This window comes from Hordeum vulgare, chromosome 1H, assembly GCF_904849725.1.
Source record: "Hordeum vulgare subsp. vulgare chromosome 1H, MorexV3_pseudomolecules_assembly, whole genome shotgun sequence".
Taxonomy (NCBI): Eukaryota; Viridiplantae; Streptophyta; class Magnoliopsida; order Poales; family Poaceae; genus Hordeum; species Hordeum vulgare.
In genome coordinates, this window is record NC_058518.1 from 487,351,582 (window position 1) to 487,423,670 (window position 72,089).

A 72,089-nucleotide genomic window follows, 5' to 3' on the forward strand; every position below is an offset into this window, starting at 1 on the left:
CCTACCCTCATACCAAGATTCAGGAACACCAACCGGCTTAAGGTCAGGAAGAAAGTCCACACAAAACTCAGTGACCTCCTCTGTTCCATAGCCCTTGGAGATGCTTCCTTCTGGCCTAGCACGGTTACGAACATATTTCTTTAAGACTCCCATGAACCTCTCGAAGGGGAACATATTGTGTAGAAACACAGGACCAAGAATTCTAATCTCTTCGACTAGGTGAACTAGGAGGTGTGTCATTATATTGAAGAAGGATGGCGGGAACAACAACTCAAAGCTGACTAGACATTGGACCACATCAATCTGTAACCCTGATAGACTTTCTCGATCGATTACCTTTTGAGAAATTGCATTGAGGAATGCACATACCTTCACAATTGCCAGGCGAACATTTTCCGGTAGAATTCCCCTCAATGCAACCGGAAGCAATTGCGTCATAAGCACGTGGCAGTCATGAGACTTTAGGTTTTGGAATTTTTTGTCTTTCATATTTACGATTCCCTTTATATTCGACGAGAAGCCAGTCGGGACCTTGATACTGAAAAGGACTTCAAAGAAGATTTCCTTCTCTTCCTTAGTAAGACCGTAGCTGGCACGCCCTTGAAACTGCCCTGGATGCATGCCATCTCTTCCTTTATGACGTTCCTGGTCCTCCCGTGCTTCCGGTGTATCTTTTGACTTCCCATACAAGCCCATGAAGCCTAGAATATTCACGTAGAGATTCTTCGTCACGTGCATCATGTCGATTGCCGAGCGGACCTCATGGACTTCCCAGTAGGGTAGCTCCCAAAATATAGATTTCTTATTCCACATGGGTACGCGTTTATCAGGGCCATTAGGAACAGGTTGGCTTCCAGGACCCTTTCCAAAGATTACTTTTAAATCTTTGACCATATCGAATACTTCAGCACCAGTACGGATGACAGGCTTCCCCCGGGGTTTTGTCTTGCCATTGAAATGCTTGCCTTTTTTCTTTAAGGGATGCTTGGGCGGAAGAAAACGACGATTGTACGGGTACACATTCTTCCTACATTCGCCCAGATATATACTTTCTGTCTGATCCAAACAGTGCGTGCATGCATTGTATCCCTTGTTTGACTGTCCTGAAATGTTACTAAGAGCAGGTCAATCATTGATGGTTACGAAAAGCAACGCTCGAAGGTCAAATTCCTCTTGTTTGTGCTCGTCCCACACACGTACACCTGGTTCGGCCCACAGCTGTAAAAGTTCATCAACTAATGGCCTTAGGTACACATCAATATCGTTGCCGGGTTGCTTTGGACCTTGGATAAGCACTGGCATCATAATGAACTTCCGCTTCATGCACAACAAAGGAGGAAGGTTGTAGATACATAGAGTAACGGGCCAGGTGTTGTGACTGCAACTCTGCTCCCCAAAAGGATTCATGCCATCTGTACTCAGACCAAACCATAAGTTCCTTGTGTCAGCTGCAAATCTCGGGAACTCTGTCTTGATTTTTCTCCACTGCCGACCATCAGCGGTGTGCCTCAACTTATCGTCTTTCATATGATCTTCCATGTGCCATCGCAACAACTTCGCATGATCTTTATTTCTGAACAAACGTTTCAACCGTGGTATTATAGGAGCATACCACATCACCTTGGCAGGAACCCTCTTCCTGGGTGGCTCGCCCTCAATATCACCAGGGTCATCTTTTCTGATCTTATACCGCAATGCAGTGCATACCAGGCATTTATCCATATTCTCGTACTTCTCACCGCGGTAGAGGATGCAGTCATTAGGGCATGCATGTATCTTCTGCACGTCTAATCCTGGAGGGCAGACAAGCTTCTTTGCTTCGTACGTGCTGGCGGGCAATTCGTTCTTTCTTGGAAGCATCTTCTTCATCAGTACCAGCAACTTTTCGAATGACGAGTCAGTCACACCGGTCTATGCCTTCCACTTCAGCAATTCCAGTGTTCTACCCAGCTTCTTCTGGCCATCTTCACAAGTTGGGTACAACAATTTGTTGTGGTCCTGTAACATCTGCTCGAACTGCAACCTCTCCTTTTCCGTGTCGCAACCTTGCCGTGCATTAGAAATGACCCGGCCAAGATCATCAGCGGGCTCATCTGGTTCCCGTTCTTCATCATGATCTTCTTCTTCATTGTCTTCCATTGCGGTATCAGCATACTCAGGGAACATAGATCGGTAGTTGTCATCATCGTTCTCTTCTTCTTCATCGTCGTCTTCCATCATAACCCCTCTTTCTCCGTGCTTGGTCCAAACATTATAGCCCGACCTAAAACCGGACCGAAGCAGGTGGCTCTGAATGACTCTTGAGGAAGTGTAATCCTTCTCATTCCGACATTCAACACATGGACAAAACATATAGCCACCACCATGCTTGTTCGCATCGGCTGCATCTCGAAAAGAATGCACGCCTTCTCTGTAAGCGGTTGTGCGTCGATCACTGTACATCCATGGATGGCTCATCTGCGTTATACGACAGTATATCAAATACAATCACTATCCTAAAAATTAGTACCGCACGGTCTAAACGAGGAAATATAGTTGCTAACCTTTTAGAATAAGTAGAAATAAAAAGAAAGAGGTTTAAGCGTGGCTCGGGCATCTCATATCGTAGTTGTGTTCGGTGAACTGAAGCGGCATCGCTCTAACACACATTTCAAAAAACACCTCTAGTGCGTCCAAGAAAAATGGAGAGCTAGCACACACCCACACTCTTCCATCCAAGAAAAATGCAAGGAAGAGGGGAGAGGGGGTTGTGGGCAATATATATAGGCAGAGGACTTTAGTCCCGGTTTGAGACACAAACCGGGACTAAAGGTGGCGCACATGCGGGCTGCACACCGCGTAGCCCTTTAGTCCCGGTTTGAGACACAAACCAGGACTAAAGGCTCCTTACGGGCCGGGACCAACGCCTCGTGGGCGGCATTGCGATTTGGGGCGACATGGCCGGGCCTTTAGTCCCGGCCCAGAGGGAGGCCGGGACTAAAGGGTCCAGGCCAAAGGCCCGTTTTCCACTAGTAAGCACAACCACAAAACAACCGTGTGTTTCCAGAAGACGCCATCAACGACGATTCGAAGCATGAATCGTCAACCTGGAGAAAAGGGTGAAAGCCATACGAGGAAACCCAACACCGCATCGATGCCAATGCAGTGCAGCAAGATCTTGTTGACGACCACCACTAGGTCAACCACAAATCAAGACAAAAGCATCACCGTCGGTGACTTCCCCTCATAGCCTGACCGTCATTGGGATTTCATGGCAATACTCATTATTCGGATCCCCTTTTCTAACGGTAACACCCTACTCTTGCTGGATGCTTTTTTCTCATGTGTGAACCCTATAGTTACAACATATGTGTCTTGTGATCTTGTTGAACCTGTCGAGCTATTCTAGAATTTACTTATATGGGGGTGATGAAGCAAAGAATATAACGGCCACATGGCCATGTGGTAAGAGCGGCTCAGTAAAGATGTTTGTTACTAGTGTCTTGATTGCGTCGTGACATGATTTGATTTGATGTCATCGTTGGTAAGAGCATCTCTAGCAAACCCTGTAAAAACGCAAACTGTAAACCCGGGATACGGATAGAAAAAGGAATTTTAAGGGACTATTTTAGCTATGCCCGAACAGAAACTATAAAATTGCAATAAAGAGTTCCTTCCTCCGATCCGGCGGCCGTCACCCCTTCCTCCAGCCAGCTGTGCTGACCACGCCGGCCACGTCCAACCCCGTCGGACGTGCCCCGTCGTTCGTTGGTCATATGCCTCGTCGCCCGTCGGCCGCGCCCCATCACCACGCCGGCTGCGCCCAGCCTCGCCGGCCACACCTTGTCACGCGCCGGCCATGCCCCGTCGCCTCCATCGTCAGCGCCTTGCTATGTTGCCAGCCACGTCGGCCGAGTCGTGCCCCTTTCCCTGCCGCATTGGGAGGATTCCCGCGGCGAGGCGGAGGTCATGGGAGGCCATGACGAGGTCGAGTCGTTTAATTCAAACCGGCGCGATCGATTACGGCGTCCAACGGCCTTTTCCGGCGTGCGGTGATGAATTCCGACAAGTTTAGGACGGATTCCGACAAACTTCACGGCGACGTGTTTGCTTCGACGAGGTTTGACTGGTATACGCCCCCCTTAGAATCGGCCTTCCAACCTTCAAAAATAAGGCTTTCGGGTGTGGCTTTTCCGTGCCCCTTCAAAAAAATTACGGGTTGAACCACTTTTACAGTTTCTGTTCTGCACATTTTTTGTGACCAAAACTTTAAAACGCAAAAATTTTACGGGTTTGACCACTTATACGAGGTGTGCTAGATATGCTCTAACAATAGTCTTCAAGGGCCTCGCGTCTTTTTTTTTGGCAACACGTCTGGTTTAGTTTGATGAATGACATGGTGCACGACAGCCGGATGGGCTTGATGATGCCGGCCCAACCGAGTGATTCGGGTCACTTTTCTTTGAAAAGGAGGATGATTTCCAACCTTGCGTCCGGACGATGCAGACAATTATTTTATTAGTTATTCACAGTGAATTTATATAGTAATACATTAGTACATCTGAACCCACCATCTCGATAATATTTGTCGTTACTCCTATCTAAATAATAAAGGGGTGATGAAAATTCGAGCCGAATATCAAACAGATTTCGCACCAAAGCCTAACATATCTAAAGACGGAGGCCCCAACCAAGCCACAATGTTGGGTCTTCTGCACACACCGGTCCGGCACACTTTCAGTGGTGATCGCCGCCGTCTTCCAGCTATCCATCTTTAGAACAGAACTGGTGCATGGACCTTGTTAGGCCTGCTGTCGACACCGAACAACATCGTCCTCCTGCGCGAGACCGTAAACCCGCATCATACGCAAGGACTCCATTCTGCCACGTGATTGTTCTGCTGTGTATCCCTTGCAACGGCGCTAGAAATACTTCTGCTACCTCACAAAGATCCCCGGCAACGGCGCCAGGAAGTAGTTGTGTCGACGGCACCAGGAATCCTTCAGCTACGGCTACGCCTTAAGGGACTTCCTAGGCAAGTATGCAAAGGATTTCCCCCGTGGCCTTGGAGCCTTGTGTTGGTGTTCCCTCGAAGCAGAAAGGGTGATGTAGCACAGCGACGATAAGTATTTCCCTCAGTTTGAGAACCAAGGTATCAATCCGGCGGAAGAGTATCTCAAGATCCTGCACAAACACAAAAGCTTGCACCCAACGCTATGAAGGGGTTGTCAATCCCTTATAGATTGTTTGCCAAGTGAGAACTGAAAGCAACAAAGTAACAAGCAAAGTAAAAGCGGAGTTGTAAACGATGGATGTGAATAGACCCGGGGGCCGTAGTGTTTACTAGTGGCTTCTCTCATGAAAGCAAGTAGACGCTGGGTGAACAAATTACTGTCGAGCAATTGATAGGACTGTGCAGAGTCGTGACGATATCTATGCAATGATTATTTCTATAGGCATCACGTCCGAAACAAGTAGACCGATACTTTCTGCATCTACTACTATTACTCCACACGTCGACCGCTATCCAGCATGCATCTAGTGTATTAAGTCCATAAGAACAGAGTAACGCCTTAAGCAAGATGACATGATGTAGAGGGATAATCTCAAGCCAATGATAAAAACCCCATCTTTTTACCCTTTATGGCAACTGCTTGATGTGTGCCTTGCTGCCCCTACTGTCACTGGGAAAGGTCACCACATGGCAGAACCCAAAACCAAGCACTTCTCCCATTGCAAGAATCATAGATCTAGTTGGCCAAACAAAACCCAAGACTCGAAGAGACTTACAAGGATATCAAATCATGCATATAAGAAATCAGCAAAGACTCAAATATATATCATAGATAATCTGATCACAAGTCCACAATTCATCGGATCTCGACAAACACACCGCTAAAGAAGATTACATCGGATAGATCTCCATGAAGATCATGGAGAACTTTGTATTGAAGATCCAAGAGAGAGAAGAAGCCATCTAGCTACTAACTACGGACCCGTAGGTCTGAAGTGAACTACTCACGAGTCATTGGAGGTGCGATGATGATGATGAAGAAGCCCTCCACCTCCAAAGTCCCCTCCGGCAGGGTGCCGGGAAGGGTCTCCAGATGAGATCTCCCGAAAACGGAAGCTTGCGGCGGCGGAAAAGTATTTTCGAGGCTCCCCTGATTTTTTGCGAAATATTTGGGAATATATAGGCGCAAGATCTAGGTCAGGGGGCGGCCAGGGTGGCCACAAGCTTGCCCACCGCCGCCTCCCCCTGGTGGTGTGGTGGGAGCTTGTGGGCTCCCTGGGGCCCACCTGGCTTGGCCCAAAGGCTCCATGGTCTTCCTTCGTTCGGGAAAAAATCATTTCGGGGTTCTTATTCCGTTTGGACTCTGTTCCAAAATCAGATCTGAAAAGAGTCAAAAACACGGAAAAAACAGGAACTGGCACTTGGCATTGAATTAATCAGTTAGTCCCAAAAAGATATAAAAATGTACATAAAACATACAAAGAAGGCAAGATAACAGCGTGAAACCATCAAAAATTATAGATACGTTTGAGACGTATCAAGCATCCCCAAGCTTAACTCCTGCTCGTCCTCGAGTAGGGAAGTGATAAGAATGAATTTTTGATGCTTTCATGCTACCTAGCATAGGTGTCCTTTGTAATTCCTCTTATGTGACGTGAATGTTCAGATCCATTAGATTCAAATCAATAGTTTTCTATTGACGTGGAAACAATAATAATTCAAGCAAACTAGCAAAGTAATCATGAACTTTCAAAATAACAAGGCCAAAAGAAAGTTATCCCTACAAAAGCATATAGTCTGGCTATGCTCTATCATCATTGCACAACGAATTTAAATCATGCACAACCCCGGTATTGGCCAAGTAATTGTTTCACACCTTTACTTTCTCAAACATTTTCAACTCTCACGCAATACATGAGCGTGAGCCATGGTTATAGCACTATAGATGGTGTGGAATGTAGTGGAGGTTGCATGACAAAAAGGAGAAGATAGTCACATTAACTAGGCATATCAATGAGCTGTGGAGATGTTCATCAATAGATATCAATGTGAATGAGTAGGGATTGCCATACAAATGATGCACTAGAGCTACAAGTATGTGAAAGCTCTTAAAGAAAACTAGTGGGTGTGCATCCAACTTGCTTGCTCACGAAGACCTAAGGCAATTTTGAGGAAGCCTATCATTGGAATATACAAGCCAAGTTATATAATGAGAATTTCCCACTAGCTATATGGTGGTGACAAAATGAGAGACTCTCAATCATGAAGATCATGGTGCTCAAATTGCACAAGTGTGGAAAAAGTGGTAGCATTGTCCCTTCTCTCTTTTTCTCTCTTTTTTTGGGTGGGCTCTTTGGCCTATTTTTTATGGGCTTCTTTGGCCTCTTTTATTTCCTCACACGGGACAATACTCCAATAATGATGATCATCACACTTTCAACTCAAAACTTAGAGCAACTATGACTCTATATGGAATGCCTTCGGTAGTGTATCGTGGCAATGATCTAGCATGGCATAGACATCAATGGAAACATCATGTTAGCTATCTTACGATCGTGCAAAGGCAATGTAGACGTGGTGGCACATATCATGGTTTTAGTTGCATGGCAATATATCTCGGAATGACTTTAAAAAAGCCATAGTAGGTAGGTATGGTGGCTGTTTTGAGGGAGGCTAATGGTGGGTTTTGTGCACCCGCGAAAGTTGCGCGACACTAAGAAGATAGTGATGGTGGAAGGTGAAAGTGCATCTAAACCATGGACTCAACATTAGTCATGAAGAACTCATATACTTGTTGCAAAAGTTTTATTAGTAATCGAAACAAAGCATTCAACGCATACTCCTAGGGGAAGGGTTGGTAGGTATAAACCATCGCACGATCCCGACGCCACGCAAAGGATGACAATCAATATACTAATCATGCTCAGACTTCATCACATAGCGGTTCACCATACGTGCATGCTACGGGAATCACTAACTTCAACACAAGTATTTCTAGATCCACAACACCTTACTAGCATGACTTCAATATTACCATAACCACAACTCAAAACTTATTGAGATGAATCAAACTTTTATAACTATTCAATGCACATGAAGGTGGAAGTTTTCGTATCCCTTTGGATAACTACCCCTTTTGAGACTACTTTCAAAGCATAGATCAACTACCAAGCCATGCACCGCTGCGCTCTAAAAGATACAAGTGAAGCACATAGAGGAAAAGTATCTAGCTCAAAAGATATAAGTGAAGCAAATGTGAGCTGAATTGTCTACCAAAAGATATAAGTGAAGCTCGACAAAATCACGGTGTGTGCATGTCTCTCTCTCTCTCTAGGTGTGCAGCAAGGATGATTGTGACACAACAAAAATAAATAAAAGACTCCTACGATACAAGACGCTCCAAGCAAAAACACATAACATGTGGTGAATAAAAATATAGCCCCAAGTAACGTTATCGATGGATTGAAGGCGAGAGAGGGGATGCCTTCCCGGGGCATCCCCAAGCTTAGGCTTTTACGGCATCCTTGAATCTCTTGGGGTGCCTTGGGCATCCCCAAGCTTGAGCTCTTGCCACTCTTTATCTTTTTGTCCATAAGAACTTCACCCAAAACTTGAAAACTTCACAACACGAAACTTAAACAGAAACTCGTGATAACATTAGTACAAGAAAGCAAACCACCACTTCCTTAGGTACTGTAGCAAACTCAAATTCTACTTGTGCTGATGTTGGGTTACTGTACTTTCAATCTTCCATGGATAATACCCCCGATACTATCCATAGTTTCATCAAAATAAGCAACCAACACAACAGAAACAGAATCTGTTAACAGCAGATCAGTCTGTAGCAATCTGTATGTTTCATATACCTGTGGTACTTCAAAAATTCTGAAAAATTACGACAGTCTCAAGAATTTGCATAGCAATCAGCAGCAAAAAGAATAAACTCAAAAGCTCTTACAGAAAAAAATGAAAAAAAAAATCGTGAGCAGAAAGTTTATGTCTTTTCCAGCATGACCAAACGATCATCCTCAAGACTAATCATAACGGTTTTGCTTGGCACAAACGCAAAAAGAAACACAAAAAACACAATCATAACAGAATTATGAAAGTGTGGAAAACACAAAACAGAAAGAAAAAGGGTAGATTTGTTGGGTTGCCTCCCAACAAGCGCTTTTGTTTAACGCCCTTAGCTAGGCATTCAATGATGCTCTCTCAAAACACAAGAATTGAAGCACAACGAGAGCATCCTAAAGCATGGGAAAAGCACATCTACGTCTAACATACTTCCTACGCATAGACATTTTATAGGAAAACAAATTGTCAAGACAACCAATAGTTACCATATGCAAGGAAGAATAAAGAGACAATAGCAATCTCCACATAACGAGAGGTAATTTGGTAACATGAAAGTTTCTACCAAAATATGTTCCTCTCTCATAGCAATTACATGTGGGATCATATTCGAATTCAACAATGTAACTATCACAAAGGATATTCTTTTCATGATCCACATGCATGCAAAGTTGATGCTCTTCAACAATAGTGGGATTAGCATCAACTAAAGTCATGACGTCTCCAAACCCACTTTCAATATTATTGCAAATATCATATTCATATTGAGGCTTGAACAAATTTTCAAGATCATAAGAAAGATCATCACCCCAATCATGATTATTGCAACAAGTAGTGGACAAAGCCAAACTAGCATCCCCAAGCTTAGGGTTTTGCATATTTTTAGCATGATTGTCACTAATAGGATTTATAGTGAAATCATTGCAATCATGCTTTTCATCCAAGGAGCCCTCGTGAATCACTTCATGAATTTCTTCCTCACAATTTTCAGATTCACGCATCTTAAGCAAAACTCCATAGAAATAGTCAATTGTCCTCAACTCACTAGCAATTCGTTCAACAATAGTGGGTCTCTTAAAGAGACTAGCTAGTGGATGAGGATCCATATCAATAGATTTTCAGCAAGCGAAGATGCAAGCATATTGAAGGCACATGGCACACAAGCGAACAGAAAGCAAGCGAGAGAAAAGGGCGAACGAAAAGGCAAACGAAAAAGGCAAAGGAGAAAGGAAATGAAAACGGCAAATGTGAAGTGGGGGAGAGGAAAACGAGAGGCAACTGGCAACAAAAGTAAATGCAAGAGAAGAGTTTGTGAGACCTACTTGGATAGATCTTGATTTCTCCTCCCCGACAACGGCGCCAGAAATACTTCTGATTGTTCTGTTGTATATCCCTTGCGGCGGCGCCAAAAATACTTCTGCTACCTCACAAAGATCCCCGGCAACGGCGCCAGGAAGTAGTTGTGTCGATGGCACCAGGAATCCTTCAGCTACGGCTACGCCTTAAGGGACTTCCTAGGCAAGTATGCAAAGGATTTCCCCCGTGGCCTTGGAGCCTTTTGTTGGTGTTCCCTTGAAGCAGAAAGGGTGATGTAGCAGAGCGACGATAAGTATTTCCCTCAGTTTGAGAACCAAGGTATCAATCTGGCGGAAGAGTATCTCAAGATCCTGCACAAACACAAAAGCTTGCACCCAACACTATGAAGGGGTTGTCAATCCCTTATAGATTGTTTGCCAAGTGAGAACTGAAAGCAACAAAGTAACAAGCAACGTAAAAGCGGAGTTGTAAACGATGGATGTGAATAGACCCGGGGGCCGTAGTGTTTACTAGTGGCTTCTCTCATGAAAGCAAGTAGACGATGGGTGAACAAATTACTGTTGAGCAATTGATAGAACTGTGCAGAGTCGTGACGATATCTATGCAATGATTATTTCTATAGGCATCACGTCCGAAACAAGTAGACCGATACTTTCTGCATCTACTACTATTACTCCACACGTCGACCGTTATCCAGCATGCATCTAGTGTATTAAGTCCATAAGAACAGAGTAACGCCTTAAGCAAGATGACATGATGTAGAGGGATAATCTCAAACCAATGATAAAAACCCCATCTTTTTACCCTTGATGGCAACTGCTTGATGTGTGCCTTGCTGCCCCTACTGTCACTGGGAAAGGTCACCACATGGCAGAACCCAAAACCAAGCACTTCTCCCATTGCAAGAATCATAGATCTAGTTGGCCAAACAAAACCCAAGACTCGGAGAGACTTACAAGGATATCAAATCATGCATCTAAGAAATCAGCAAAGACTCAAATATATATCATAGATAATCTGATCACAAGTCCACAATTCATCGGATCTCGACAAACACACCGCCAAAGAAGATTACATCGGATAGATCTCCATGAAGATCATGAAGAACTTTGTATTGAAGATCCAAGAGAGAGAAGAAGCCATCTAGCTACTAACTACGGACCCGTAGGTCTGAAGTGAACTACTCACGAGTCATTGGAGGGGCGATTATGATGATGATGAAGCCCTCCACCTCCAGAGTCCCTTCCGGCAGGGTGGCGGGAAGGGTCTCTAGATGAGATCTCGCGGAAACGGAAGCTTGCGGCGACGGAAAAGTATTTTCGAGGCTCCCTTGATTTTTTGCGAAATATTTGGGAATATATAGGCGCAAGATCTAGGTTAGGGGGCGGCCAGGGTGGCCACAAGCTTTCCCACCGCCGCCTCCCCCTGGTGGTGTGGTGGGAGCTTGTGGGCTCCCTGGGGCCCACCTGGCTTGGCCCAAAGGCTCCCTGGTCTTCTTTCGTTCGGGAAAAAATCATTTCGGGGTTTTTATTCCGTTTGGACTCCGTTCCAAAATCAGATCTGAAAAGAGTCAAAAACACGGAAAAAACAGGAACTGGCACTGAATTAATCAGTTAGTCCCAAAAAGATATAAAAAGGTACATAAAACATCCAAAGAAGGCAAGATAACAACGTGAAACCATCAAAAATTATAGATACGTTTGAGACGTATCACCACGCCGCCGAGATACGCCATCATCGATGCGGAGGATGAAACCCTACTCCACCTTTGGGCCCTTCCAGTCAGCAACTGGTCCAAAACGATGCCCCCAGGAGGAGGAACGACATCGAAAATGTCGTTATCGTTCGATACGGGAATACCAAGATATAGGGTTTCCCCTAGAGCATGTCGATCGTGGTATCGCGACCTGCCACATCGATGCCTCGGGAAGGGAACGACATCATAGACAACACCATCGTCCACCATTACCGTAGTCAGCACGATTTTCACCGAAAGTCATGGCCCCGATCTTGCAGCTGACTGGTACCGTATAGAGCCTCACTATGAAGACAAAAGACGTTGTCGGCATGCCAGCTGGGAGCCTTCAGCCGCCCCTCACCGGTCCCTCCACGCGCCGCCGATTGGACGAAATCACGTCCGGGCGGACCTGGACGAGACGCCAGATTTGTGGCTTCCATCACCGCCCATCTCCAGGCATAGACTCCACTGAGGGTAAGAGCATCATGTCGGCCATGGATTAGGACACCGACGCACACGCAAGGGGCGGAACCCTACCTGCTGGTCGTGGATCCAACGTTGGAGTCGCCCATGCCACCTTTGGGAGATCCCGCGGCACACCACCTACCCTGGTGCTTTAGCGTCGGCCCCGCCACCACGCGGACTTGGCTGACAACAACGGTAGAAGGAGAGGACACGGGAGGGGTCTTGTGTCCGTGCGTCACATGACTTGTGTGCATGTGTCATCCTCCGCATTTGGGTCATTTGGGCCTGCTGGGCCGAATCATCTTAATGGGACAACCCGAGGGGTCCCTCATCACCGACAAACCGAATCTAGAAAAATCAAACCTCGCACACCCCATAGCAACATTGGAACCAACGCGATGATGATGGGGATGAGGCTGCGTGTACTTATTTTACTACGTCGTTGCTTTCGGCACTCGGATGACCAAAACGTGGACACCAAAACCTAAACCCTAAACCCTATAAGCACAAAAATCCCCATGAGCATGAAGATCCATGGGCTCCTCCGCCTTCCGATGCCAAAATCGCCTTCGGATGCGAGAGAGGCTCACAAAATTAGATGGCGAGGAAGAGGACTTTGTGGCGGCTACAAGCATTCTTAATGTCGTTATCCATCGCCGTGGGAATCGTAACCAATAGTTACAACAAAAAATTGCTACTATTATATTATTTGTTAGGTTTTGCTAAAATAAATTTAGATGTGACATAAGTATTGCACATCCAAGTTCTATATCATTGATCTTACATGAAGATTCGTGTTTTTTTTTCTTTTTTTTCCTTTTTATGTTTGAGTTAGTCATTTAAATGTGCACTAACTATGCCACATCTAGATGTGTCCTAGAGACAACATTATTTGTTGTATGAACTTTAATTTTGTAATGCACTCTAAATATTTAAATACTTTTATCGGAGTCGATGATCAAAACTTTAGTCATCACTCGGGTTGTACAAGACGACCTTTATTTGGGGTCGCGATAAGGCCCACACTTGTGGGTGTTAAGAGATCTGGCCATACGTCTTATGTGGTGTGCAAGAGAAGCAGCTCGCGCGTCTACATGTGGGCAAAACAACTAACACCTACACGCCCGGCTTCGTGTCTTACGTCATCGCATGCATGCATGTGCGAATCTTTTTGGATTTCCAGTTTTAAAAATATTTTATATCTTAAATGAAAAATCCGATTGAAGATCGGTTTTCACTATTAAATCCATCGCGACGAGATCTTTGAAACTAGATCCGATATCAATATGTTTCAATGACTTTTTTAAGAGGGTCAAAAGTTGCCATGTCTATTGCACATGAATTGTCATGATGTTTACAGCGAAGTTTTTAAGGGGGTTAAAACTAAATTTTGACATATTATAAAATGATGAATTAAGAAACTAGACTTGTCATGAATCATAAACTAAAATTGCCAGTGAATTACCATGATGCAAAAATTGCCATGGTCAATTAATAAGAATTGTCGTAAAATGTTGTTAAAAATGCAGCGTTAATTTTAAATTTAGAAGAAAAAATAGGTAAAACATGTCATGACAACTTTAGTGTAAACATTATGTCAATAACAGTGTAAACATCATGACAACTTTTGATCAATTTTTTTCATCAATCATGGTAAAAATTCTAAAATTGTCATCATCTATAAACTAAATTTTCCATGATGGATTACTAAAAATTGCCATGATCCAGGCATTAAATTTGTCGTGATTAATTACTAAAAATTACCATGGTCAACTGATAAAAATTGCCGTAAAAATAGTTGAAAATATAACGCTAGCTTTAAATCTAGAAGAAAAAATAGATAGAACAAGTCATGACAATTGTAATGTAAACACTATGGTAACTACAGTGTAACATTATGACAACTGTTGTCCAAAAAAATTTCACCGAAACATATCAACATGGGATTTAGTTTTGAAGATCTCATCAAGACGGATTTAATGATGAAAACGAAAATTTTTAATTAGATTTTTTAATTAGGAGATAAAAAAATTAAGCCAAAAATCAATAAAGATTCCTGCTCATACAGAAACGGGCGTGAGGGCGAAGTGATTAAATGTCCACGCACCAGCCCAGTGCTATGTGGCATATAAAATCTGACAAAACTTGCCAAGATTGATGCAACCAAAAACGAACGCTAATCCATGCATGTGGGCAAGATACAAACGCCCACATGTGTGAGCGTTATCTTTTTTCTTCATTTGTGTTATTACGGCCTAACATGCGTAGAGAACAACAACAAAACCTTTTGTTAAGAGCATGGCCTCCATCGGCACCGCAAATTCCTAAGCCAGAAAGGGTGGGGTCTGTTTTGTTCCCTTGCCCGTTCGCCTTGTCGGGAGAGGCTAGCCTTGCCGACACAGGCTAAGCCAAACTGGCTCGCCCGCTCGATGGAAGGAAAGACTCAAAACCACAGTTAAAAGAGCATCTACAACTGGATCTTTTATATTCGTCTCATACGTCCGGGCAGACCGCCCGGTCACTGTCCGGTCACGAAAAATCAATTCAGGCGGACTCCCTAAATGGGCGTGAAACGAGTGGGTTGACCGGCACCCTCATATCCAGCACAAATATGGTGTGGATATGGTGGAGCCTAGGCATGCCCAGGCAGGCCCGCCTGACTGCCTGGCCCACTACCGACCTCAACGCCATGTCAGCACGGCCCATCATGGACCCCACTAAATACCCGAATCAGGAAAACCCTAGACATTAGGAAATTCACTCTCCGTCCACTCTACTTCCCCTTCCCACTCTCTAATTCAATGGTCGGCGACGGAAGCAACACCGACGGATCGAACGTCGATGTGGAGGAGGTGGACCTCCGCATCACGTTGCGTCGGTCGCTGTAGGACCAAGGCGGCTCCGACGGCGATGGATCTGCATCCTTCGGGCCAGTCGCACGCCAACGGAGTGCCGACGGCGGTGTATCTGAATCCTCCAGGTCCTTCGCACGCTGATGAAGCGTCGGCGACGTTGTAGGCCCTCCCCGCGAAGCGCGCAGCTTCGGTCGCTCCCACTCCGGTCGGTCTGCTCCAGGTCTCGTACGCCGCCCAACTCCACCACCTTCTGCTCCAGAAGCGATGCCCGTCAACCGTTGGGTCCCTCGTGCCCACGTCGGGGACGGGGCGCACGAGGAGGCCGGAGTCCAAGGTCTGTGCAGCCCATCGCGAGCGGCAGCGGACGAGGGAGAGGGGAAGGCGCTGGCCGTGCGGTGTTCGACCTTGCATGCGTCGGTCGACCCCGAGGACGCGCTCCTCGCGGGTGTCCTTAGCCGCTCGCTTACGCGGAGTCGGATGCACGTCGCCTCCGCCGCAAGAGTGCGGACACGCTCCGACTGGCCATCCAGTTATCGGAGCGCGAGGCAGCGAAAGAGGCGGCGACGAAGGTGAAAGAGGCCCGCCACGTCTAGGAGCGGATCCGCCTACTACACAGGTTGTCCAGCATGTGTTGCAACTCCGACGAGGACGAGGACGACGACAGCGACGCCTCCACCTCCGACCCGATGACGACGACTCTCCCCCGCACGTCGATGTCTACACGGAGGATGGACGCAACTGCGTGAACGACCAGAAGGGGAAGGAGGCGGCGAGGAAATGGTGATTTTCTCCGTCCTTCCCCGTTTTGTTCATATTTTAATTGTGCTTAAGTAGTTTCTAGTATGAATTTGCCGATGAACTTCGATAAACTATGATCCTTTTATCCGGCAAAGCAATTTGATTCGATGAATGATGTTGATTTTTTGTTCTACGTAGCGTTTTTTTTAAGATCCAGCGATGGCTGGCTTGTATTAAAATAGCAGAAAGCACATGGTGAAGAAACACATAAAAAGGGGGGAGATCAATGGATCAAGGATGTAAGAAGAAGAAATATAAAAAAGGAGGTAACTAGGTATCTCTCATGGTGGCTCCCCAAAGGGGTGCTCCAATAAAACTGCGCCTGCCTCGCGCCACAACCTAAGTGTTTTGTTGATTTTTTCCTTTATGTCTTGAACTTGCGCCTTCTTGTTCCTGAAGGTGCATTCGTTTCGCTCCTTCTTGTTCTACGTAGTGTTGTATGTGTTTGTATGAATATAAAGATTCGGATATAAAAATACAGATGCGAAGGACAAAAAATAAAAAGCGCCAGACCAGTGTTCATGGACGCATCCGGACAAAAAATAAAGAGCTGTCCAGGAACCAAATACTATTGGCTTCCTTGGCGTAAGACGAGCGCTTGCCACACAACCAAACATTTGCACCTGCACTCAACTGAGCTGACGCTGCCGCGACACGTAGGCAGGAGCGCCAAACTGCTCACTGCTCACTAACGTCGCCGCCGCAAGGTGAAGCGCAAACCAACTACTATTAAATCATTCGAGTGAAGCAGCAGCTAGGTGTAATAATCCTCCTTCGTTCCAAAAATTTTGTTTTAAATTTGTCTAGATAAAAATATAACTAATCACATTTTAATATTTAGATACATTCATTTCTAGACAAACTTAAGACAATTCATTTGAAACGGATGGAATAATAAAGAAAGAAAGAGGTGTCCCGGTCGGTACTTAGGTCAGGTGCACCGTATATCGGACGTCACTTTTTCCCTGCGACAATACCGGACGTCACTTTCATTTCGTATCCAATACCAGTTCAAATGAGTGAATGAACACGAGGCCACGTAACGATGGCAAAGAGAAAGATAGGTAGATCTCGACACCGCCGTCAGATTCGCCGCAGCTTCCTCGGCGATCTTTTACAGTTTTGTTTGAAGGATCGATCCCGCCATCTACGCCCGTCGCGTCACGGTACCGGACGAATTCCGAGAGTCCCTGCTGTGCTGTCCCGGCCCGAATCTTTCTATTTATGTTTGGCGATCACACACGCAGGTCGCTGACCTCTGTTTTATTATCAGTGGTCAGCTAAAGCTAGGTTCGCTTTCGCGGCTCATTTCCTTCCTTTTTCTGCTGCTACGCCCCTCCTCACTTGCTGCTGCTCGATTCGGCGTCTCGGCGGGAGCTTCGATGCCGACGGCATCGGCTGGTGCACGGCGGGTGGGCGGTGATGGGCGCGCGTCACGTCCGTCCGTCCGGACGCACGCCATGCCGTTTCGCCCTTCAGACGCAACGCAACCGTGCGAGCTAAACTAGAAAAGTTGGTCACGATAGCAACACAACTGCCACGCCATTCTTTTTTCTTTTTCTGAAATTAGTGGCACGCCATTCTTAGAGCATCTATCATCATGAATAGCAAAAGATGACCCTGAAACGTGTAGGGACGGGTCCGAAGTTGTCCACGAAAAGTGACTCAAAAAAGGACAAAAGAACTGAAGTATTATTGTCGATGAACTCATAAGGACTTGATTCTTATTTAAGATAACCAAACTAGCAGGAATATTAGTTGTTATATTTTGCTACTCTTTTATTCCTTTTGTCGTGATATGACATAACATAAGGGTTTATCAATTATTTATAGACGTCTCTAAATAAGAATGTGTGGTTAGATGTAAACTTTAATATTTTGCGCATCTGTATCTATATATGTGTACATATTCATTATTTATAGGGACCTATTTTTCAACTTTGCCCTAGGGCCCCGCAACAAATAGAGCCGGCCCTGTGTATCCGAACATTTCATACTTGATTTTAAAATTTAACTAAAACATGCAAACTGAAAAAACTACGTACTACGTACAAACCTAACTACGACTCCTCGTCAGAGATTTCGACGATTTTCGTGTCCTCCGATGGGTACATGGCTCACAACCGCAGCTCCGCCCCTTCCGACATCTTCGGCTGCTCCAATGCGGCCTCCTTCATCGATATCTCCGTGTCGAGCTTGTCAAAGAAGGTGTCAGCCTCCGCCTGCCTACCGGATGAGCTTGTAGTTGGCCTTCAGGATGGCCTACTGCTCCGCCATCTTCTATGCTTGTGTGGCGGCGAACTCCGCCTCCGCGTCTGTCATGTTCACGTTTGGAGCAGGCTGGTCCGCCTCGTCCTCCATCGCCTCTGGCAGCTCCTTCTCCTCCCTCTCCTCCGCCTCCTTATATCCACTCCTTATCTGGCTTTGGCGAGTCCAGAGGCAGAACCACAGCGATGCGGGCGACGTGTCGAGCCTGGATCTCCGCCTCAGTCAGCATCCGACGCTCCGACGTGAGCATAGCGTACGTGATGATCCTACGATGGACCATACTGACGTTGAAGAGCGGAGGAGAACGGGGGAGAGGAGGCGGGCGGGCTCGGATGACGGCCGAGGGAGGAACGGGGTGGATGTGCTAGGGCTGGAGATGTTGACCGGCTTAAATAGCCGGCTATGGCCTTGGGCGGCGAGCCGAAGCGGCGCCACGTCGGACCATCAGGTTTCCGGGCGAGTCCGCGTGAAGCCCAATCGTCATACCAACGTGGCGGACGTGCCCGGACACGACCGAGCGTCATCATATCCGTCCTATATTTAAGCTGCATATAAAAGCAACTCCAATGAGGCGACCCATTTCCATAATTTTGCGGCCACACAGACAAAATGGATGGCCTAACGCACCGACCCATTGCCATAACGCGTCCGCTTCGTGTCTGCGCCGACCCATTTCCGTCCCAAACTTGGAACTGAAATGCGTCGGTCCGGACGCGCGCGCCCTCTCTGTGTCCGCCCCAACCACCACCGGTCAACATTATTAAAGACGGCTGCCCTTCTCGGGCCCACCCGTCAACGGACATGGTCGGCCTTTTTAAATTCGGCCGTGCGATGGGTCCGTCTCATCTGCTTCCAGAACCCACCAGTCCCCATCTCATCACCTCGTCGGCGACCAAACCCTACGTTGGTCGACCTCACCAGCCCGATGACGACGACGATGACGCCTAAGGCTACCTCGTAGTTTTATTTTTTATTTTTTAATTAATGTAATGCGTAAGCATGGACTCTCGCGAGCCTTCATGGCCGACTTATAATGTTTAATTATGTCTGTTTATTATTTTTCACAAAAACTTTATATATTTTTTCGCACGTCGGTAAAAAATGAATTGAGTCAGCGTTGGGCCATGCGTCGACGCAGATCTAAACGGACAAAAAACGAATGAAATGACCGTCCATTTGGATCAAACGGTTGAAGTTGCTTTAAGATCAGTTTGAAAGGATCGATATTTTATAACTGAATCATTAACTGGACGACATGTACGAAGTGTCCGGTTATCGATGGTCTTAAGGTTTCCTGATCGCAGAAGCCTCCACGTACCGAGTCCATGAAAGATGAAGCAGAGGCGAGCACGTGCGACGACGTTGGCCGCTACTACCCCCCCCCCCCCCCCCTCCCTATACCCTAGCTCTCTTCCCGGAAGGCTCCGGCCGGCACACCAACGCCCACGGGAGCGCGCGCGCGCGCACATACGATGACACATCATTTTTTTTTCTTCGTCGGAACCGCGCCGGCCCGGGTCGTCCACCCGACGTCGCGTACGGGCCCGGCCGTCGCCGTCGGCTGTCGTTCCCTTGCTGATATATACTACGCCGAAAATGCGGCGGTGGCGCTCTGCAGATAGATCGGGTGCAGTTAACGGCGCCGCTTTCAGTCAGTTCGCCGGGTCCGGCCGGCCGGCGGCATCCCTGTCGCTCGCGGACGCATCCATGGCCGGGCGTGTTGGTTTCTGGCTATCCACACAGCACCCTGGCAGCGACATACAATGGCCGTCTCCCTCGGCCGACCGATCATCGGAACCTGCCACGAACGCCGGCCCGATGCCCCGGCCGAACTGAGTGGCCAGCCGCGCTCGATAGCTGTCTAGCGCCGTCTGTACAGGTCACCTTGTTTACGTCTCTGGTGTTGGATCGGTATCGTGTGCTCTCCACGCTGACGGGACTAGGTGTTTATGCCGATCATAACTTCTTGCCGCACCGGATAAAATCACTCCACCTACCAGGTTGATGGTGACGGGGTAATTAACAGAGAAATTAATTACCGTCCTTGTGTAGGACTGGCTTTGCACTAGATCGCCAACAACCGTCACTTTTGTCAATCGTTATGCATTTTTTTTTTACTTTCGATTTGACCGTGCCTGCACATATCCCAATCTGTGACAAACAAGATACTACGACGACGCACACGCGCCACCACATCATCTGTAACTGCAACAAAGTGATCAAGCACCCAATCAATCAACTTGCTATTATCCACCCCAAACGATTGTTTACAAAAAAAGCTCAGCTGCTGCTTAAAATAAGACAACCGGATCGATTAAAGAAATGCAACTCGGTTGTTGTTTTCGTCTCCATCGCCATCGGGAGGTGTGTCTTGTCCGGCGCACAACCGGTTGATCGAGCACGTGAGGATTAATTCAGAAGGGGCCGGGAAGCCCCGTCTTTTTAACTTGGTAGCAAGATCGTGCGGGTAGTGGCAAATTTATTTTGTACGTACACCGTTATCCCGAGAACAATTCCTGCATGATAACGAAAGGGGCAAGACGATGTACCGCCAACAATTCCTGCATGCATGCATGCGTTGCGTTCGTGGATCCCGGCACCCCCACGATCGACCACATGCATGCTGTGCAGTGGCTCCATCAATCGAATACTCGAATGGATTTGTTCAAATCACTGCAGCCATAATACTATATAATAATAAGCAAAGTGTTTGACAAGTCCATTGTGCACACCCACAGACCTAGGTTCAACTACTGTGAAGAGATTGAATAGCACATACCCACGCGACGTGGCAGCACATGCGCACTAGCTAAACCTTTCCAACCGGCCGGCAGGGCCCCTGCCTCTATTTTCTTCCGAAGCTTTTGGCGGGCGACGGGGCAGGGTCCGGGAAGGCCAGGATCCACCTTTTTCAGTTCAGATGAAACGGCGACCGACCGGTGCAACGTCAACGGCAGCGCGCATGCATGCTCATATAAATTAGTGCTCTATGTGTGATGGGTGCTGACAGCAACGTCTCGCGAACAAAGACAGATTAGTTATCGCCCAGCAGCCCAGCGGTACGTCCGTCTTCGAGCTTGGTGAGCTCCGGGCGGCGTGCACCATTGACGGCGCCGTCTGAGAAGCCCAATCTGGTCACTGAACTTGCACGTACGTTGCGTGCAGAACGTGGGGGTCTTGCACTCCGGCCGAAACCTTCTTCCACAATTATTCTGTTTTTACCACGCATGGGAATGAGTTTGTTTACCATTTTAGCTATGGGACGACTAGAGGTCAGTCGACCGAAAATTAAATTTGGCTCAGCCGACCGGCCACAAACTTGTTTTAGTCGATTTAATTCCTTCTGTTTTTTTCTTAGAAGAGTCGATTTGCATCAGCTGATAATATATGCGTACAATATAAAAGAAAAGATAATATGTGCCTACAATCTAAAAAAAAGGATAATATGTGTGTGCATAGAGTCACGGTGGAACAAGCATCGCGCGAGCATGATCCATCTAACCAGAAAACACTTGCGCATTGTTTTTCTCTTTTTAAGTGGAAGACACCACCCTTACTCACATACACACTTAAAACCCAAACACCGATCACTGCACGCATACGCATGCTGCACGCTGGATCTTGAAGTTGATACCCCATGATGGCCCTTCCCTTGGCAATGCTGGGTGATCCTCAGTGCATGTACATGCTTATATTTCTAAAACGGAGGTAAAGATTTGCCTCATCGATTAAGTATGAGGAGAATATAGTTTTAAAAGTGTCCCAACAAATACGGCGTGACAATAGTTGTGATTTAAGATTGTGTTGTTTAAGCTTGATCAGATTTAAAATGACGCAGAAATCATAAAAAATAAGAAATTGTTTAAAATTGAACACAAGTTAAACAAAACATGTACTTTTTTACAATATGAAATAACCATATAAATGCTAACACTTTTGCAATAAAATAAGTTTTCTAATAAGGGGTGAGTTAATGACACTGGTATTAACCTTATAGAAGGTTTCTAAAAAGCATACACTAGTGAATTTTTCGCAAAAAAGGTTCTCTAGAAGGTAATAGATTAATGACATCGGTATTGCCCTTACAAAACAAAGAATATGAAAATATAGCAAAATAAAAAATGAAATAAAAAATAAAACAAAATGAGAATTTTTTTTCTATGGCAGAATGAATTCATGGCATTGGTATTCAGAAGAAAGAAAGTAAAAAAACAGAAACAAAATAATGAATTTTGCTAAGAAAGAATGAAACCGTTTAAGAAGAAGAAAAATGAAATAAAAGTCCTTTAAAAACTTGCAAACAACTTTGCACTAAAATTGCACTTTCTGAAATATTGAAAGAATAAGCATATAATCGTTCAATTTTGACATTGTACTATAATTTATACACATATTAGTTTGTACTTGCATTTATACTTACAAGGACAGAAACAAGAAGTGGTGTTTTTAAAGAAATAATAAGTTAGTGTCATTTGAATTAAAATTTAAAAATAAATACAATGAAAAATAAAAGAAAATAATGATGAAATTCGGACACAATTTACGCAGAAATTGCAAACTTTTATAATATGCAAGAATAATCATATAATAGTGGAATATCTCAAAAAGAAGTTTCCTAAGAAGTAATGAATTAGTGGCGTCGGCATTACCCTTCAATAAGAAAAAAATAAGTTTTATAAGAAAATATAAATTAGTAGCATTGACATTACCCTTCAATCAGAAAACAATTAGTTTTATAATAAAACGTAAATTAGTGGCTTAGTTATTACCCTTCAAGAAGAAAGAAAATGAAATAAAAACTAAAATAAATCAAAATAGTAAGGTTTATTAAGGAAGAATGAATTAGTAAAATTGGTATTAATCTTTAAGAAGAAAGAATAGTTTAACAGAAATATAATAGTGTAATTAGTGGCATTCATAGTACCCTAAAAAAAGAAAGTAGACTAAAAAACTGAAACCAAATCTAAAATGATGAAAATTTCTAAGGAAGAATGAAATTGTGTCATTGGTAACCTTTAAGAAAAAAAACTAAAGCAATCAATGACAAAACTTTTACAATATACACAAAAAGTGTGCTTTTTAACGTATGGAAAAATAAACATATGATAGTGGAATTTTCGCAAAAAAAGTTCCCTACAAAAAAACGGATGAGTTGACGTGATATTAACCTTAAAGGACAAAGAGAATGAACATGAACATTTTATGAATTTCTGAATATTTTTTAAATACACGAACAGTTTATCATTTTCCTACTTTTTTTAAACTGACAACTTTTATTTTTTTTGTTCTTTTGAAATCTGGAATTAATTTAGAGAAGAAAACCAAAACAGGAATAAGAAAGTAAAAAATTCTAAACAGGAATAGAAAGTAAAAAAATACCTGCACATGGCCCGGCCCATGCATAAGGGACGAAAAAAGAAGAGAAAAAAGGTGTGAACATTTTATGACTTTCCGAATATTTTTTAAATACACAAACAGTTTATCATTTTCCTACTTTTTTTAAACTGACAACTTTTTTTTGTTCTTTTGAAATCTGGAATTAATTTAGAGAAGAAAACCAAAACAGGAATAAGAAAGTAAAAAAAAATACTAAACAGGGGTGCCGTTACCTGTGAAAAAACAAAACAGGAATAGAAATTAAAAAAATACCTGCACATGGCCTGGCCCATGCATAAGGGAGGAAAAAAGAAGAGAAAAAAGGTGTGAGAACCAGGGATCAAACCCCTGGTCTCCAGTGTGGAGGGTTGAGGCTTCGGCCATCGGGCTAGCCCATGTTGGTTGTCTTTGAATATATCAGTCTATTGAGAACATACAACGGCGCGACGGTTTTTGAAATCGGAAAACTGAATCTTTTTTGACTTACGGGTGGCATTGGTGGGTAATTTATGATAGCTTCAGGAGCAACTTTAATGACGTACCACAAAAGCAATAGGTGCTTTATTAATAGGTAAAGATAAGGAGCAGCGGACCTGAATAAGGCCATGCTTACATAGAGCATGACTCCACAGATGAAAGTGAGAACACCAGACACTCTCTCAGCCATCGTATCTGCTGCAGCGAAAACCTCAAACACCACCACATGGCCTGCAACCTGAATGTGACTACTACCAAAGCTAGTGCAAGATAAAAAAAGAAGTAAAATGAAAGTGTTGCTTCCGACGGAAATGAATGTGCATTGATACATATTAGTTCAACATATAGAATGTTATATCTGCTCAAATTATCGAAGTAAAAAATTTAGTTTGGAAACTAAATATTCATTTCATTAAACATCATAACATCTCCTCAAATTTTATATACATTTCCATGAGGAATATTCAAATAAATATTGAAGAATAAAATCCATCAAACTGCAAGTAAAAGGGGACAAAGAAAAGGATTCGATCCTTGCTAAGAAGCGTGTTCGAAGTCTTGATGTTGTGGTGAAGGACAACCTTGTTCTGACAGTGCTCAATTCCAAAAGTAGTTGTTTCATATAACACTTCACCTGCAAACCAAAAATCACACTTCACAAAAAGAACACAATTCAGTGATGTTCATAATCATTGCGGAGTCATATCTGAAGGGTGCATACCTTTTCATTTAAAGTTGCCCTAGAACACATTGATGATTATGCATAAAGAGCACTGCATCTGTTGTTCTCATGTCGTGCTAATACTGACCGCGCTTCTTTTCTTTTCTTTTACATAGCTTTCACCAATTCTACATTTGAGGATAGTGATGATGCTGAATACTTTCATGTTTCGGTTTCAAGTATGTTGAATTTTTGAATAAACTAGCAGGATGGCCCTCGCAAATGCGATGGAACCATCTATTGTTTATTAAAATTGTGAGAAATGCATTCCTCGCACGATTTTTGCAAGAAATAATACAATTTTTTTGGTTGTTTAGATATACTCATACCTTTTGTTGGAATAAGAAGTATTGTTACCTTTGGCCTAAATTTCTAATGAAACAATGTTCTAAGCATTTTATATAAGTTATGATTTCGCCATTTCTTACTCAAATTGATTTGTAGTCTAGAATCTACATGCCCCCGTAGCAAGTGTAGTTGCCTTGCATATGCATATTTCTTGACAACAATGGTTAAGTTGAACATAAATTTTGTCGATTAATGTTTGGTGTTTTCAGATCCATATTCGACATGACATCCCCACCAACAAAATGATATAACGCCATTGATACAAATTCAATGAAAAAATATGTGATTACATGACTTCTGTTCTCTAACATTTGAGACACAAATTTCATATACGACTCTCCAAGTAATTTTGTTGATGTGGAAATACATGGTGCTTGGAGGAAAACGCTTAATATATAGCATGATAAATAGTAACTAAAAAGACAAACAACATTTATTTTTATGTATTTACCTAATCAATACATCGATATGGACTGATTGCCAAGTCGTTGATTAAGTCAAAAACAAAGTCATGCCATCGTAGACACATACGTTTATGGCCTTAATATCGTTAGGCTTCATCTTTTAGTCCATCAAAAGTATTATATATTTATTTTTATCGTATGCATATAGATATTATCCTTACTTACCTCTTTATTGCATTATAAAAATTATTCTAGTAATTGATACATTTATAAATGTGTAACATTGAACTTTACTTTTAATTTGAACATAGATTATGTTGTTATTAAATAGAAATGAGTAAAGAAACAATATACAAAAAATCTATGATATTAAATATTTTTAAATAATAATATACTTTATCAGAAATTGACCGGTCACTACATCCACCATACTCTTCCAAAATCCTCTCTTCTGCTAGAACAATGCTCATCTGCTCGTTTTTTCTTCTGATTTAACCATAGTTAGAGTTCAAAAAATTATCCGTACATTTTATTTACTTTAGGATTCATTTTTTTGGGTTGATATGAATACGTGACTTTAGGACATGTATATACTATCTCCAAGATGTAAGTTATAGTTTTCTATTTATGAATATAGTGTATTTTATAGAGTTGTGTTTTTAAAAAATATACTGATATTATTTTCACTTGACTGGTTTTAGTAATCTGTTACATATCTATAATCTTTTTTTGTTGTGATGAGTCAAAGTAGAAATTGTTAATTGCTTGCATTTTAAAATGTCATGTATTCTTGAAGTTTGTCCATTTTATTTTACACCGTTCCAACTTTTAAACATATAGTATTGTAAAAAATTGTATTCAAGCACAAATGAATTTGTTGTGTCGTATAATACACTATTCTCACTTGGATGGTATATTTCAAACAAAAATCTCATTTATTAATTTTCATCCATTTTACATGAGTTATTTCCCAGTCGATCATATGGGCGTATAGTACCTTTGAAAACATGTAAATATACATTTGTATATGTATATATAGTCCGTAGTGAAATCTTTAAAAGTACTTATATTCAGAAAACTGCCGAAGTAGTAGATTTCTCTCATTGCTGACCAAGTACTATAAAAAAGTATATTGCTATTAGTTTCCGAAGGTGACCATAGTTGGATGTATATATTCAGATGTTAATAACCTCTAAAGAATGATTAATTATGGAGACACGTGGATTCTAAGCAAGGAGAATTTGAAGCGCACTAAAAATAGTAAGAGGTACATGAGACAAATAGATCTGTCATTGCCATGCAATTGCTCTTTAGAGGCAAAATTGACAAAAATGACCCCTGGGTGGAAAGAACTCACGGAGTGACCCCTCAGGGAAAATATGTCACCTGGCTGACCCTTTTGTGTGGCGCCCGATACCTAGGCGCCACACTACACTGTGTGACGCCTAGCCGTTCGGCGCCACACCCCCCCGACCACCTGGCAGAGAGGGCCCACCCCCAGGCCGTGCGACGCCTAAGCCTCAGGCGTCACACATTGTAATGTGTGGCGCCGAACGCTTAGGCGCCACACATTGACTTTAACTGCCCACGGGCCAGCCCCCCTCCCCACCCCCTCCTCATTCCCCTCCCCCAGCCCCCTCTCCCAGCCGCTACCCCTCCCTCAAATCCTTCTCTAAATCACCAAATCTGAAGGTTTGGACCGGGCATTTGTTGTCCAATCACTCCCGTAAGGTAATCCCCACCTCTCCCTCATTCTCATCCAAATAAAAATCTTTTGTGGTCTTTTTTTTGCAAATTTGAGGAAACCCTAGTTTTTCATGAAATGTGGGATGTATATGATATTGTTGTATTTGTTTGTATGTTAGGATAAGGGGTATGATGGGGTTAGGATTAGGGTTGTTTGGATGTTTGCATTATGGTTGTTTTAGGGTTAGGCTAGGGTTAGGCTATGGTTAGGCTAGGGTTAGGGATGTTTGGTTGTGTTAGGGTTATGATGGGGTTAGGGTTATGGTTGTTTGGAAGTTAGGCTAGGGTTATTCTAATTGTATGATTGCTTATAAAAAAGGTTCTATGTTTTGTTGTTTAGGGATGGGAAGAACATGTGTTTATGTTCATCACGTGGACAAGGATGCCTTTTTAAAAGGCAATATTGATCCGGACCCGGATGAGCTTGACATGGTGTTCGATTTGTGTCCTAGCTATGGTGAATTGTTGGAACAAATCCGAAAGGATTTGAATTGGATGGACCCTGGTGATGTAGTTGAGTTTGATGGTAGGCATAATGTGGGATTCGGAATGCACATTCGTTGGAAGACCATGCGTGTCAACTCCGAGCAACGTTGGCTTGCATACAAGGATACGGTGGCCGAATCACTAGACAAGGCTCTAGAGTTATTTGCCATCAAAACAAATGTTCCTAACTTGTTGGATTAGAACCGGGTTTCCTCTCCGATTGTTGAAGCTATTCCTGCACCCATTAATGAAGAGGCCAACATTGAACCTCTTTCTTGTGTCGATGAGGCCAACGAAGAGGTCAACATTGAACACGAACCATTGGTAGAGGCTAATGATGAGCACGATGATGATGAGAATGATGGTAATGTTCTTCATGACAACAATCTTGGTGATTTGGACAAATATAATTTGCAAGAGACAATGGACCATTCTATTCCGTACTCACGTGGCTATGCCTCTGAGTCTGACGATGAGGGTCCCGATGAAGAAGTTGATGAGGAAGGGTTCACGGCAAAGGAGGCTGAAGCTTTCACGAAGGTATTAAAGCGTGATCACCGGACACCATTGTTCGAGGATCTTAGCCTTGCGGATGAAGCTGTGGTTGACGGAGGCGAAGGCATATTGTTTGGAGTTAGGCCACCTTCTCATCAGGACACACATGGGAAGAATATTATTTTGCCGGGGTCAAAGTTCGAAACATTCTTTGAACTGAAGATGTGGTTGGATGAATATTCTGTTACGCATTATAGGCCACACAAAGTTGTTCATTCAAACATGAAGCTGCGTTACACGGTTGCATGTGAGGATAGAGGGTGTCCTTGGATTGTCCGTGCAAGACCATGGAAAGGAGGGCCGGGATGGAACATTGTCAGTTGTATGCCTCACATGTGTCGAGGCAAGAGGGTTGATGGTGCCCTTTGTCGCAAAGCCATAGACAACTCACCTCCGAGTTAATCGCTTATAGGCTTTCCAACTCCATCTCCTCTCTTCCTACAATGAGCATAAAAAGCGTACAAGACCTTGTGAAAGCCCTCTTTCACTACGAGGTGAAATATGGTAAGGCATGGAAAGCAAAGCAAGTCGCATTCAAGATGTTGTATGGTGATTGGGAGGAAGCATACAACCGCATACCTAGGTTGTTGGGAGCTATTGCCCACACTAACCCGGGCATGGTTCATGTGGTCAAGCCGTATGGGGAGAAAACAAGGATTCTCAATGGAAATAGGGTCCGCGGATTTGGCCGTGCATTTTGGGCATTTGAGCAATGTGTGAGGGCTTTCCAGCACTGTCGTCCTGTCATCTCCATCGATGGCACGTTTTTGACCGGACAATTCAAGGGCACTTTGTTGGTTGCAATAGCAAGTGATGCTAATAACCGGTTGATGCCTTTGGCTTTTGCTTTGGTTGAGGTAGAGAACAATGTTAACTGGGAATGGTTCTTGCATATTTTGAGAACCAAAGTATTACCGTTTGAGAGGGAAATATGTGTCATATCGGATCGCCATCAAGGCATACTTAACGCGGTTGACATTGTCATTCCCGGCCATGCTCCTTTGCATCATCGATGGTGCATGAGGCATTTCTGTGCAAACTTCTACCGGGCATGTGGTAGCAAGGAGTTGGCGGATGATCTTCAAGATTGTTGTCAAGCATTTTCGGACAAACGATTTGCAAGATTGTACAATGCTTTGCTTGTAAACAAAAAACTTGATGCAGGTGGGCTTGAGTTTCTGAACAGGCACATTGAACTTCGGGCCAAGTGGGCACGAGCTTATGACGAAGATGGCCGAAGATATGGTCAAATGACAAGTAACATGGCAGAATGCTTCAACCGGGTGTTGAAGGGTGTCCGTGCGTTGCCGGTGATGGCAATAGTTCAATACACATTCGACAAGTTGAGAGCATACTTTCTAAAGTACTGGCAAGAAACAGATGATCAGATTGCGGGAGAGAACAAGAAAAAGTACAAGTACCAGTTTCCACCAAAGGTTGACAAATGGATGGTTTTTCAATCACGGAAGGCTGACTCCCAAATGGCTACCCTGTACAACAACGAGGATTGGACATACCAAGTGAATGAGCCCGGAGGAACGACAAACGATGGCGAGCAACACGGAAACAGGGCGTTCAAGGTATCTTTATCCTTGTGTGATTGCTCTTGTGGGAGGCCAATGTTGCTTCATCTCGCATGCTCGCATTTGTACACGGCAGCTCGCAGTCGGAATATGGACGTCAACCATCCACTAACTGTGAGGGGGTCCGAGTTCTCGATCATGACCACGAAGCATACATGGGCTCCTAGATTTGAACCATACTTTGACGAATCACAATGGCCGGAGTATCATGTGTTGGAATTGTGCCCTAGAGGCAATAATAAATGTATAGTTATTATTATAATTCCTGTATCAAGATAATAGTTTATTATCCATGCTATAATTGTATTGAATGAAGACTCATTTACATGTGTGGATACATAGACAAAACACCGTCCCTAGCATGCCTCTAGTTGGCTAGCCAGTTGATCGATGATAGTCAGTGTCTTCTGATTATGAACAAGGTGTTGTTGCTTGATAACTGGATCACGTCATTGGGGGAATCACGTGATGGACTAGACCCAAACTAATAGACGTAGCATGTTGATCGTGTCATTTTGTTGCTACTGTTTTCTGCGTGTCAAGTATTTATTCCTATGACCATGAGATCATATAACTCACTGACACCGGAGGAATGCTTTGTGTGTATCAAACGTCGCAACGTAACTGGGTGACTATAAAGATGCTCTACAGGTATCTCCGAAGGTGTTAGTTGAGTTAGTATGGATCAAGACTGGGATTTGTCACTCCGTATGACGGAGAGGTATCTCGGGGCCCACTCGGTAATACAACATCACACACAAGCCTTGCAAGCAATGTAACTTAGTGTAAGTTGCGGGATCTTGTATTACGGAACGAGTAAAGAGACTTGCCGGTAAACGAGATTGAAATAGGTATGCGGATACTGACGATCGAATCTCGGGCAAGTAACATACCGAAGGACAAAGGGAATGACATACGGGATTATACGAATCCTTGGCACTGAGGTTCAAACGATAAGATCTTCGTAGAATATGTAGGATCCAATATGGGCATCCAGGTCCCGCTATTGGATATTGACCGAGGAGTCTCTCGGGTCATGTCTACATAGTTCTCGAACCCGCAGGGTCTGCACACTTAAGGTTCGACGTTGTTTTATGCGTATTTGAGTTATATGGTTGGTTACCGAATGTTGTTCGGAGTCCCGGATGAGATCACGGACGTCACGAGGGTTTCCGGAATGGTCCGGAAACGAAGATTGATATATAGGATGACCTCATTTGATTACCGGAAGGTTTTCGGAGTTACCGGGAATGTGCCGGGAATGACGAATGGGTTCCGGGAGTTCACCGGAGGGGGGCAACCCACTCCGGGGAAGCCCATAGGTATTTGTGGGGGTCACACCAGCCCTTAGTGGGCTGGTGGGACAGCCCACCAAATCCTATGCGCCAAGGAAGAAAAATCAAAGGAAGAAAAAAGAAGAGGAAGAAGTGGGAAGGGGGAAGGACTCCCTCCCACCAAACCAAGTAGGACTCGGTTTGGGGGGGGGGGAGAGTCCTCCCCCCTAGCTCGGCCGACCCCTTGGGGTTCCCTTGGACCCCAAGGCAAGGTCCCCCTCCCTCCTCCTATATATATGGGGCTTTTAGGGCAGATTTGAGACGACTTTCTCACGGCTGCCCGATCACATACCTCCATAGTTTTTCCTCTAGATCGTGTTTTTGCGGAGCTCGGGCGGAGCCCTACTGAGACAAGATCATCACCAACCTCCAGAGCGCCGTCACGCTGCCGGAGAACTCTTCTACCTCTCCGTCTCTCTTGCTGGATCAAGAAGGCCGAGATCATCGTCGAGCTGTACGTGTGCTGAACGCGGAGGTGCCGTCCGTTCGGTACTAGATCGTGGGACTGATCGCGGGATTGTTCGCGGGGCGGATCGAGGGACGTGAGGACGTTCCACTACATCAACCGCGTTCTTTAACGCTTCTGCTGTACGATCTACAAGGGTACGTAGATCACTCATCCCCTCTCGTAGATGGACATCACCATGATAGGTCTTCGTGCACGTAGGAAAATTTTTGTTTCCCATGCGACGTTCCCCAACATCATGGAGTACAACTATGGCCCGACCCAGAGTGGAAGGTTGTGAAACTGGGAAGACGAAAGACAAAGCGTTTTAGAGGAGACATGGATGGATGGGGCCATGGTGGTGGCAGAGAAATGGGGAGCAACCAATTCCAAGAGCCTACTGAGAGATCACATTGTGGAGAGTGCGGTATAATAGGGCACAACACAAGAAGGTGTACGACGCGAAAGAAGAAGTCCAAAAACAATGATTCCAGGTCAAGCCAACCAAGTCCTAGCCAACCAAGTTCAAGCCAACAAGGGATGGGTCAAGGAAGCACGAGCCAACAAGGGACGGGTCAAGCAAGCACAACCCAACAAGTTCCTACTCAACATGTTCCTAGCCGACTTGGGCTTACTAGAGGACATGGTGCTAGAGGCAGTGGTGGTGGTAGAGGCAGGGGTGCTGCTAGAGGCAGGGGTGGGATAGGTCGTGGTGGTGCTAGAGGCAGGGGTGGGATAGGTGGTGGTGCTGCTAGAGGCAGTGGTGGGATAGGTGGTGGACTTACTAGGATTGGTATGCGTGGATACCTACGAGGACCATTTCCGTATGTCACATATTTGACTTATCTTTATCATTTTGTTTTTCATGCTCCTTTGTGTGTTATTTTACTAACTATGAGCTTTGATGCCTGTTTTGTAGGTATGGCCGCTTCTCAACCCAACAAGGAAAAAGCGGAGTGGGGGGAGGAGAAGGATGCAGCTAGTGAGGAGCAGCGGTTGATGGAGAGGGCTGCAAAGAAGTTGAGAGAGGAGGATGCAGCCGAAGCGCGTAAGAAGAAGGATGAGGAGCATAAGGCAAAGATGGATGAGCAGTGGCAAATGGAACTTGAGCGCCGGAGATATGAGGCTAGGATAAAGGAGAATGACAGGAAGACGCTAGAGAAACGTAAAAAAGAATATGAAGCTAACTTTAAGAAGATGATGGCAGAGGGCGCAGCAAAGAGAGAGCGGGAGCATCAACGCTTCACGGAGAGGGATAAGGAAGAGGCTTCAAAAATGGGCAAAAGGGAAGAGGAAGAGGAAGAAGAGAGGAAGAAGAAGAAGGGAAAGGGGCCTTGCTCGACCCAATAGAGCCGGATGCTTCTATTCTCATGCGTGCTTTCATCTTCGAACCCTATGTGTTGTTGAACCCTATGTGTTGTTGAACCTTGTTCGCTTGCGCGCTTTATTACTATGAAACTCCATTATGTATGCACTTTTGGACGTATGTTCTTTAAGAACCCTATGTATGTTTGAACTCCACCCTCTTTGTGTTGTATGTTTTAACTCTAGTATTATTGTGTTGTATATTTGTGCATATTTGTGATGTATATTTGAACTCCTCCACCACTATGTGCTGCAGTTTTCAGCATGCCAGAATGTGTGGCGCCTAAGCCTTGGGCGTTGCACATGTGAAAACCTGCTGCAAGCTGAATTTTGACAGGTATGCAGCATTTTGAGAGCACATATTTTGACAACATATATTTTGACAGAAATTTAGAACATATGACAGCAACACAAACAACCGAAGTTCACATTTATATTTGAATCTAACACCAACAACACAAGTGCAAATGATTGTTCACAAGTGCAACATCAACACCAACAACACAAGTTCACAACTCCTAATGGTTCACAAGTGCAACATCAACACCAACAACAAAAGTAAAATGGTTTGCAAATGATTGAAAAATCCAAATGGCTCCGGTTCACATCTTGGGGCCTCGTCCCCTCTTAGAAACTAGCTTCTTTCTTCTCGAAACTACAAATTGCTCCGGGTCATCCGACTCATCGTCATCGTCATCGTCATCCTCGTCGTCCATGCTTCTCATCCTTGACAAACGAGAGCCCCCGGCGACCGGGTTCTTTCCTTTCGCATAATCATCCGGTGAGTACCGCCTAAATTCCTTCCTAGGCTTCAACATGTAAGCGGAGCGTTGGAAAGCCTTCAACGTCACCCCGTCCGCAACCTAATACATATGAAGGTTGAAACTTCAAAGTTGAAGGTTGAAAGTGCACAATGTTTTATGGCTATGTCATACCTCAGGAGTGTCAACATCATCCTCTACAGTATTTCTTTGGGTATTAGCTGCCGAGGTAATGTCACCATCGTCCATACGAGCGCCCGAAGAAGCTGAATCGTCTAGAGTATTTCTTTCGGATGAACCGGATCTCGAAGGTGAAACATATTCAGGGTCACGACAACCTAAAATGTTGGATAGGCGCCGTAACTTCTTGCCCTGTTTCTGTTAGATTCAAATATAAATGACATATATAAGGTACCGTATGTTGCATTCGTGGGCAAAATAATAATAATGACACAACACCTTTATGAAAAGACGAAGTGCAGATTCTCTCTTTTTTCCTCTAGGTGTCTTATCTAGAATATCTTCGGACTCATCAGCTTGTTTCTTGACCTCTTTGCGCTATGATCACAAGACAAGGACATGCAAGTGAATAGGTGTACTAGCATTCATACTTAACATAGGTGAGCACACTTACCACAAAGTTCAGGACAGGGGCAAAGGAAGTTTGGTACCCTTCGCGAATTAACTTGTTGTAATCGCCTTGGGCAAGTGCATCGTACTCAGTGGGTCCTTCCAATATGTCCTCCTCGTAAGCCGACGGACAAATCTCGGCACGAGTACTCTCCTGAAACCATCTTAGGTAGTTGTTGAACGCAAGCGGACAATGCTGGCGGTACTGGGTTCGTTGTATGCTCGAAGCTGCCTGCACACTTTGCTCGAACATAATGACATAGCTCTTATGATGCTTATGCCAATCCTTGATCTTTCGCTGCCTCCTCCTATCCAACCTGCTTTTAACAAAACCCATCAGTAGCTCGCTCAACACTAAGAACAAAACTAATCAGTACTTCTTTTTTGTTACCTGTGAAGCTGTGTGTCCGTGTCCACCCACTCCGGCGGGTGTGGCTGAAAGAACCCAAATTGATGCATCACACGATGCGGGAGATGAAACTCAACCGCCCAATTGCATATAAGGGGACAACGCATTAGCCAAAGATGTTTTTCCTGCACGCATAGTGGATTGAGCTCGAACGTGTGTGCATCACCAAAGTTTGGCCCAACACCATATGGCTGCCATTCCACCTACAACACAACATAAAAGGCACAATTCATTTTACTCACAACATAAAAGCTGGAAGTCAACTCTGAAACCATCTTACCTGCTCGGGGGTAAGAGAATCCATCTCGTTGGTGTATTGCTTGTACAATAGGTTCACTTCGCTTGCCACCTCCCATACCAAGTCCCACTTGTAAGCCCATGTAGGTTGCCGTATAGGGTTGCCATGGTCATCCCAGGTATTCCACTATGAGCTTTTAGGGCGTCCAACAGGTAGGCGTTCCCAGCTCCATACTGAAAGTAGGAGCATACAACCACCAACTCCACCGTCCTTTGTGGTCCCGCGACAAGCATCGTCCAACTACAAGTAACAACAAACATGCATTAGTTTAGCAGAAAAAGATAACAGAGAGTACTTAATATTAACAATTTATTACCTGTCGATACAAGTAAGCCAGTGCGGCCGAGCCCCAACTGAACTTGTTGTCGAAAACAGTCAACGCCTTCAGCCACATCCATGGAGCATTCTTGCCAGTGCCGGCAGCAAAGATAGTCCTAGAGATGACGTACCACATGTACACGCGAGCATACCTCTGGATCACCTCGTCATCTGCGTCCTCAGGACAATGAGCAAAGTTCGCGGCAATCCAAGTGAAAGGAGAGCCGGCCGGGACTCTATCTTTCTTCCCTCCATCTTCTACCTCCGGCTCCTGCGGCGACATACCAATAAGAGCCTCCATTTGTTGTCGCCATCCCTCGGAATCAGTGCTCATACAAAGAGGCTTCCCCTCGATCGGAAGTGCGGTGATCATGGAAACATCTTGAAGAGTAACTGTCATCTCTCCGGTCCGGAGGTGAAAACTATGTGTCTCCGGCCTCCAATGATCAATAAGTGCTGTGACTGCCGCAGCGTTCAGATTGGGCGTTGACCGACTCACAAGCTGAATGAATGGAAGGAGTCGTGTCATCTCGATATATGGGGTGTACCGCTCATCGTACTGCATTACAGACGATGCCCCATGAGACCGGATCTTCAAGGGCGTAAGCTCCTGCAAACAGATAGGAGAAGAAGATATCAAGTGCTTATTAAATACATGTTTTTTTATCATATGATCTACTTACCATTTTCTTCTCCGACATGAAATAGGCCCGGTGTTCAACGTCATAAACATTATTCAAAAGCCACACCATCCTACAATTCACAAAAAAATACTCATATTCAAAAAATTACTCATCTACTAATCCACTAATCTACATATCCTAACTACTCAAATCCTAAGAACTCATGTGAATCTACTCATATACTAACTACTAAAATCCTAAGAACTCATATGAATCTACTCATATCCTAACTACTCAAATCCTAAGAACTCATATGAATCTACTCATATACTAACTACTAAAATCCTAAGAACTAATATCCTAACTACTCATATCAATCTAGTCATATACTAACTATTAATACTAACTACTAATATGAATCTACTAATATATATACTAACTACTCAAATCCTAAGAACTCATATCCTAAGTAGTCAAATCCTAAGAACCTACTCAAATCAATCTACTCAACAAAAACCTATTCCACTTGGATAGAAGGATGGGAAACGGAAGAGATTATCTTGGGGGATCAATTCAAGGAAGAAATCACCAGATCTGAAGGAGATGGGGAGGGGATTAGGGATTCGAAGAAAGCTAGCCGCCGCCGTTGTTGTTTCTGTTTGAATCAGGAGGGGAATGGGGAGGGGGTGGGGAGGGGGGCTGGCCCGTGGACAGTTAAGTCAATGTGTGACGCCTAAGCGTTCGGCGCCACACATTACAATGTGTGACGCCTCAGGCTTAGGCGTCACACGGCCTGGGGGGTGGGCCCTCTCTGGCAGGTGGTCGGGGTGTGGCGCCGAACGGCTAGGCGTCATACAGTGTAGTGTGGCGCCTAGGTGTCGGGCGCCACACAAAAGGGTCAGCCGGGTGACATATTTTTCCCGAAGGGTCACTCCGTGAGTTCTTTCCCTCGGAGGTCATTTTTATCAATTTTACCCTCTTTAAAGCTGCAGAGGAAGATGGTGCATTAAGGCTATGGAAGAAGGTGATATGGGAGCAGCTCGACAACACAATATTTTGCAGATTGATTCCACAAGTATATATGTATGTATATGTATCTTAATAAAATTGGTAGAAGGCAAAAGGACGAACACAGAATCAAAAGAAGTGGCATGTGCCAAGAAGGCTGCCGCTAGGCAGCATAACCACCGGCCACAGTGTTGCCGGTCCGGCAGAAGCAACACCACACCAAACCATAGGCAGATCCGTATCCGTAGATGTCCCTGTTTGGGGAGATTTTTTTTCAGGAATCCACGTACGAACTCCTTTTCATAGACGGAAAAAGTACGATCCTAACTGATCAGAGGAAGACGATCTTGGGAACCTAATATACATGAAACGTTTTTCTTTCTATATATAATGGCATATTTTTTTTCTTCATATATATTTTGTTTGACCCATGTACGTTTAGATGTGTCACGTACAATATTTAAATGCCCACGACATTATATATGTTACACAGATTAAACGGTCAAAATAATCCTATGTTAAAAAATTAACTAGATCACCGGATAGTATTTTTTAATTAATGTAGAATTTTCTAGCTTATTTATCTATTTATGATCCATATTTTGCTTTTAGTAGATAATAGAAAGAATAGATAGATATTTCCTATTCAGAGCACCCTCCTCTTTGGGACTCCTTTATCTATATCTAATCTCTGCCTAATAATAAAGCAAATACGATTTCTGGTCGTCCGTCTTGAAAATTATCTCTAAAGTTTGCATAAATTACCCACCATGCCACCGGTAAGAAATAGAAAACGTTTCATAAAGCAAAAAATCTTGGACCGGGCCGGCCCATGTACAAACGTCCTATATTACGCTCTGCACACTGGGAGAATATCCAACACACCGTATGGGCCGGCCCATGCACAGGCGCCTGCTTCTAGTTCTATTTATTTATTTATTTATTTATTTATTTTCAGTTCCATTTTATATTTTTTATTTTAAATAATTTAGAACTTTAAATAATCTTTAAAATTTTAATAAACTGAAAATTATAAATCAACACATTTCAAAAATTAAAATGTTTGTGACTTCAAAAACTGCTCAGAGTTTTGTAAAAAATACTCGCATATACAATAAAATGTTTGCAATTTTATAAAAATATTTGTACCATAAGAAAATTCCATGATCTGAAATACAATTCCATGTATTAAAAATTATTAAAGGAATTTAACAAAATGCTTTCTAATTCAAAATATGTTAATGCATTTAAAAAATGTCCTAATATTTTAAAAATAGCTAATGCTGTTTTGATAGTTTCTTTTTTTTATTTAAAATTTTCCGTTCCATTTTTGTTTATTTATAATTTAAATAATTTAGAATACAAAAACTTTTGCATACTAAATAATAGGAATTTTGAATTAAAATGCTGACGAATTTTTATTTTGAATTAAAAATAGGATTCAAAAAAAGCGCCGGATTTTGATATTTTTTTTGGCAAATTCTAAAACAATGTCCATGAATTTAATAAATATATTACTGATTTATAAAAATGTTTGTTTATTCAGAAAACTTCATCCATGAATTTAATAAATATATTACTGATTTATAAAAAAGTTTGTTTATTCAGAAAACTTCATGCGTTTCAAAAAATGTTTGCGAATTTAAAATAAAATCCTCCAACATCAAAAATTATGTTCGTCTTTTCTTGAATTGGTCGCCAATTCAAAAGAAAATATTTAAACCCGTTCGAAATATAAAAAATATTCATGATTTTTAGTAAATGTTTGTAAATTTTAAAAAATGTTCTCGATTTTAAAATTGTTCCCATATTTGTAAAATTGTTCACGAAAGATTTAACGTATGTAGTTAAACATTAATGCTTCTAAGTCTATGTGACAATATACCTCTGTGAATTTTGAAGAATTAACTGTTGGACGCATCGGATTATTATTGTATGTTTTCTAAAAAAAATCTTGAAATTCAGAATAAATCTTTGAGTTACCAAGATTTTTGAAAATGTAAGATTGCTTCAACTTGTGAATAAATTTAAAAAAAGAAACATTTTCTTACATTTGTGTACAAAATTTCTAAATCAAACGATGATATGTGAACATAATGTGTTCATCATCATTGGAGATTATGTTTTTTTCTTTCCCGTGGCAACGCACGGGCCATTTTGCTAGTCCCTCCCTAATAATAAAGCGCGGAGCGTTGTGTGCTTACAGGGGGGGCGGGTAGTCCGAAGGCAGAGCGCCTAGATCCTGCCACTACCATCTCCTCCCGTGCGAAGCCACTCAAGGCCGTCGCCTAGCCCGGCTACAATGGATTCCCCACCCACCACATCCCCTTCCTCCCGGTCGGCGCCACCACGCCTCCTCTTTCTCCTGGCCGTTCCTCCTCTTCTCCACCCTGTCCACCATCCTTCCCCCGTCGTACGCTCCACATCTCCCCTCCATGCTTCTGCCCAAACCCCGCCATCTACCGCCTCGAGCCGCGGCCAGCCCTCCCACTCCAGAACACTCCACCGTGGCCTCGCGGGTCTGACCAGCCACGGAACAAAACGCGACGACGTCAGGCACCAGGGCGTGACAAACGAGCCACCGCCGAATCGAGGCATGGACCTGCTCCTACCCCGCCTCAGATCCGGATGCCCGTGAACCGGCACCTCCACCGTCCATATGGTGGGCATGTAGTGGACAGAGGAAGGAGGGAGTGTGCTCCCCGACGTACCACATGCAAGATCCATGGTGGAGGATGTCGACCAACACCACCACAAGCTTCCAATCCGCCTCCCGAGAGTTCTGTTCTTTGATGCTGACATCTTGTGCGACTCTCCTTCCCACCAGCAAGCCACTGGACTTCAACTTCTTCTCCTACATACTACATGAAGAAAATGTCGCTTCAACTCTTGGTGTACTCTTGTGTAGATTTTCCTAGAGCAGTATTACTTAATTCAGTTTTGTGTCGTCGTGGAAATTAAGATGGCCGTCTCCTGACGCCACAACGTCTTCATTCAAATCTTAATTGGAAAGTAAGAACCAAATTGTTTTTTAATTGCCTCTCCCCTCTATATTTTCCCATATCGCGAGATAGTGGTCATGGCATAATGAGGCTGATGCAGCAAACACAGAAGCAAAAGCTTGTGGAGAAGCCGTAACAATTCAAAACTTTGATTTTGTCAATTGCTTCCACTAGAATATCTATGCCTTCGAGCATGATTCTCTGGCCTTGCATTCTCCCGTTGCAACGCACGGGTTCTTTTGCTAGTAATAATAAAACAAATAGGGTTTTTGGTCGTCCGTCATGGCATTTTTACAAAAAGGCCTTTCCGTTTTCTATTAATAAACCCGCAGTCCTTTCTTTAGTGAGAAAAACGTTTTACTTTTATGATTAAGACCCTATATGTTTTCGGAGGCGAGGAGGCATGGCGGCAGCAGACGACGCGCTCGCCAGATCCAATCGGCGGCTGCGCGGGACGCAGCTGGCGGCGGGCGGCGCGACGGCTGGGCGCGGAGCGGCCATGGCGGAGCGAGGCAGCGCGCGGATGGCACTTGCTCCCGAAGACGCTCGCCGCCAAAGTCTGAAGAAGATGAACCCCGCAACCTCCTCCTCCTGCGGCTGCAGCTGTGGGACGCCGTGGTGTGCCGCCCCGTGTCGCGCCTCTTCCGGGAGGCCCTCACGGCGCCGTTCCTCGCGCTGCTGCCGGCGCTTCGCCTGCTGCTGCTCCGCCACCCGCGCCCGGAGGGCGGGGGATGCCTCCACGCCTTCGGCCCCGACCACCGCTGCTGGCTCCGCCTCCCCTTCACCTCCTTCCTCCCTCACCAGGCTTTCTCCCCCGTCGCCTCCTCCGGCTCCCTCCTCTACCTCTGGATCGAGACCGGCCCACCCCCCGCGCCCATCCCTTCCTCCTCCTCCTCAACGTCGTCCCCGCAGCCAGCGCAGCCCACCCGCCCAAGGCGCTCGCCGTCTGCAACCCGCTGGCGGGCACCTACGGCGTGCTCACTTCGCCATGGACAACACTGCCCCGAAATCTTCTTCCGCCGCCGCCGTCGCCGTCGCCGTCGTGGCCACGGCCGCATCCGGTAACGGCGTACAAGGGAGGGAGGGGACCCGTCGAAGCAGAACCTGGCGCAGGTCACGGGCTCGATCCAGAAGACCCTGGGCCTGCTCCACTAGCTGAACCTCAACGTCTCCTCCTTCAGCTCCGCATCCCAGCTCCCCCTCCTCCAGCGCGTGTAAGCTCCCTCGCTTCCCCGCACCACCCGCGGCAGACCTCCCCGGCGACCCCCTTTTAATCCCCCGGCTTTTCTGCGTGCGCGGAACCCTTAGGGTTTGGTGTGTTGTACGATGCAGGAACACGCTCGTGGCGGAGCTCGACACGATGCAGAAGCTCGCCGACGGGTGCAACATCCAGGTGCCCATGGAGGTCGTCAAGTGAGATCCTTTAGTCTCTTCTCTTGCTCTGTCGCTCATTGTTGTTGACCCTCTCGCCTAAACTGTGTGTGTTCCTGATTGTTGCTTGCGTTGTTAGTTTGATTGATGATGGGAAGAACCCCGATGAGTTCACCAGGGACGTGCTCAACAGCTGCATCGCCAAGAACCAGATCACCAAGGGCAAGACCGATGCTTTCAAGGTAAGTATGGCTTGCATCGTTGTTAAGTGTGGACAAGTTCGTCTGTGAACCAATCGTACCCATAGATATGCTCGATACAGTTTGTAGTATTTTAGGACACAGTGGATGAAGATTAGCGACACTGACAAAGCTTGTGATCTATTTCGAGTGGAACTTTTTGATGAAAACATAACTGGTATTACTGCCAGGGAAGTCTGCTTTTCATATAAGTCGACATTGATGTAGTTTGAAGGGGATAAATTGTGTTGGCCATGTGAAAAGGAACCAGCATAGCCCTGTCACTCGATATAGTGGCATCCAAACTACAATCACGGGAATCCATCTCTGTTTTCATGAATTAAATTCCATTATGCAATTCAGTTTCACTATGACAACTTATTCTCAGGAAGAACAGAATCACCCCCTTCCTATCCACCTTAAATTGGTAATGGTGTACAAACTATTGTCAATCAGTTCTTAAGGAGACTTTCCATATTCGAAGCTTTCTGGTGTTCCATGTTACCCCCATTTACTGCAAGTAATCTGCCCTAACTGAATGTGGAATTGTAGGACCAGTGTTCATTGTGTTGTTGATGCAGATTCCTGTCACTGTATTATCGAGCTTTATAAGAAGGGTAGATGCAATTTTATATCCAATACGTGTATAGAATTTATGAAACTGATGTATACCTCAAACTCTAAGGCCTGCCATTTTTGTAGTGTTTGTTATGATTTATTGGTGCACGGATAACCGTGAGTTCAGTTTGTGACAAGACTATCTTGGCCGTGATTAGGAGGGGCTACTTTTCATTTCAGCGCCTCGTATCCTAATAGTTACGTTTGTACTACTTCTGATTATGATTCAAGCTGTGCATTCATTTCGCCAAGTTTACCCTGCCATTTTTCTTGTGTGATGTTTTGCTTCCAACTCTAGGCGTTGAGTTCGTATGACTTTTGTACACTCATATATGTCCTGAACTCTTGATCAAAATAGACGCAAGAAGCTCGTATAATTGTTTCCTCTATGATTATGATACTTTTTGTCTGTGTTTTATACGATCTTCAAGAGGAGCTGGTTCATGATTACAATTGTGAAATAATATTGTCAATATGTTTGTCTCAGAGCCTAAGGAAGCATCTTCTTGAGGAGCTGGAAGAAGCTTTTCCAGACGACGTTGAAGCATACAGGCAGATACGTGCTACTTCTGCTACTGTAAGTGGAAATATGCCTGCATTCTTAGGATCGGCTGTTCCTTCACATGTTTATCTTCACTGAAAATTTTGTTTAACGCTCATCTTCTAGTCGACCAGTAACAGTGTAGTGATCATATTTTACTACTTTAGCAATCATATGCAGCTCCATGTTTTAGTTATCACATCGCTCAATACATCTTTCGCCCCCTTCCGGAAGTTGTGAGAGCAAGACCTGTATATATCTATGTTCTGTTGGAACCTGCTACTTAAGCCGATTTTGGTGTCAGGACTTAATCTAGGTGAGGTCAGAATTTACTTTTCTGTTGGTGATGCATTCTTTGTAGATTTACACAACTACGGTTTCGTCGTGCTAATTTTTAGCTTTCAGATTGGACTGCTAAATGAGCGTAAAATAATTCTTATTCATTCATTTGTATTTTGCTGCTTTAGCTTCTTATTGACTCATTTTTATCCAGGAGTCAAAGAGGTTGGCTCAGTCCCAAAGTGCTCTTCCTAATGGAGATGCTAGTGAAACCTGAGCATTGACAGAAGGACCCAAGTGCAAAGAGCAAGATCTTTCTTTATATTTCCTATAGTTTTTCTTAGGAAGGTTTTGTGAACCAACAACTGATATAACCTTGTATTCTCTGCTGCCCCCTCATAGGAGTGATCAATATTTGTTGTGAATTACCTGTATTGAAGTGAATAATTTGTGCCTATGAAACTAGCTACTCAGCTAGATTTGCGTGTTTTTGTTTGTCTACATAGTACCACCATCAAGAATTTCAAAGTGCCTGAGGAAGTTCAGTGATCTGATAAAACTCGGGGTGACTGACTGATTGTAAGTATTCCGAGGAACTCGAGAGCCAGGAATGGGATTCTTCGCTTAGTGAGTCTTATAGAGTTGGCCCCTCTTCTGCAAAAGCTCGTGTTAAATGTAAGTGTCCCTCTTTACTCTGTTGCATGTCTCTTGTTTATCTTCTGAGACAAACGATGTCTGCTTAGTGATTGTTGCATTTGGTTCGTCGTAGTTTGTACTGCACTGTAAGTTATACTAGATTGGACTACATGGAACTGTAATTTAGAATGTTAAATTTAATTTAAATAGAGGGTAACTAAGGTTCAGTCTCCAATGCTGCTTGTGTATAGTTATCTAACTTTCGACAACCTTACATTTTCAGATGCGTCCACATGTGTCGGTAGGGTTTTCCAACGAGCCTGAAGCCTACTGGCATTTCCAGCCATGCACCCATCGAGCAGTTCAAGGTTTCATGATTTATGGGTCTAAGAAGTCAGCTTGAGATGGTATTGTGCATCCTCAACAATGTGGTGTCTCTGAGGCGGATGTCCATAGTACTGAGGGTGACGGCACATGATCTTGTCTTTGGACACTGGGGGGAGTTTGAGCTTGATATAGGGAGATGCAGGGAATGTGCCCTATACTTTTTTCCGCCTAAAGACTACCCCGACATGCAGAATGCAATCTTCTGAAGGACCTTGGGGTTTGTTTGGCTTCACGTGTTGAATCCCTGAAGGGCTATGGAGGTGGCGCCTCTCAATAGGCAAGTGCGACTTCGGATACAACATGTGTTGCATCTTTGTTGATTTCCGTACATTCTGGTGGCTTGCTGAGGTAATCTTTACATATTAATAAAGCACCTATTGCTTCTGTGATACGTCATTAAAATTACCCTTAAAGTTGGCTTAAATTACACACTATGCCATCCATAAGTGAAAAAACGGTTCAGATTTATTTTGTCAAAGTCGTCGTCGCGTGCACTTATTAAGATATGAGAACTAAAAATCATGAACAGGCGCTCGGTGTGGTGGCTAGAGCGGTTGCCTTCCACACAGCACACCCAGGTTGGACCCCTGGTAGGTACACATTTTTTCATCCCTATTATTTCTCTTTGTATATAGCAGCAAACATGGGTTAATGGACCAGCCCATGTTTTATTATTTCAATATTTTTTTCTTTAAATTAATACATGATTTTCCAAAATTCCAATTTTTTTAGTTTTGAAAAAAATGTTCATGAAATCATAGAATGTTTGGACATTAAAACAAAGGTTCAGGAAATTAGAAAATGTTCACGGATTCAAAAAATGTTGATGGTTTAAAAAAATGTTTGAATATTATGAAATAATTCACACAATGTCTATGAATTTTCAAAAATAGAATACCCAAGTTGTTCCCCATTTACAAAAAAAATCATCGATTCTAAAAATGTTCACTGAATAAAAAGCTGTCCATGCATTTTAGAAAAAATATAAGTTGACATCATCGACAAAACTTGATCACATGGACACTGATTTTCTCTTTTTATAGCAGCAAACACGAGTTCATGGGCCAGCCCATGTTTTATTATACCATTTATTTTGTACTTCTTTAAACTAATTCATGATTTTTCAAAATTCTAATTTTTTGAGTTTTGAAAAATATTGTTCATGAAACCGTAGAATGTTTCGGAATTGAAACATAGGTTCACGAAATAATAAAACATTCACGGTTTAAAAAATTGATTGTCGTGGGTATAAGCCTGACAGTAGATGTGTAGGGTACGAAAAGGATGGGCAGAGCCTTAGCTACGGCGAGGTTGTATGAGTTCAGGCCCCTCTACGGTGGAGGTAATAGCCCTACATTTTAGTGCTCTGGGAGCTTGTTGTCGAGTGGAATATGGAATACAAATGAGTTGCCAGCCCCCGCATCAGTGGGGGAGGGTGGCTTATATAGAGTGCGCTGCCCTCCACAACGGTTCGGTGCGCAGGGGTGGAGTAGTGGCGAATAAATGCCTACGTTACAGGTAACGTACGTCTTAAATGCTAATAAAGGCGTGTGGAAACGTACGACAGTTTCACTCCTGGGGGGTTACGATGTACAGAGTGGAATCCAATCGGTCAGTTCGATACGCTCCGAATGCTCGTCTTCGACTGGATGGTCGAAGATCTGTTACCGACTGGATGATGGGAACTTCTTAGTCCAGTCGGAACTGACTAAGGGCCTTGTCCCTTACGAAGGGTAGTCCTCGGGTAGGACCTATAAGGCAGGCCTATGACCCTACCCTAGGACTATAACCCCATCATTAGTCCCCGAATGGATTAAGGTTGGAACGACGAAGTGATGCTTGAAGTTTGGATCCGACTGGTACGGATGTGACTTTGGCGTTGCTTGCCTCGATCCATTTTATCTTTCCTGACCTACGATCCGAGTGGAAGTATTTGTGAAACAAACTGTTGGAAACCGAGTGCTTCCGCGGTATCTTCTGACGTGACCGGTCAACTGACAGCGGCGGATTTTCCGGGATCCTCAAATTTCGGTTACCGCGCGCTCAGCGGGGATGACGTCATCGCGCTCGAGTAGCGCCTGACGCCTCGATTCTCGCGCCTTCAACCTCTCCACTAATATCGCCGCGGTTGGTCGGGGGATAAGGTTTCGGGGCCACCTGCCAGCGACCCAGTTGGAACCTTACTTAAATCTCAGCGGCGAGGGTTTTTTGTTACGCTCGCTGAATCTCTTGCCTTTGCTTGCTCCGTCCTCCTCGCCACCTCCAGCGCACCTACACTCCTTCCTCCTCCTTCCTCCCCGCGGATCCGCAGCTTCCGCCATGACCAAGGGTCAGACCAGCAAGATGGAGGCGAGGAAGAAGAAGGGGAAGGCGGTGGCTCCTGCTCAGCGGCGGCAGCGACCGCTGCCGGCGGGGTGGATTCAAGGCGACTTCCTCCCCTCCACGGCGATGGAAGGGGATCTGCTGCAGCTGGTGGAGCACGGGATGATCGTGCACAAGTCCTGGAGGCTGCCGACGGAGAACGAGGTCGTGCCGGCGCCCCGGGAGGGGGAGCGCGTCCTGCTGCTCAGCCATGTCTATCGAGGTTTCTCCTTGCCCCCGCATCCTTTCTTCAAGGGCATTATAAATCACTTCGGGGCACAGCTTCACCACTTTCCCCCGAACGCTATTGCCCATCTCTCTGCTTTCATAGTTCTGCGCGAGTGCTTCATTAGCTGTCCTCCCCATTGGGGGTTGTTCAAGCACATATTCTCTGCTAGATCTCAAACCATCAAACGACTCAGCCAGTCGGACGATAAGACACATCTTCTCCAGCTCTGCGGGGGCTTAGGTTTCCAGAAAAAGAGTCGGAGTAGTTATCCCGCCCTTCAGCTGAGTGAGTCGGTCAGGAACTGGCAATCGACGTGGTTCTACTGCCAGGATGTTGCCTGCCCGAATGCCACGACAGGGCTGCCTCCCTTTAGCTTAGATCGGCCCGCTCCGCCTAAGCAGCTTGCGCTCATGAAGGCGGAGAAGAACGACATCCAGCCTCTGGTCGAGGCACTCGTAGATGTCGTCCGAAGGGGGGTCACCGGCATAGACTTGCTGGAGGTCTTCCTCGGTCGGCGCATCCAACCTCTGCAGGCTCGCGACCACGCCATGTGGCATTATACGGGGCCCGAGGATTCCACTCGGACCATCGTTGTGGGCGTGACTGAGGAGAAGGTGACCTCGTGGGTGCTCCAGATCACAAGCGCCTGCGAGAACCCCAGAGGATCCCGGCGAGTGAGGCCTTTCTGCGCGGATAATCCTCCTTCGAATCAGGTGAGTATCATTTGTCGAGTGCGCGCAACTGTCTTAATCTTATTGCTTGCCTGAATCTCTGTGTGACGTCTGATGTCGCCGACTGAATTTTATGCAGAAGTGGACCAACTGGTTTTCTCCCGTCTCGAACGGGAACCCGGCCGAGTAGGAGGAGGAAGGCAGCCAGGAAGGCAGCGTGGAGAGCTCCGAGTATGTCTCCGACAGCGGGGAAACGGAGGAAGAGACTAGCAAGGAAGAGGAGGAAGATGAAGAACAGGACTCGCCACCTCCGCAGTTAGAGCATCGGACCAAGCGCCGACATGAACCTGCAGTTCCCTCGGTCCCTCCGGCATCCTCGAGTGCTCCGCCCACTGCCCCCGTGGTCCCGAGTGCTCGAAGCACCAAGAGGGCCAGGGATGTTGCTGCTGAGCCTGCGGGTCAGTCTTCCAAGGCGGCCAAACCGAGTGGGTCTAAACCTCGGAAGGCTTTGCCGCGGATGAGGGTTACTGTTCCCGTCACCTCCACGTAAGTGCATTAATCTTCTAATTTCTTTTGATATCCGATTGGACTCCTGTTTATTGGTCGAACGGATTTCACTCGACAGAGTTGCTACCTCCGCCACCTCTCCGGCACGCCAGGAGGATGATCCCATGGACACGAACAACGTCGTCTCGTCCCAGCCAGGTGCGTTGTAGTGACTCCGAGAGTTTTATATTATCGCGTCGCGAATTCCATCTTAGGTCTTGCCTCTTTCTTTTTCTAAGATCTCGTGCCGTTCGGTCTATCAGGGGCGATTTGCATGGACGAGGGTGACCAGGGGAGACCTGAGCAAGCCGCGGAGCCTGTTCTTGAGGCTGCCCCGCCAGTCACTGCTCTCGCCGCAGACGTGCTGCCGACTGAGGCGATGCCGTCGACTGAAACGGCGCTGGTGGCTGATGAACCGATGGGGCGGGTCTTGGGATGCCCCAGGAACTTCCGACGATGCCAGGCTCGTCGAATGTCGAGTTCAACATCCAGCGTCTCCCGGAGGAGCAGGTGGGAGCGGCCAAGGGGGCCATGGTGCAGGCGGAGCTGATGGCGGGAGAAGCCAAGAAGGCATATGACTCCATCGCATCCCTGTACCAGCGGACCTTGGAGCTGCGGGATGATATCCGAGTAAGTGGGCTAGTAAGTATTTACTTTTCTCTTGTAACCCACTGGGTGTTCTCGGAAAACCGTATGACGTTTGTAATGGGTTCACTCTGAGTGAACCCAGTGGGTGTAGTCCCCGAGACTTTTGTCGAGTGCTTGCACCGGCAGTTGTCTTTATACATATTGTCTTTGCTTTGGTCAGATCTGTAAATATTATGGCCGACTGCGAACAGTTGTGGCACTCGTGGTGCACTTACTGTAAGAGTCCCCGAGAGTAATTTGTACTCAGTTCGGGTAGTATTAGCCTCGTAGGTGTAGGTGGTAACATGTATCTCAATAGGGCGGGCCTGCTTGAGTTGCATGCTAGTGGGGTCACTCTTAGTGAACCCACTGGGTGTACTCCCCGAGACCACTGTCGACTGCTTGCGTCGGCAGGGGTCTGAAGAACTTAGACTTTTATTGTTGAATTGTCTGATTGTCTCTTGGTGTTGGCTGGCAGAAAACTTGTGAAATGGGGACAACATATGAAACTCTCAGGGCGGAGAAGAATCAGTTTGCTGGTGAGCTTGATGCGGCGCTGCTTGCAATGGCTGGTATGAAGGAGGTTCTGGCGGAACGAGAGAAGTCATTGGAGCAGGCTCGTGAAGCGAACAAAGTGTTGACTGAGGAAGTTGAGAAGATGGGGAAACAGAGAACTGCTCTGATGGGACAAATGGACATGCTGAACAAACGGTGCATAGCTCAGGAGAAATACGTTAGCGACTGGGCTCGGCAGATGATGACGCGTCTGGCTGGTAAGTCCTGCTTTTTCCGAGTGCCTGTGGTATGTGCGTCACACTCGGCGCTTATTGTTTGCTTGTCCTGTTGTTGTAGATTTTTGCATTGACGCTGAGGCTGAAGCAGATGACGTGGAGCGGTCGATTCGCGAGAACGTTCCACTCGGCGAGGACGCCAATCGAGATCTGCTCCAAGCGCACATCCGCGTGGGCAAAGTTGGTCCTTTCATCGGTCGACTGAGAGAAGTCGTCGGCCGAATCGACAAGGAGCTTTGGCCTGAAGATGAGTCGCGGCAGGAGATGGAAAACTTGATGACTCGACTGGAAGAGATCCCGAACCAAGTGCAATCATGGAAGAAATCTGCGGCTCGTTGTGGTGCAGATGTTGCTCTGTCCCTGGTCCGAGTTCATTGCAAGGAGGTGCGCGAGGAGAAGCTGAAAGCATTGAAGGTCGCCAACACGAAGAAACTTCGATTCGAAGACTTCATGGGAACCTTCCTTGAGAGTGCCACCCGCATCGTCGACGGTATCGATCTGGACACGTTCGTAGAGCCCTCAAGTCCTGGCGCTAATCCTGATGATGCGTAAGAAAACTTTATCCTTGGTATGCCGACTGTTGATTTGTAAGGAACTTTGGCCACTACTGTTGGCCGTCACATTCTTGAATCGGTGCGGGTAAAGTTGATCCGCACCGAGTGAACTATCTTTGTTTGAACTTTTGAATCTGAATCAAATCGTTTGCTCTTGTGTTGCAATTTTGCCTCGAATTTCTGTTTGGCGTTTCTTGGTGAAGCCAATGACAAACATGCGTAGAGTACTGTGAGAGTCTTGCGGGGTCTCCGAGTGGATCTGTAGTGTACACTCGAGGGCAATAGAGTACCTAGGCGATTCATGATCGCAGCTAAGTCGTCGAGTGCGTCGGACAGGCCTCACTCGAAGCGAGTTGGTACTCATGTAATTGTCAGTGGTCTTGACATCCACATGAGCCTCAATGAGGGTCCGGTGAGTGTCCGAGTGGATCTGAAGGACACACTCGAAGGTCTAGAAATACTTGGGTGATACGGGATCGCAGCTATGTTGTCGAGTGCGACTATGAGGTCACACTCGGTGCGATTTGTTAGTCATGTAGTTGTCAGTTGTTTTGACATCCACATGAGCCTCAATGAGGGTCTACTACTCATGTAGTTGTCAGTTGTGTCGACATCTACATGAGCCTCAATGAGGGTCTGCTACTCATGTATTTAGGCGATTCTGGATCGCATCTAAGTCCCCGAGTGTGACGTGAAGTGCACACTCGAAGAAAGTTAATACTTAGGCGATTCTTGATCGCAGCTAAGTCCCCGAGTGCGACGTTTAGTGCATACTCGAAGGAAGTTAGTACTTAGGCGATTCTTGATCGCAGCTAAGTCTCCGAGTGCAACGGTAAGTGCACACTCGAAGAAATTTAATACTTAGGCGATTCGTGATCGCAGCTAAGTCCCCGAGTGCGACGGTAAGTGCACACTCGAAGAAATTTAATACTTAGGCAATTCGTGATCGCAGCTAAGTCCCCGAGTGCGACGTTTAGTGCACACTCGGAGAAAGTTAATACTTAGGCGATTGCTGATCGCAGCTAAGTCCCCGAGTGCGATGTGTAGTGCACACTCGGAGAAAGTTAATACTTAGGCGATTCGTGATCGCAGCTAAGTCCCCGAGTGCGACGTGTAGTGCACACTCGGAGAAAGTTAATACTTAGGCGATTCTCGATCGCAGCTAAGTCTCCGAGTGCGACGTGTAGTGCACACTCGGAGAAAGTTAATACTTAGGCGATTCCTGATCGCAGCTAAGTCCCCGAGTGCGACGTGTAGTGCACACTCGGAGAAAGTTAATACTTAGGCGATTCCTGATCGCAGCTAAGTCCCCGAGTGCGACGTGTAGTGCAGACTCGGAGAAAGTTAATACTTAGGCGATTCTTGATCACAGCTAAGTCCCCGAGTGCGACGTTTAGTGGACACTCAGAGAAATTTAGAACTTAGGCGATTCTGGATTGTAGCTAAGTTTTTTTTTTGGAGACCGAAGTGTGCAACCGCGGACGAATTTTGAATCTGCAAAAGCTCACTCTGCTTTATATTATTTCATCAATACTTGTTCTTTACATTGCTTCAGTCGACGGTCACGTGTAGAAGCGCTTCAGGAGATCTCCGTTCCATGCTCGCGGCTCGTCTATCTCCCTGTCGATGTTGTAGAGTCTGTATGCTCCGTTTTTCAGAACTTTGGAGATGATGAAGGGTCCTTCCCAGGCAGGAGCCAACTTGTGGGGTCTTTGTTGATCCACTCGGAGCACCAGGTCGCCTGCTTGGAACGTGCGACTCCTGACGTGGCATGCATGAAAGCGCCGCAGATCTTGTTGATATATGGTTGAGCGAGTCAGTGCCATCTCGCGCTCATCCTCTAGAAGATCCACTCCATCTTGCCTTGCTTGTTCTGCTTCAGCTTCAGAGAAGAGTTCGACTCGTGGAGCATTGTGAAGCAAGTCACTCGGAAGGACCGCTTCTGCTCCATAAACGAGGAAGAACGGTGATCGCCCTGTAGATCTGTTCGGGGTTGTGCGGAGACCCCAAAGCACTGAAGGTAGCTCGGTGACCCATGCGCTAGCGGCATGTCCCACCTCTCGCAGGAGTCGGGGCTTCAAACCTTGCAGAATAAGTCCATTCGCCCGCTCTGCTTGTCCATTGGATTGAGGGTGTGCTACGGAAGCAAAATCCACTCGGATACCTTGGCTTGCACAAAAACCTTTGAATCTGTCCGAGTCGAAATTTGTTCCGTTGTCCGTGATTATGCTGTGAGGCACACCGAATCTGGAGATGATGTCCCTGACAAACTTGATGGCTGTTAGGGCGTCGAGCTTCTTGATGGGCTTGGCTTCAATCCATTTTGTGAACTTGTCGACTGCCACCAACAGATGTGTGTATCCTCCTTGGCCTGTCTTGAATGGACCGACTGTATCTAATCCCCATACCGCGAACGGCCACACAAGAGGGATTGTCTTCAACGCAGATGTCGCCTTGCGGGACTTGTTGGAGTAGAACTGACAGCCCTCACATCGGTCGACCATATCTTTAGCCATCTCGTTTGCCTGCAGCCAGAAGAAACCAACCCTGAATGCCTTGGCGACGATTGCTCTCGAAGAAGCGTGATGACCACAAGTCCCCGAGTGAATATCTTCCAGGATTAGCTGCCCCTCCTCTGGGGAGATGCATCGTTGAAGAACGCCTGACACGCTTTCCTTGTACAATTGGCCGCCAATGACAGTGAATGACTTTGACCTGCGGACTATCTGCCTGGCCTGGACTTCGTCTTCTGGTAGTTCCTGCCTCAGGATATATGCAATGATCGGCACAGTCCAATCGGGGATGACAACAAGAATCTCCATGACCAGATCAACCACAACAGGTACATCGACTTCAGTCGGATCTGTTGAACTCTTTGGTTGTACTGGTTCCTCTGTGAAAGGATCTTCTTTGACTGAGGGAAGGTGAAGGTGCTCGAGGCAGACGTCACTCGGGACTGGTCTCCGAGTGGATCCGAGTTTTGCCAACTCATCAGCTGCTTGGTTCTTCAGTCTCGGAACATGATGAAGTTCTAGACCTTCAAACTTCTTCTCAAGCTTCCTCACTGCATTGCAATATGCGGTCATGGTGGGGTTCCTGACGTCCCACTCTTTCATCACTTGATTGACCACCAAATCCGAACCGCCGTAGACCATCAGGCGACGGACGCCGAGTGAGATGGCCATGCGCAATCCGTAGAGGAGAGGTTCATACTCTGCCTCGTTGTTGGAGGAATCGAAGTGTATCTGTAGCACGTACTTGAGTTAGTCGCCCTTTGGCGATACGATCACAACGCCAGCGCCGGAGCCATTCAACATCTTGGACCCATCGAAGAACATTGTCCAATGGGCCGAGTAGATGTGGGTCGGTTGCTGTTGTTCTACCCATTCTGCTATGAAGTCAGCCAGAGCTTGAGACTTAATAGCTTTCTTGGCCTCGAACTTGATATCGCAGTACAGCATCTCCATTGCCCACTTCGCCACTCGGCCTGACGCGTCTCGATTGTGGAGAATTTCCGACAACGGAGCATCAGAAACGACAGACACCGAGTGGTCTTGGAAATAATGGGCCACCTTCTTCGCAGTCATGTAAATCCCGTAGATAAGTTTTTGATAGTGGGGATACCTCTGCTTGGAAGGAGTGAGGACCTCGGAGACGTAGTACACTGGCCGCTGAACTTTGAATGCTTTGCCTTCTTCTTCTCGTTCGACTGTAAGAACAGTACCGAGGACTTGATTTGTAGCCGCGATATACAGAAGAAGGGGCTCTTTACTGAGCGGAGCAGTAAGAACCGGCTGGGTGAAAAGTAGGACTTTGAGGTCGTCGAATGCGACTTGGGCTTCGTCTGTCCACTCGAAAGTATATGATTTCTTCATGAGTCGGTACAGAGGAAGTGCTTTCTCGCCGAGTCGACTGATGAACCTGCTCAAAGCCGCTAGGCAACCTCTGAGCCGTTGAACATCGTGTATTCTGACCGGCCTCTCCATTCGGACGATGGTCCCGATCTTTTCGGGGTTGACATCGATCCCTCGTTCAGAAACGAAGAAAACGAGTAACTTTCTGCTGGGAACGCCGAATGAACATTTGACGGGGTTGAGCTTGATATCGTACCTACGAAGGTTGGCGAAAGTTTCTGCCAAGTCAGTCAGCAGGTCGGAACCTTTGCGTGACTTGACTACGATATCATCCATATATGCCTCCACATTCCGACCTATCTGGTCGAGAAGACATTTTTGGATCATGCGTATAAAGGTAGCTCCTGCGTTCTTCAAACCAAATGGCATAGTGATGTAGCAGAAGCACCCGAATGAGGTGATGAAGGCTGTCTTTAATTCATCGGGTCCATACAGACGGATCTGATGATAGCCCGAGTAGGCATCAAGAAATGACGAACGCTCGCAACCCGCAGTCGAATCGACAATTTGATCTATGCGGGGGAGCGGAAAATGGTCTTTCGGGCAGACCTTATTGAGATGCTTGAAGTCGATGCACATTCGGAGCGACTTGTCCTTCTTGGGTACCATGACAACATTGGCGAGCCACTCGGAGTGGTGAACCTCGCGAATGAAGTTGGCTGCCAGCAGCTTGGCCACCTCCTCCCCGATTGCCTTCCTCTTGTGCGCGGCAGACCGGCGCAGGCGCTCTCGGACGGGCCGAGCGACGGGGTCCACATGCAGTCGGTGCTCAGCCAACTGCCTGGGTACACCTGGCATGTCAGAGGGTTTCCATGCGAAGATGTCCCAGTTCTCATGGAGGAATTGAGTGAGCTTGGCTTCCTATTTAGGATCGAGGGTGGTGGAGATGTTCGTCGGGGCAGCAGTGTCGTCCGTCGGGTGAATGCTGACCTTCTTCGTCTCTCTCGCCGACTGGAATGCAGACTCTGAAGCTGCCTTCTTTGAGCGCATCCGGTCGGCGGGGTCGACTGTTTTCTTGTACTCGTCGAGCTCGAGGACGGCCATCTGTTGGTCGGCGATTCTTGATCCCTGCTGCAGACACTCTTCGGCTCGTTGTCGATTCCCGTGATGGTGATCACGCCTTTCGGGCCTGGCATCTTCAGCTTCAAGTATACGTAACATGGACGGGCCATGAAACTCACATACGCTGGGCGGCCCAGAATTGCGTGGTAAGCGCTTTGGAAATCCACCACCTCAAACGTGAGCTTTTCCTTACGAAAGTTCTTGTCGGAGCCGAAAACGACATCCAACGCGATCTGGCCTAGTGACTTGGCCTTCCGTCTAGGGACGACTCCATGGAACTGCATGCTGCTCTCGCTGAGTTTGGACATCGGAATGCCCATCCCCTTGAGAGTGTCGGTGTACATGATGTTCAAACCGCTGCCGCCGTCCATGAGGACTTTGCGCAGTCGGACTCCTTCTACCATCGGGTCGACGACCAGAGCTTGTCTTCCTGGGGTGGGCACGTGTGCTGGATGATCCGACTGGTCAAAGGTGATCGCAGTCTGAGACCATTTGAGGAACTTGGGGCTGGTAGGGGTGGCCATGTTCACCTCCCTGTTCACCAGCTTCAGTCGACTCTTGCTCTCAACGTCAGCAAAAATCATGAGTGTCGCATGGACTTGGGGGAACGGATCCTCCTTATCCTCCTCATCCTGTTCATTGACCTTTTCACTCGGTTGCCCTTCGCCGAACCCCTGGATCAAGAGACGACACTGTCGAGTGGTATGCTTTGGATATATGGGGTTGCCCTCTTTGTCCATCTTCGTATGAACCAGACATGGCTGATCCAGGATGGGATTATTGAACTGCTTCTTCTTGGGGGTAAACTGTGCCTTCCCTTTGCCCTTGAACTTGGCATTGGTCACGACTGCAGCTTCTACCTGCGGAGTGGACGGAGCTTTTTGTTTTTGCTTCCGAGTGTTGCTTCCATCTCCATCGCCGACTGTCTTGTGCTTGCCGCTTCGGATGCGGTCCTCTTCTTTGCCATTTGCATAGCGTGCTGCTATCTCCATCATCTTGCTCTTGGAGATGTCACCTGTTCGACCGAACTTTAGGTACATATCTCTGTACCGCACGCCTGCCTTGAAGGCGCAGACTGCTTGATGCTCGGTGACATTCTCCACCGTGTGGTAGAGTGTTGTCCAACGCTGAATGAAGTCACGCAGGGGATCATTCTGCTTCTGGACGCAATGCTGGAGCTCTACGAGGCATGCAGGGCGCTTGCACGTCCCTTCGAAGGTCTTGATGAACACTCGGGCCAGATCTGCCCAACTTTAGATGCTTGAGGGGGCTAACTGATTCAGCCACGCTCGCGCCGAGCCGTCGAGCATCAGAGGGAGGTGCTTCATGGCGACATGGCCGTCCCCCCTCCGATCTGGACTGCCACTCGGTAGTCATCTAGCCATGTTTCTGGCTTGGACTCTCCTGTAAACTTGCTGATTCCCGTCGCCAATCGGAAGTTGGGCGGGATGTCAGCCGAACGGATAGCTCGACTGAAACACTTGGGACCAGACACGATGGTCCTGCTTCCACTCGGACGGTCCATATCATGACCATCACGGTGGGCTCGGCCCCTGTCGACCATTCGCTGGGCGATACGCCCTCTTGCGTCGGTCCTTGGGTCGTAAGTGTCGCCGACTGAACGCCGATCATCATGATGTCGGGGCCCATAGGGCCCACCCCGCGGAGGGGTGCGTGAACGGCGGCGGTCTTCGTGATTTATGGAACGGCTGCCTCCCCTGTGCCGCTGATGGGAACCAGGGCTGTGAACCGACCGATGCGTATTCGCATGAACAGAACTATTATAGATCCTGTTGTGCGACTGGGAGACTGCCGAATTCTGCTGCTGCGCCATGTGCAACAGGGCTCGGATCTGTTCGATCCCTCAACCAGCCTCTGAATCAGTCGGCTGGAGGGAATCGGCTATCTTGACAGCCACAGCTAAGTTGAGGAGGGGTGTGCGGAACAACTCCACGTTGCTCCGCCGAGTGTGCCGACTGGCAGAACGACGAGGTGGACGGCGCGCGCCGGACGTTTCGCCGATCTCGTGCTCGTTCCGGCCAGCTTGACGGGGATCTTCATGGGAGTTGGCCATGTGTACTTATGCTGCAGGCCCGCGACCCGCATACTCAGAAGGAAACTCAGTCGGAACCGAGCCCGAGTGCTGGGACAGCGGGGCAACCACAACAGACTCCAGAACCGCCACTTGAGAAGACGCGTTCTGGCGCGCCTGGGCGTGTTGCACCCAACGCTGAAGTCGCGGACGACGGGACCTCTTGCTGCGGCGTGTGACGGCGGTGTAGGTCGACACCGGAGCCGACTGCTGGAGATGAAGAATGCCGCGGGCACCGGCACGGAAGTGTGTATCCCCACGACGGGGAAGCGCCTCGACGTCGAGAGGAGCATCCCGAAGCCACGCTGAATCGTCGATGATGAAGGAGAGAGCGCCGAAGAAGATCTGGTGACCCATGCTCGAATCTCCACCGGACGACATGACGAAAGAAAGTAGTCGCAACCTCGCCGGAAGTCGCTTAGACGCCTGCCCCACGGTGTGGCCAACTGTCGTGGGTATAAGCCTGACAGTAGATGTGTAGGGTGCGAAAAGGATGGGCAGAGCCTTAGCTACGGCGAGGTTGTATGAGTTCAGGCCCCTCTACGGTGGAGGTAATATCCCTACGTCTCAGTGCTCTGGGAGCTTGTTGTCGAGTGGAATATGGAATACAAATGAGTTGCCAACCCCCGCACCAGTGGGGGAGGGTGGCTTACATAGAGTGCGCTGCCCTCCACAACGGTTCGGTGCGCAGGGGTGGAGTAGTGGCGAATAAATGCCTACGTTACAGGTAACGTACGTCTTAAATGCTAATAAAGGCGTGTGGAAACGTACGACCGTTTCCCTCCTGGGGGGTTACGATGTACAGAGTGGAATCCAGTTGGTCAGTTCGATACGCTCCGAATGCTCGTCTTCGACCGGATGGTCGAAGGTCTGTTACCGACTGGATGATGGGAACTTCTTAGTCCAGTCGGAACTGACTAAGGGCCTTGTCCCTTACGAAGGGTAGTCCTTGGGTAGGACCTATAAGGCAGGCCTATGACCCTACCCTAGGACTATAACCCCATCATTGATGATTTTTAAAAATTGTTCACATGTTATAAAATGATTCACAATTTTGAAAAATATATTCAGCAAATATAAAATGTTCCTGATTTTTAAAATGACCATTTATCCAAAACATATTAGTGAATTCGAAGAAAATGTCTATGAAGTAAAAATAACGTTGAGAAAAACTAAAAAAATCTTGAATTTCAAAATTTATTCCCCATTGATAAAAAGTTCATAAACTGAGTAAAAAACTGTTCATGCATTTTAGAAAAAATATACTAGTGGGCATCAATCAACAAAATTTAACCATGACCATCATTGACGAGGATGGAAGAAAAGATAAGTGACAACATGATGGGCCACCGTGTTAAGTACAAAAATAGAGGATGCTCATATGTTTTGGTATTGAGCCATACTTATTTGGCTATAACGTAATATTTTTGTCTCCCGTTGCAACGCTCGTGCTTACATGTAACCATCTTTTGATTTTGCATTTAAAAAAAGATTTATCTCTCAAACCGTTATCTCAATTAATGATCCGTTTTCACCACTCACTTTATCGCAACGAGATCTTCAAAACTAGATCACATGTCGACATGTTTCGATAACTTTTGTTTTCGCCGGTACTTACCAGATTATTATCACTTACTTGTCACATTATTTGTCGCATAGTTCTCACATTAAATCAACTTGGTTATCGGGTTTATGAATGTCGATATACCCCACTAGAAAACTTGATTCATTGTACTTGTGCTGGTTCATGAATTTGCTTTCTTATTGTTAGTGCTTTAATAACCATTTTTTAGCTCCACAGAATACTGCAATACTTAAAAAGTATAAAATTATTGTTTCGATAACTATGTATAAATTTTGTGACAACTTTACACTCGTAAGATGACAACTATTATGACATAAATGTGGCAACTAGGAACGACGAATTTTTTTTTCTTAAAACATGTCAACATGGAATCTTATTTTGAAGGTCTCATCGAGACAAACCTAATGGTGAAGATGAATCTTCAATCAAATTATTAATCTGTGAGATAAATCATTTTTAAAATTTAAAAAACATTTAATACGATGATGTAATCATGAGGTAGAAGATTCTTGCAAGTGCATGAACCGCCGCATGGGAGAGCTGTTATGCGGTGCTCCTACTTAGATTTTCCCTTTTCTGATATTGTGTGTGTTGTGTATAACAGGTCGTTATGTTTGTTCCAAGCACAAACAGTGCACAAAATTGCAAATGAAACTGTTAATCATAGAAAATCAATTAATTATAATAATAAAAATACAAAGACCGACTTTTATTAAATTTATAGCCCGTTGCAACGCACGGACATTTGTACTAGTACTAATGAAGTACTTCTTGGTCCAGAGCATGATGAGAAATTGGCCTTGTATCCTCTAATTGCATGAGCAGCTGCCGACACCACCATACCATTGATCAATTATTTTTTGAGCGATTTGCATGACTAAGTCAGGTCTACTTTCTAGCTTCATCTTATGGCTTATCTTGGTTCAGAATTACCTATGTATCCCTGCTATAATATCCTTCCTTCGAGGATGCATGTAACATTGTTCTTAGGAGAAAGGTATTGATAATGATCCCACTCAAGCAATGGATGAGCTGTATTAGTTTTTTAACCGAAAACAATGAGAGAATCTCATTATGGCATTCCAACTAAATAAAGTAATATTTGTATATCAAGATTACCAGCCATATTCTTATTTTTCAGGAGAAGGAGAAACAATGCTTGTAAATAATTCAAAGCTTCCTTAGTTTTACTTATGTTTCAATTTTTTTATAAACTATTTATTGTTCCATCTGCTTCTCATAGTTTATGCAATCTTCAAATTTAACTTGTGTTAAGATGCTTCAGTTCTTATATGGTACTCGATCGATCAAATTGTGTTGCAAACTTATCGATCCTTGGGAGAGCGCGCCAACTTCCCACCACCGTGCTTGTCCCCATGGTGGACGCCAACTGTTGTGGTTTTGTCATGACATATATCCTTGTGAAAGGACTTAGGTGTGAGTCCATCACAACTAGATGGCGGCTTGAGAGGGGTTGGTTGGAATCGAGAGATGCGAGGTTACCCAGGTTCGGCCCCTCCGATGGAGGTAAAAGCCTACGTCCTCCTTTGTGTGTATTGATGATGAAGATGATCTCAATTACAAGGGTGTGGAATCGCTACCTCTAACCTCGAGGGTTTCTAATCTGTCTATCCCTAATGACTTGTCTTGTCTAGACCTAACTTGTCCTTCTTGGGTGCCCTGCCCCTCCTTAAATAAGTTGAAGGGGTAGGCTTACGAAGAGTCCTACTAGCACTTGGACTAGCTTCTCTTGAATCCTAATCCGTGTCTCGATTCCCTTGGAAGGAATCTTCTCTTCTTGGGCCTTCTCTGTGAGCCGCCTTTCAAGCCTCTCCATGACCCGCCTTTCAAGCCTCTCCATGACCCGCCTTCCGCCGGCTTACACACTGGGCCCTGGGCCTTGTCGTCCAGGTTAACCCGGTGAGCGAGGTGACCCACGAGCCGCTAGGTGATGGGCCGAGTCAAACCGTGGGGCATATCCCCAACATTATCCCACATGTTAGCTTGAATTTATTTATGGTAAGCTCTTGAAGTAAGGATAGTAAATATGTTTAAGAGACTGGCTTGCTCCATTGGCCGGCTTATTTCAATGAAGTGGCTTCTAAAAAATTCGGGTGTCTTCTTCATATCAACTAGCCGTCCTTACAATCATCTTGCAAGTTCGTATCCTTTCAATAAAATACTGGGAATAATAACCCATATGTCCTTGAGTCGACCTCCGATGCTTTGGCTTGATGAAAATTTTGGGAATAAGAAAAACTTATGATTTTGCGCCGAATTCCATTGCTTCGACTTTTGAAAAAAATGTTGGGAATAAAGAAATCCATGTGATGTTGATTTGGCTTTCAATGCTTCAGCTCCACTTAAAATTGATCGCTTGAGGATGTTCTTCCTCTCTTTTTTATCTCCATTACCTGTAGCCCCCAAGCTCCGACTTTATTAGCTCATGATGACTTGGCGCTTTGGGGTAGAAAAATATCTTAGTTGTGTAGCCCCCAAGTGTTGGGTTGTCTTGCCTGCAGCAACCTGGGACTTCTAATTGTCTTATTCTTATAAAGCTTCAGCTAGGTAGCCCCCAAGTATCGGGTATGTATTGTACTTGTAATTGTCTTATACTTGTAATTGTCTTATACTTATAAAGCTTCAGTACTGCGTTGTTTTGTCTGCAACAACCTCGGACTTGAACATAGTTTTGAATGTTGTAGATAGCTTTGAGAAATCCAGGTTGTCCATCTGAGTCGCCGGTTATAAATTGAATTTATTGCTTTTCACATGTGTAGTCCCCAAGGGTCGGATCATCAGTATGTGATGGTCGGGTCTTTAATTTGGACCTCATAATGTGTTAAACAACTGAATATTGTATCCCCAAGTACCGGGTCGCATGCGTGCATCGACTCGAGACTTTAGAAAAACTGATCTGACCAATGTAGTTCCTGTTGGGGAACGTCGCATGAGAAACAAAAAATTTCCTACGCGCACGAAGACCTATCATGGTGATGTCTGATACGTCTCCAACGTATCTATAATTTTTGATGGTTTCATGCTATTATCTTGTCAAACTTTGGATGTTTTGCATGCCTTTTATTTATTTTCTGAGACTAACTTATTAACTCAGTGCCAAGTGCCAGTTCCTATTTTTTCCATGTTTTTGACCCCTTTCAGAGGAGATTTTGAAACGGAGTCCAAACGGAAAAAAATCCCCAAAAAGATTTTTTCTGGAACGGAAGAAGATCGGAGGACATGCGAGCAAAGCCAGAAGAGCCCCAGGGCCCCCACAAACCCCCACCCCGCGGCCAGGGGGCCGCGCCATCCAGGTTTGTGGGCCCCCTGGAGGTCCCCTGACCTAGATCTTGCGCCTATATATTCCCAAAAAAATCAAGAGACGATCGCAATTACTTTTCCGCCGCCGCAAGCTTCTGTCTCCGCAATATCCCATCTGGGGCACGTCCTGGTGCCCTGCCGGAGGGGGATTCAGACACGGAGCAGTTCTTCATCAACACCATGACCTCTCTGATGATGCGTGAGTAGTTCACCATAGACCTACGGGTCCATAGCTAGTAACTATATGGCTTCTTCTCTCTCTTGGATCTTTAATACAAAGTTCTCCATGATCTTCATGGAGATCTATCCGATGTAATCTTCTTTTGCGGTATGTTTGTCGAGATCCGATGAATTGTGGTTTTATGATCAGATTATCTATCAATCTTATTTGAGTTTCTTCTGATCTCTCTTATGCATGATTTCATATCCTTTTATTTCTCTTCGGGTTGTGGGTTTTGTTTGGTCAATTAGATCTATGATTCTTGCAATGGGAGAAGTGCTTGGTTTTGGGTTCATACCGTGCGGTGACCTCACCCAGTGACAGAAGGGGTAGCGAGGCATGTATCGTGTTGTTGCCATCAAGGGTAAAAAGATGGGGTTTTCATCATTGGTTTGAGATTATCCCTCTACATCATGTCATCTTGCTTAAAGCGTTACTCTGTTCGTCGTGAACTCAATACACTAGATGCATGTTGGATAGCGGTCGATGTGTGGAGTAATAGTAGTAGATGCAGAAAGTATCGGTCTACATGTCTCGGACATGATGTCTATATGCTAGATCATTGCCTTAGATATCGTCATGACTTTGCGCGATTCTATCAATTGCTCGACAGTAATTTGTTCACCCACCGTGATATTTGGTATTATGAGAGAAGCCTCTAGTGAACACTATGGCCCCCAGGGTCTACTCCACACCATATTTTCAGCCTTACACTTTTTGCTTCGTTGCACTTTCCGCCTTCAGGTCTCACTTCGCAAACAATCTTGAAGGGATTGACAACCCCTTTGAAGCGTTGGGTGCAAGCTTGTTTGTGTTTGCGCAGGTACTTTGGACTTGACGAGGCCCTCCTTCTGGGTCAATACGTTGGTTCTCAAATTGAGGGAAATACTTACTGCTCCCGTGCTGCATCATCCTTTCCTCTTCAAGGGAAAAACCGATGCAAACCAGAGAAGTAACAAGAAGAATTCCTACGCGCCAGGGAAGGTCTTTTGTTGCCGCAGCAAAAGAATTTCTGGTGCCGTTGCCGGGGAGGAAGATCAAGTCAAGGACTCATCCAAGTAGGTGTCACAAATTCATCTCTTGCATTTACTTTGTTTGCCACTTGCCTCTCATTTTCCTCTCCCCCACTTCACAACTTTGCCTTTTTCATTTGTCCTTTTCTTCATTTGCCTTTTTCGTTCGCCCTTTCTTCCGCTTGCTTTCTGTTTGCTTGTGTTGCCATGTGCCTTCAATATGCTTGCATCTTCGCTTGCTGAAAATCTATTGATATGGATCCTCATCCACTTGCTAATCTCTTTAAGAGATCCAATTATGTTGATCCAATTGCTAGTGAGTTGAGTGCACTTGACTTTCCCTACAGAGTTTTGCTTGAGATGCGTGAATCTGAAAATCTTGATGAAGAAATTCATGAAGTGATTCACGAGGGTTCCTTGAATGAAAAGCATGATTGCAATGGTTTCACTATAAATTCTATTAGTGACAATCATGCTAAAAATATGCAAAACCCTAAGCTTGGGGATGCTAGTTTTGCTATGTCCACTATTTGTTGCAATGATCATGATTGGGATAATGATTTTTCTTATGATCTTGAAAATTTGTTTAAGCCTCATGATGAATATGATATTTGCAATAATATTGAAAGTGGGTTTGGAGAAGTCATGACTTTGGTTGATGATAATCCCACTACTTTTGAAGAGCGTCAACTTTGCATGCATGTGGATCATGAAAATAATATCCTATGGGATAGCTATATTGTTGAATTTGAATATGATCCCACATGTAATTGCTATGAGAGAGGAAAATATTGTGGTAGAAACTTTCATGTTACCAAATTACCTCTCGTTATGTTGAGATTGCTATTGTCTCTTTCTTCTTCCTTGCATTTGGTAACTATTGGTTGTCTTGACAATCTATTTTCCTATAAAATGCCTATGCATAGGAAGTATGTTAGACTTAGACATGTTTGTCACATGTTTCATGATGCTCTCTTCGTGTCCGATTACTATCTTTTATGTGAGCATCATTGAATTATCAATGCCTAGCTAAGGGCGTTAAACAATGGCGCTTGTTGGGAGGCAACCCAATGAATTTATATTTTCTTTTGTCTTTCTGTTTTGTTGCGTCCACACCATCATAATTCTGTTGTGATTGTGTTTTTTGTGTTTCTTTTGTGTTTGAGCCAAGCAAAACCTTTATGACTAGTCTTGGTAATGGTTTTTTGATCCTGCTGGAAAAAGACAGAAACTTTTCGCTCACGAGATGATTTTTCATTTTTATTCAGAAAGAGATTTTGAGTTGATTCTTTTTTCTGCTGATTGATATGCTGTTTTCCCAGGCCGTCGTAATTTTTAAGATTTTTTGAGGTGCCAGAAGTATACGAAGTATACAGATTGCTATAGACTCGTCTGTTTTTGACAGATTCTGTTTTTTGTTGAGTTGGTTGCTTGTTTTGATGAAACTATGGTTAGTATCGGGGGGTACTAGCCATGGAAAAGTGAGAATACAGTAGCCCAACACCAATATAGATAGAATTCAAGTTTGCTACAGTACCAAAAGAAGTGGTAGTTTGCTTTCCTGTATTAATGTTATCACGAGTTTCTGTTTAAGTTTTGTGTCATGAAGTTTTCAAGTTTTGGGTGATGTTCTCATGGACGATGAGATAAGGAGTGGAAAGAGCTCAAGCTTGGGGATGCCCAAGGCATCTCAAGACAAATTCAAGGACACCAAAAAAAGCCTAAGCTTGGGGATGCCCCGGGAAGGCATCCCCTCTTTCATCTTCAATCCATCGGTAACATTACTTGGAGCTATATATTTATTCACCACATCATATGTGTTTTGCTTGGAGCGTCTTGTACCGTGGGAGTATTTTCCTTTTTTTGTGTCACAATCATCCTTGCTGCACACATTTTTGAGAGAGAGAGACATGCACTCATCGTGATTTTTGCTAGAATGCTCATAGTGCTTCACTTATATCTTTTGAGCTAGATACTTTCGCTCTAGTGCTTCACATATATCTTTTAGAGCACGGCGGTGTGTGATTTGGTAGTTGGCTTATGCTATGAAAGTAGTCCCAAATGTGATAGGTACCCAAAGAGGATGCAAAAACCTCCATCTTCATGTGCATTGAGTAGAAAGAGAAGTTTTGATTCCTCTCAAATAGTTTTAAGACATGGATTTGGTAATATTAAGAGTTATGTTAGTAGGGTGTTGTGAATCTAGAAATACTTGTGTTGAAGTTAGTGATTCCCGTAGCATGCACGTATGGTGAACCGCTATGTTAGGAAGTCGGAGCATAATTGATCTATTGATTTTCATCCTTTGTGTTGAGGTCGGGATCGCGCGATGGTTTACACCTACCAACCCTTCCCCTCGGAATATGCGTTTAGCATTTTGTTTCGATTACTAATAAAAACTTTCGCAACAAGTATGTGAGTTCTTCATGACTAATGTGAGCCCATGGTATATATGCACTTTCACCTTCCACCATTGCTAGCCTCTCTAGTGTCGCGCAATTCTTGCCGGTGCACAAACCCACCAAATTCCTTCCTCAAAACAGCCACCATATCTACCTACTATGGCATTTTCATAGCCATTCCGAGATATATTGTCATGCAACTCCCACCGTTCAGTCTCATGACTTGTGCCGTCACTCTCATATTACCATTGCAGGATCGTAAGATAGCTAGCGAGATGTTTTCAACGTCATACGCCATGCTAGATCGTTGCATATCCCGGTACACTGCTGGAGGAATTTCCTATGGAGTCATCATGATTGTGATATTTGAGCTGTGAGTAAATAAAAGTGTGATGATCATCATTATTAGAGCATTGTCCCATGTGAGGAATAAAAAATAAAAAAAGAGAGGCCAAAGAGCCCAAAAACAAAAAAATAGAAAAGAAAAGAGAAAAAAAGAAAGGCCTAAGAGCCCAAATGAAAAAAAGAAAAAAAAGAGAGAAAAAGAGAGAAGGGACAATGCTACTATCTATTTCCACACTTGTGCCTCATGATAGCACCATGTTCTTCATGATTGAGAGCTTCTTGCTTCCTCACCACCATGTGCTAGTGGGAATCTTCATTATATAACTTGGCTTCCTCAAAATTGCCCTAGGTCTTCGTGAGCAAGCAAGTTGGATGCACACCCACTAATTCTCCTTTTGAGCTTTCACATACTTATAAGCTCTAGTGCATCTCTTGTATGGCAATCCCTACTCATTCACATTGATATATATTAATGGGTATCTCCATAGCCTATTGATACGCCGAGTCAATGTGACCATCTCCTCTTTTTTGTCTCACAACCACCACCACACTCTATTCCACCTATACGGCTATATCCATGGCTCGCGCTCATGTATTGCGTGATAGTTATAAAAAGTTTTAGAAAGTAAGAGTGCGAAAACAATTACTTGGCCAATACCGGGGTTGCGCATGATTTACATTAGTTGTGTGAGGATGATGGAGCATAGCCAGACTATATGATTTTGTAGGGATAACTTTCTTTGGCCTTGTTATTTTGAAAGTTCATGATTACCTTGCTAGTTTGCTTGAAGAATTATTGTTTTCATGTCAATAGCAAAATATTGTTTTGAATCTTACGGATCTGAACATTCATGTCACGTGAAAGAAGTTGTAAAGGACAACTATGCTAGGTAGCATTCCACATCAAAAATTCATTCTTTATCACTTCCCTACTCGAGGACGAGCAGGAGTTAAGCTTGGGGATGCTTGATATGTCTTCAACGTATCTATAATTTTTGATGGTTTCATGCTATTATGTTGTCAAACTTTGGATGTTTTGCATGCCTTTTATTTATTTTCTGGGACTAACTTGTTAACTCAGTGCCAAGTGCCAGTTCCTGTTTTTCCATGTTTTTGAAACGGAGTCCAAACGGAAGAAAATCCCTGAAAAGGTTTTTTCTGGAACGGAAGAAGATCGGAGGACTTGGGAGCCAAACCAGAAGAGCCCCAGGGGCCCCACAAGCCCCCACCCCACGGCCAGGGGCACGCCATCCAGGCTTGTGGCCCCCCTGGAGGTCCCTGACCTAGATCTTGCGCCTATATATTCCCAAATATTCCCAAAAAAATAAAAAGGATGATCGCAATTACTTTTTTGCCGCCACAAGCTTCTGTCTCCGCAAGATCCCATCTGGGGCACGTCCTGGTGCCCTTTCGGAGGTGGGATTCAGACACGGAGAGCTTCTTCATCAACACCATGACCTCTCCGATGATGCGTGAGTAGTTCACCATAGACCTACGGGTCCATAGCTAGTAACTATATGGCTTATTCTCTCTCTTGGATCTTCAATACAAAGTTCTCCATGATCTTCATGGAGATCTATCCGATGTAATCTTATTTTGCGGTGTGTTTGTCGAGATCCGATGAATTGTGGATTTATGATCAGATTATCTATGAATCTTATTTGAGTTTCTTTTGATCTCTCTTATGCATGATTTCATGTCCTTGTAATTCTCTTCGAGTTGTGGGTTTTGTTTGGCCAACTAGATCTATGATTCTTGCAATGGGAGAAGTGCTTGGTTTTGGGTTCATACCGTGCGGTGACCTCACCCAGTGACAGAAGGGGTAGCGAGGCACGTATCGTGTTGTTGCCATCAAGGGTAAAAAGATGGGGTTTTCATCATTGGTTTGAGATTATCCCTCTACATCATGTCATCTTACTTAAAGCGTTACTCTGTTCGTCATGAACTCAATACACAAGATGCATGCTGGATAGCGGTCGATGTGTGGAGTAATAGTAGTAGATGCAGGAAGTATCGGTCTACCTGTCTCGGACGTGATGCCTATATGCTAGATCATTGCCTTAGATATCGTCATGACTTTGCGCGGTTCTATCAATTGCTCGACTATAATTTGTTCACCCATCGTGATATTTGCTATTATGAGAGAAGCCTCTAGTGAACACTATGGCCCCCAGGGTCTAATCCACACCATATTTTCAGCCTTACACTTTCTGCTTCGTTGCACTTTCCGCCTTCAGATCTCACTTTGCAAACAATCTTGAAGGGATTGACAACCCCTTTGAAGCATTGGGTGCAAGCTTGTTTGTGTTTGCGCAGGTACTTTGGACTTGACGAGGCCCTCCTTCTGGATCGATACCTTGGTTCTCAAAATGAGGGAAATACTTACTGCTCCTGTGCTGCATCACCCTTTCCTCTTCAAGGGAAAAACCGACGCAAACCAGAGAAGTAACAAGAAGAATTCCTACGCGCCAGGGAAGGACTATCGTTGCCGCAGCAATGTCCATCTACGAGAGGAGATTTTGATTTATGTACCCTTGTAGATCGCACAGCAGGAAGCGTTAAGAAACGCGGTTGATGTAGTGGAACGTCGTCACGTCACTCGATCCGCCCCGCGAACTGTCCCATGAACCGTCCCGCGATCCGCTCCGATCTAGTGCCGAAAGGGCGGCACCTCCGTGTTCAGCACACGTACAGCTCGACGATGATCTCGGCCTTCTTGATCCAGCAAGAAAGACGGAGAAGTAGATGAGTTCTCCGACAACGTGACGGCGCTCCGGTGGTGGTGAATAATCTACTCCTGTAGGGCTCCGCCCGAGCTCCGCAGAAATACGATCTAGAGGAAAAACCGTGGTGTTTGTGGTTGGGCTGCCATGGCAAAAGTTGTCTCAAATCAGCCCTAAAACTCTACTATATATAGGAGGAGGGGAGGGGAGGCTTGCCTTGGGGTCCAAGACCCCAAGGGTGCACCGGCCAAGGAGGTGGAGGAGTCCATCTGCAATCCTAGTCCCACTAGGATTGGAAGGTGGAGTCCTTCCCTTCCTTCCCACCTCTTTTTTTCTTTTCTCTTTGATTTTCTTATCCCTTGCATATAGGCCTTATTGGGCTGTCCCACCAGCCCACCAAGGGCTGGTGTGCCACCCCTAGGGCCTATGGGCTTCCTCGGGTGGGTTGTCCCCGTCCCGGTGAACATCCGGAACCCATTCGTCACTCCGAGTACATTCCCCATAATGCCTGAAAACCTTCCGACAATCAAATGAGGTCATCCTATATATCAATCTTCGTCTCCGGACCATTCCGGAAACCCTTGTGACGTCCGTGATCTCATCCGGGACTCCGAACAACATTCGGTAACCACACATATAACTCAACTACGGGTTCGAGAACTATGCAGACATGCCCCGAGGTACTCCTCGGTCAATATCCAATAGCGGGACCTAGATGCCCATATTGGATCCAACATATTCTCCGAATAACTTATTGGTTGAACCTCAGTGTCAAGGATTCAGGCAATCCCGTATGTCATTCCCTTTGTCCTTCGGTATGTGAAAGTGCGTTATATCGACTAGAGGGGGGGTGAATAGGAGATTTTTAGAATTTCATCGCTGAGGAAATTCCTTTTGAGGAAATTCCTCACTGATGACTAACTTACAGCGGAAACGTTTACGGATCAGACGTGCAAACTTTCACAATAGCAGTATTACAGAGTGAAGAATGTGAAAACAGATTGCACAGTAAGCAGGGACGCAGAAAACAGATGATGATTAACTATAGTGAAGAATTTGGGGTTGAGGAAATTCAGAGAAAGTCTTCAGCAAATTCTTCAAACAGTCACAGTGAAAGTCATCAACACATAATACAGAGAAAGTAAAGAGTTGAGGAATTAGAACCCGATTCTTGGTGAAGACTGTTGTTGATGACCCAGTTCCAACTGCTGTGACAGTTGTACATCTGGTTTGGAGCGGCTTGGTATTGAAACCAAAGGACACCCAGTCCCGGGACACACAGTCCCTACCGTATTCTCCTTGAGCTAAGGACACACAGTCCTCGCCCAACACTCGTGGTAAGTCTTCAGGGCAGACTTCCAAACCCTCACAAACTCGGTCACCCGGCGATCCACAATTGACTGCTGGATTGCTCTAGATCATGACGCCTAACCGTCTGGAGGATGCACAGTCCTCAAAGGTAAAAGGCTTCAGTCCCACACAGGAACAACTTCTTCAGTGATGCTCAATCACTAGGTTTGGTTTGTGGTTTCGGTGGGTGGTGTATTTCCTCACTGATGATTTACTCTCGTAGGCTCTGAGGAATTTGGGTTGCTCTTATGACAAGTGTTAGTTTCTAACGGAGCAGCCAACCAACTAGTGGTTGTGGGGGGCGGCTATTTATAGCCTGGGAGCATCCCGACATGATTTGACATTAATGCCCTTAAATAATATGACCGTTGGAGTGGATAAGATCAGTGACTTGGCGTGGCTTATCGAAACGGTCGGGACCCTCAACTGTGAGAGTCCTCATGTCACTCATATTCCTCACTTGAGGCTTTTGGTAGGATTTAGCTTGGGTTGAGCATCATGAGGAAATCCATTCCATAGTGTTACTTTGACCCCCTTTAACAGTACGGTGTTCCTATTCATCAAATGCGAGGAAAGTAAAACAGAAAACGTAAATCTTCACGCTTCAATTTCTTCAAACTGATTTTCTTCAGGAACCACCGATCTTCTCAATATCAATATCTTCATGAGGAATATCAATTTCATTGCAGATTCCTCATGATTCATTTCTTCAGCTTCAGACCAATTTCTTCAATTGAAGACATATATTTTTAGGGGTCGATATTCTTCAAATATCTCAAACTCCTCAATGACTTATAGATCCTGTGTACACTTATAAACACATTAGATACTTAACCTATAAGTCTTCAAACCACCAAAATCACTAAGGGGCACTAGATGCACTGACAATCTCCCCCTTTTTGGTGGTTGATGACAATTAGGTTAAGTCTTCAACAGGGAATAAAAATTTGAAGTGTAAATACTCAATTGAGGAATTTGAAGACAAGATTCACAGAGACTCCCTCTGAAGATGTGCATACCTTGAGGATTTTGCTTTTATAGGATATGCACATTGATGATTTATATCATGGAGATCTCCCCCTGAATCTTGTAAATCATGCATACATATAACACATCATATGAAGAAAATGAAGATGCATGATGGCAAATGGTATGTGACGAATTCCAACATGCGTGCATTAAAACTTGAGGAATAAGCTTGCGAAGAAAAACGTTCAAAAAGCGTCAGAGTACCATCGGGCTTAAGTTACAGCTCATTACATAAAAACTTCAGAAGAGCCAAGAGTTTGTAACTTAAATATAGTTCATAAGCCCCAAAAATAACTCCCGTTTGAAGACTAACTCTCAAGTTTCTCCCCCTTTGTCATCAAGTGACAAAAAGGGACAAACTGAGGACTAACGCCCGTGAAGACTTCATTTCTTGGCGGTGGATTAAGATCCTTGGCGCTTCTTGGGTGTAGTCTTCTTCCTTGGGCCTGTTGCGGTGTCGAGCTGTTCCTCATCAGATTCAGCGGTGCGGAAAGATGAGAAGGAGCTGTCTTCAAGATCTGGCACTGGAATGGGCCTGAACTTCTTCTTGGGAGGCCACGACCAGTCAAAGTCCTGCTCAAAGTTCAATTCTTCAAGCTCAGTCTGGGTCTTCAGATGTGCAAGGGTAGCCCAGGTCCGATCAAAAACCTCATGCAGATAGTGATGATTAAGTTTCACAGAGTTCTGTGTCTCAGTGAGGGTTTTCACAATGGCACCAAACTGGCGTTTGACCCATTTGTGGTTGTGATCCACCTTCTGATGAAGAGTGAGGAGAAGCTCTCTGGTATTTAGCACGCGAGGAGGAACAGGGCTTGGTGGACGAGTCTCAGTATCGTCCCATGAGGAATATGCATCTGGCTCTTTAAATTGTCCATCAAGAGGCATGCTGCCTTCATCAATCACAGACTTTCCTTTTCCCTCAATGGGCTCGAAAGTCTTCTTGTTGACCCGGATAGGAGGCATATAACCAACATGGTTCTGGAAATCTGCGTGGAAGTTGATGCATGT

General features: G+C 45.2%; 1 protein-coding gene and 1 pseudogene across 1 annotated transcript; both read left to right on the forward strand.

Annotated features, from left to right (window-relative positions):
- Positions 1 to 32,682: 32,682 nt before the first annotated feature.
- On the forward strand, positions 32,683 to 33,111 carry LOC123422133 (vicilin-like seed storage protein At2g18540). The gene has a single exon (XM_045107663.1). It carries the CDS (start codon positions 32,683 to 32,685, stop codon positions 33,109 to 33,111), a length of 429 nt encoding a protein of 142 aa, XP_044963598.1.
- An 8,052-nt stretch (positions 33,112 to 41,163) lies between these two features.
- On the forward strand, positions 41,164 to 44,337 carry LOC123401576 (annotated as a pseudogene).
- Positions 44,338 to 72,089: the final 27,752 nt, after the last annotated feature.

Coding starts and splice junctions, on each gene's coding strand:
- LOC123422133 (XM_045107663.1), top strand. CDS start 32,683: ATGGCCGCTTCTCAACCCAACAAGGAAAAAGCGGAGTGGGGGGAGGAG.